We start from the raw sequence: 72,089 nt of genomic DNA, 5'->3' as shown, positions 1-72,089 counted from the left end.
TTTGTCCTTTTGTAAACATTCACTTAGATCAGCTTCTTTGCAAATGCTAGAATTTTGCACTGCTCTTTTGCTCAAATAAGAACACTATTCACCCATTCCTTTTTGTCTAGTTTTCTATAAACTAGAAGCCTTTACAAGATTTTTCTTTAAAAATTAATTTCTCTTTTAGTTTTTCTAGAGAAAATATACTGCCTTTCAGGTGGGGAATTTAAAAAAACATTACATCTCTGTTAGGTTTTAATTTTTCTAGGAATAATCCATCCAGTACAGCTCAACATCTGTAAGCCTCAAGAGCAAGTTGTCATACTTCAGACAAGCACAGAGAAGTGAAGGAATTTTCTAAGAAGCCAGATATAATTTTATGGCAGTGAATTGCTACCCTATGAACACTGAGGAATTGTGGCGTTCCACTTCTCATTATGTATGCCCACAAGAGAAATATTAAACTAGGCTTTTCTTTGACTGTTGCCTTCATTCTCCCTTTCTCTTGTACATACTTATAAAATAAAGATCAAACTTCCTTGAATTCTTTTTATCTGCTTTGAAGTCTAAGGAAAACTTTTTTGGAAATTCTATTTTCATCTTTGTGAATTTATTCTCTAATGCTTCGAACTTGTCAAATATGGACTGTGCTGTTCAAGGAACAGTTAAGAAAAAAAAAGCCCATCTTTGAATCTACATGCATGGACAATCATTCTCACAATTCATGAAAGCCCTCAAAAACGTGGAGCCACAATATACTCTTCTATTACCATTTCTTTTGGACAATTCGGAGGCATGCCTGCTAGATTCTGTGTAGGGGAAAAAAACAAGGTCTTTTTTTCTTCTTTTTGTCCAGTAAATTACTTTGAGTATGTAAAAGAAGCACATCCTACAGCTTTGGACATCTCTGTTAATAAAGAGAAAAATTACATAAATCACATAAAATTTCTTCATTCTTTTCTGTCAGAACTCGATTTTTGCCTAAAAAGTTGTTATGGGAGGACATGTATTTTTAGAAAGATAAGAAGTCTCCAAGCCAGAGCTGTTGCTCAAAGGTGGGGTGACAGACATACTCCTGCTTCCTGGGGAGGTGCAGGGGGTGTCGAGCAGGGTTAACAGGAAGAAGCCTGAATCTCTGACTGCTTGGAGAAACACAGAAGAGATACCATCTCCTGTAGTGGATATTATCCTGTTCCAGGAGAGCAGACCATGTGAGGGCAGTCCTCAGGCAATCCTCAATGACTCTAGAAAGAAACCTCTAACTAGAAGCCATGCATGCATCTCCTGCCCTGGAGGGCTCGGTCCCACAGTCCCACCTGCAACTGAGCCCTCCAACCCCAGGCAGGGTGCTGCAGCCTGACCCCTTGGGGCCACCCTCAGGCATCTTGGAATGGCCCTGTGGGATGGGTCTGTGTCCCACTGCTGAGATTCAGCCCCATCCTTGTGGCTGCTGCAGTAAATCCTCCTTCTCACTTTTGCCCACAAAACTAGCTTTACTTTCATATTTTCCCAAGCACCTGAACCCAGCTCGTCCTAGACAACATGGTGTTTCTCAGCCCATCTCCTGTGACCTACTGGTGGCCTGAAATGAACCATCGAACCATCTTCCCATCTGTTTGTTGCTCTAGGCCAGCTGGGGCCTTTGAAGCAAACTCAAGATATGGACAACCAAAACCTTGTTTCATTTGGAGAATGAAAAACAATCTGATGGTCCTGCTGGAATCATGGGAGATGTGCTGCGTTTACAGTAAAACAGTATTGGGGGAAGCTTGTTGGCTGGAAAAGCAACTGAAGGGGCAGTGCTGCTCTCTGAGGATGTCCACTCACCTCCCATTTCATGTGTCTGCAAAGGCACCTTTTTTCTTTGCAAGCGATGGTCTGAAAAAAGTAATTAATTATTCCTGAAGATGGATGACGCCCTGTTTAAAATCTTCTTGGGTCTGAAGTGAATACAGATTGATCTGGGACAGTCTTTATTCTAAAATACTGTTGTAGAAGTTGAATGGATATTATAGCTGTAAGAATTTCCAGAATAGCCATACAGATATTTCTACTTTGAGAATGTACATATCTAATGATGGATGTGTATATACACACACACCCTGTTTAGATCCCATCAAAAGGCTGAAAATGGCAGGCTTTACATTTCTTAAGCGACAGGACTTATGAGGAAAAGTAGCTAACTCAGAGATCTGAAAAAGCATTGTATGGCTATGTTTTTGACAGGATAAAACCCAAACCTGGAAGCCTGCAGGTAATGAAGAGCTTAGTGCAGGATTTCAATTCTCAGCCTTGCACCTATTACATTTCAATTTGATGCAGTAAAGGATTTTGCTCATCCTAAACTAGTCATCAGCAATAAGGAAGTGTCTTTCCCCCCCTCTCCCCCCTCTTTGAAGCAGGTGGTGATTGTTTTAAATTATTAGGACCCTAAACTTGGCCACCATCCAAGATATGTCAGGAGCTTAGGTCCTCATCTCCAGAGTGGAAAGCACACACCCAAATATTTGATCAGAACATATTCTTCCAGCCTTGCTGACAAAGACAGACCCAGAGATGACAATACAGATTACAATTTTCTTTCAAAATCAAAGAGGTTGTGATTTTTTTTATTTTTTTTTCCCCCCCCATCTTTTATCCCGTGGAAGAATTAGAACATGTTCAGTCAGATTGGTGCGATGTGTCTCTGGCAAACAGGAAAATTCCTCGGGGATCTAAATTAAAAATAAAATGAGTGAAGAAGGGGGCAACACACAGCAGTGCATAGACATTGCCTCTTGTATGGTTTCACTCTTGTGTGATTGCCTGTGTGAGTTTTGCATCTTGTATGTTATTGTTTATCAAAGAGCAATCAACGAGGAGGGAGATTAGAGGGGAGGAAGAAAGAAAAAGAAAAAAGGAGAGGAGGAGAAATCTTATGCATATGTGAGGCCAAGGGATATTGCCTTTCAGGGTTCATGCACTGTTGTCTTTAATTTTTATGGTATTTGAAAAGAATGGTAATAAGTATCAGAGTTAAAATGCAAGGATTGATGATTTCAGAGAAAATGCATTGCCCAGAATTAGCTAAGGCAATGGCCCCAAGGCTTTTCTAGACCAGTGAACCACCTTTAACCCTCAGCTGCCATGTGCCCTTTCAGGAACCTGCCAGGGCATTTTTCAAAGCAAGGCCCAGAGCAAATGTGCAAATTGCATTTTGCTGAAAACTTCCTCCTGGCAAATTAGGAAAACTCCATTGAAAATAGCAGCATGGCATGTTTGGGCACAATGTAAGTTAGTATATTTTTCTGTTTATTATCCAAGGCCTTTGGGCCACTAGAGAGCCACGGGCTACAGTTTGTGGACCACTGAGCTATGGAACCAGTCCTCATTAAAGAACACCTGCCAGGGATGGTTCATCCTGCAGGGTAACTTCCATACATTAAGAGTCCTCTTGGTAGGAAAATACAAAATAAGAAATTTTAAAAGGACTGGATTGCTGCGAGGTCATATGCTTTTGCATATTGGGCTAGTTCAGCTGATGAGGTCAAGCAAGTTTGCTGTGCTTTGTTATTACTTAGAACCTGGAAAGCTGATTCTTTCTGGAATCTGCTTTTAAAACTAATGCTCCCAAGACTTATTTGGTGTTGTAGCAAGGGTGAAGATGGTTTTGGTGATTTTGGTGATCAGCAAAAATAACCAAACCACCTCTCTACCCAGAGAGGTTGTGGAGTCTCCTCCACTGGAGATGTACAAGAACTGTCTGGATGCAATCCTGTACCATGTGCTCTAGGATGACCCTGCTTGAGCAGGGGGTTTGGACCAGATGACCCACTGTGCTCCCTTCCAACCATACCTGTTCTCTGTTTCCCTGATTTTTAAATCTTGCCACAGGAAATAGGCAAAATTGCAAAGCTGCATTGAAATTTCTTATACCTACTCATTTTGTTGGCAAGTATTTGAGGTATGTTTGTTTGCTTACTACATGAAAAATCAGATTTGTTCATGTATGTTCAGTACCCACGTATTGAATGTCTAATATGATAAGTCAGGATGTGTTAAAATGCCTGCTTACCTTGGTAGATATCTGGGACTAGCGTGTTCTTTCTATCTGATAATTATCAAATATAACATTATCCAACTCTAATGAGAGTGGGTGAAAACAAAGAGGGATGAAGGAACAGATTAGGAGTTTTGAAAATTAAGATAGGTAAACCTGTAAATTTGTGGGCATGGTATTGCAAAGCCTTAAGAAACTGGCTTACAGTCTGTAGTACGAGTTTGCTTTTACTGACCTGACTTACTGGCTGTTCACGGACCACTTAATATAATGACAATGTTGACCTGAGATCCTTCCTGTGAGGTACAAGAATGAAAGAGAAACAGCCTTCCCATCGACTTGCCTTAATTTTGTGCATTCTTCAGAAACCAAACATTTTGTGAGGTATTGATTTGTGCTCCTAGTTTTCTTGATCCTTAATGATATAATACCATGTAAAACATTTTAAAGAAAATGTTGTAATCTTATATGAGAACAAACTGTTCTGTCAATAAGTAGTGTAAGTGTACCACAAAACCAACTCACCCTTAACATGATGGCAGTTTCTTCAGTGACATTTATGAGCTCATTGAAAGAACAGTAGCAATTTTATTCATTGTTTGGGGCTTACTACCCAATGTATAATGAAAGTGTTATGAAAATTAGAAGTTGCATATAACACAACTCTTTTGTAGTGTAAATAACACAACCATATAAATTATACACACACTAGAATTATATTAAACACATACACATTCTATGCAAAGCAGAATAGACCTTTTACCAAGCTAAGCTGTATTTTAATTAGGAGAGTGGTAACAACCCTTTAAAATCAGCCAACACTGTATTTTGGTTTTAACTCAGAAATTCTGGGGCTTTATGAATTCATGACAGACCCTTAGGGATACATTTTCAAAGCATTGCACAGGATTTTAGCCATGCAAATCCCATTAAAATCAGTGGGAGACATGTGGCTAAAACCCACGCAAGGCTTTGGAAGCAACATGCCCCTTAATGTTATCTAGACAGTGTTTCAGCCTGTGAATTTCCTTGCTTCCAATTTTTACAACTGAATTCAAAAGGAAATAAAATTTGCCATGGGGATGTGGGAATTTTAACAGGATGCAGGCTCTTTTGGTTCCAGAGACATAGTTCTGATCTGACAACTATATTACCACATGGTAACGGTAGGTTTCATCTGTGCTTTGCATGCTTTATCTCTACCCAGCTATTTTGACCTGCATTTTTACTATGCAACAATGTAGGCAACTGACTTTGCAAATAAACATATTGTAGTGCTCTGCAGATTATAATTTCTCTTAACAGAGTCTTTGAATTGAGTAAACAATGAAGTTCCTTTTGGAGTGATGATTGCATTTGACTTGAGGCCTGTGGTACCCTGAGCGCTGTAACACGTGCTGCTAGGCATTTCAGAAAGACCCAAATGCACTATAAAAGATCACTATGAAATGCACAGATCAGGTACTCCCTAGTAAGAGTAGTAGCTGATCATCATGAGCTTTAACAGGTGGGTCTTCCCTGCTTTCCTGAGTTGCAGGAACTCTGGTGGGGATCTGCAGAGATGGGCAGGGATGAGCTCGGGATCACATTTTGCTGTTAGGCGAGAAGAGCTTTGGTCTCTGTAGCAGATGGAGAAATGAGGCAGTCTCTAGACTGTGCATCTATCATCAGACATTAAATATGGAAGTAAAAATTAATATATCTGAGGTATTTACTCAGAGAAGTGCCAGGTCCTTTAGTCAAACTCAGCTTGCAGTCAGTGAAGCGGAAACTTCTGATTTGGAAGGTTGGTTGATACTGAGGGGAATGGGGAAAACCTGGATCCACAAGAAGTGTGCATAGGCACACACAACAGAACAAGGGTATTCTTGAATGGTGGACCTGCTTATCTGTATGGAAGGTAAAAACAGAGACAAAATTTGAGTCCTGGGAAGAGCCATTACCTAATGCCATGATTCTTGAGACCTGTAGGTCCAGATGTCTTGAAGAAAGTTAATGTCAAAAAATTTGGAATTATCTCTCCATGCTTTCTATGCCTACAAAAGGAGTCAAAATTGCGGTAAAACCTGGCAATTTTACAGTAAGGGGCCGAGCGAGAAGATTTTTGGTACTGCAGCTCATCTGGGAGCACCTCACGGGGCAGCCCGGCTCCGGGAGGTGATGCTTGGACCCTTTTGGGGTTTAAGGCCGGCCGGGCTGGCGCTGCCGGTGCAGTGCCCGTGCCGCAGGCAGGCGCTGGCCAGGCGGGGCCGGCGCTCGGGCCCCGGGCCCCGCACTAGGTGGAGCTGCAGCCCGCGCCGCGGGAGCGCCGCCGCCGCCCTTTGTCCGCCCCGCGCCCTCCCTCCCGCAGCGCTCTCAGCCGGGGCTCGCTTCAGACAGCCAACCTTCCCCTCAGCGATGCGGTGTAAAAATCCTGTCCTCGTGGATTGGGGTTTGTGTTTTGTTTTGTTATTTTTAACTGTTGTTTTGGCAGAGCTTAAAATAAATTGTCCTAATTATCCCACCTAATACTGTAATCTCGGTATTAAGACTTAGGGAAACGAAAAGATATTTAAAAATTAAAATTGTACTCCAATGTAATTTGCCGTGCAATTGAGAGACATTAAACTGCGTTGCTTTATCTTTCTGGTGTTCTTAATTCACAATAGGATGATGTGTTTCCCTGTTTCCCTGAATTATCTGACAACACCATTATAATAAATTTAAACTTTGGGGTCTGCCATCCCATCGTGTCTGTCTCCAACACCACCACACCCCCTCCCCCCAGTTTTACGTTAGTAAATTGTCCAGGGGAAAAATATAAATAAGGCAAGTACGTCCCCCCTTCAACAACCGCACCACACCGCCCCCCCCCAACCCCCCCTCGTATGTGCCTTTACTTTTTTTCTACACTCTAATGACATTTGGCAGGCTCAACTGTGTAATGCTTGACTGGTTTTATTGTTGTCTGCTCCCAGTGGGGAATAGTTGACACTGCTCTCTGTTTTCAATTGATATCCATTTTCAACAATATTGCTTTCTATTAGATTCCTGCACAGTTTGTGCCAGCCAAACCGAATATTTACCGTGTTGCCCTCAAAGCCTCAAATCAACAAACATTAAAATAAGTAAAATATGCATTTACTATCTGACATTTTCAAGTTTCCCTTTCAAATTATTACTTTGACTATATTTCACAACAAATGAATCAAGGATTAAAGACACAGTATCGCCACTTAAGGCAACTCAGATTGATTTTGAGTTTTAAATGACAGAATAAGAGGGTGCATAAAAAGAGGAAAACCTAATGCACTTATCTGCATTTCATTAGCTTCTATGATCACTTCTCTGAAAGAGGGTGCATAGATTTATATTGATCCTAGATTCCAATCTTTGTGTTGAGTGACATTGTTGTATAATCTGATTAATTCCAAGTAGTTTGCTCATGTAGTAAAATACTAAAATCAACCTTTGGAATCTTTAAATTTTGAGTTACCCACTGAGCTTAGAGGCTCTTCTGGGGCAGATGTCTGTTTCTTGTCATTGCTTTCATGGCTTGGTGTCTGCCTGTATTTCCCAGCTCTCCAGCCCTGCACTGTCTCAGTTCCTTTCACCAACTCTTTTCACCTCTGACACCTCTTTATCAGTTTCCACACTCACCTCAGAGGATTCTCCATTAATGGTATGTGTTGCTAATTTTTGGTCACAAGTCATTTATTATGTGCAATTTTGGCTCTGTAAAGCCCAGTTTAAGCAGTCAGTCTTGTTGATTTGCATGAAAATTATGGTGGATCAGGTAATGAAACATCATTTGTGTACCTTTCCAGGTTTTTTGTGATAACCTCTTCTACCTTTCTCTCTTCCTCATGCATCTCCTTCCTTTTCTTTTTTTATCTTTGTTTTCAACTTCATCTTTAGAAGCCCTAAGCTATCTATCTTGTGCAAAAGACCTTTGAAAGCTGTCAAGGGAAAGACTAAAACTAGAGGAAATTCTGCTTCCTCTTTTCCTTGTGCTCCCTTCCACCCCTTCCAAAATGCCAGCTAGAGCTTTAGATGAGATATGAAATTTGAAAATTTTTTGTTCCTGGGTTCCTGCTGTTGGAAAGACTGAAGATGAACGCTGAGAAGCACCATGCCTAGGCCATCAGCCCAGGGGCAGCAGCAGAAGCTCAGGCTCAGCAGGAGCACGACGACAGTCTCTGTGTGAGGGAAGGAGACAGGCTCTATCAGCTCTCCCCTGTAAGCACTGATGGATCAGCTCTCACTCTTCCAGCATGAGGATGGAGAAGAGTGATGCTTGGGCCAGCCACCTCTAAGTCATTAGGAGCCTAGAGACAGCTTTTATCTGTCCTTCAGCAGAAAGATCCAAGTCCTTTTCTCCTGTGATATACTGTAATTAGCCGACAAGCCTTGCTGGAACCAGAAGATTTAGCAACAAAAGTAAACTTGCATAATGTTGAAGCTGATTTAGGTTCATGTAAACTGCAGGTTTTTACACTTTCTCATTAAAACAGTAACAAAAAGGTACCAACTTCATAAGGAAATATATAAAAGAACTACATTCAGAGAAAAATGTGAAGAGCCAGAAATTAGAGAACAGAATAACTGAAGCTACTGTGGAAATTTATTTGGCCCCTTTGGGTGCATAACATTCTGATGCTTTTTTTTTCAGGCGACAATATTGTCCTTAATCCATAGGCAAAATGCTTCCTTCCCTGCACAGGATGGATAGTGTTTGCTGAACTGGTGGTTATTCAATATTTTGTTTTCCCCATCAGTCAATGCATGACCTCAGGCTTTATTTACCAAGCACCATCCAAGCTCTGCACTTAATACAGAATTATTAATTTCCTCCTGGGCTGTTCTTTTACTCTCCTCATCAACAGTGCTTCACAATGGTTAATGGAGTTCTATATTTGGCCTGTGGCATAGGACTTTCAGTTTTTCTCAAATTGAGTGTGTGATATCCTTTCCTTTCCTGATATTTATTACCTTTCCATAATGGCACAGATGTGCAGAGGTCTGATCATAAATTGGTTTCATCTCCTGTGCGGAACCCCAAAGCCCCTGAAGTCCTGGAAGTGAAATGCTGGCTCTTCCCCAGTGCCCCAGTGCTTCAGGGTGGGCAAGGCAGAGCCTAGAGGGGAGCTCCACCAGCCTCCCCCTGGTCACAGCCCCTCTGCTCCTGCTTTGTGGTGTAAAGGGGATGAACTGCACTGTTCCCTTGTAATCTGTCTGGATGATTTGTGTTGTCATAGCTCGTACACTGTGGAAAATGCATTCAAATATAGCACATAAGCTGTCAGAAACCTACCAGTCTAAGACAAATAATGTACAAGAAAAAGGCACTTGACAGAGCAGAGATGACTTAAAGGCTTAAAAAAAAGTCAAAATCTCAAAATATTTTATGACATGGGGCTCATCTCTTTGTTGCTGTTATTGTCAGTCCTTAGAGCAAAATTAATTTGTTTATGACTGTTTAGAGAAACCCCCAGTTTTCTTTTCTGGAGGTTAAATAGGAGCCTTTGGCTGAGCCAAAGGCGGGGAGGTGATTTTCACCTAAGTTTCTTCTGAAGGAACACAGTCATCAGAGTCAACAAGTCAGGTAAACACAGGCAAAGCAGAGAAGCCCTACACTGCTGCAAATCAGCACAGCTCAAGGAGCTCTAGACTTGGTGAGAAAAGACTTGGTGTTTTCACTTGGCATCACAGCCCTTTTGTGCCCACTCCAGGCCCTTATTCAAGCACTGATTAAAGCTGGTTAATTACAATGGTAACCAACCACGGCATCCCAAGGTGCTCCCTACCACCTGTGAAATCCAGAGTATCTTGTATAAGAAAGACACAAACACAAACATTGCAGGGATAAGTTAATGTTGCCTGAGAGCTGGTTATTTTGTGAGATAATATTATGGGATAGTGATTGTCTGGTAGATAATAGGGTGTGAAAGGGTATTTTGTCATACTTGTTTTGCTTTTTTCCTTGAGTAGGCTGAAAGCTGGAATGTATTGAGTTTCCAAAATAGAAAGAACTGGATTCTAAAGTGACTCCACCGAAAAATAAACACGTAAATTACAGCATTCACATGAGAAAGGATGCAAAGGAAATTCTGCAATTACCAAGGTAGAATCCACTTTATTAAGTGAAAGAGAAGGTAAAGCTTTGTTTTGTGGTTCCAGGATGCTTTTAACATTAACTATATCTGTTCACCAATTGACAGAAAGAAGAGCGTAGTAGATTATACAGCCAAGGTATGATTGAAGACATGGAGGCAAGGGGCAACTTGGGAAGCATTGATCACAATCTCATTAGATCTGAGATTGCAGCAAAAATGAATGTTAAATGAGGAGAAGGAGAACAAAAAGATGCTGGAGTCAGACTTTTGTCTCTCCATAGGAATAGCTACATGGTTGTAAAAATCAAACTGGCTGAGGACCGGGACTAAGGGAACAGAAAACCCCAAGAACTAAAGAATAGAGAAAGAAAAGCATGAAGCCTGCTCCTCTGCCAGCAAGGAGTGTACCAAGAAAAGACAAACGTGGCTAAATAAGGAGTTTCACACCAAAATTGGGAGAAAAAAAAGGGAAACAAAGAGAACAATCTGATGGGCAAGTTAGAAAGGAGAAACCATGTGGTCCAAATAGCTACATCTGAAGTCAGAAGAGACAAAAACAAAGGAAGTGTGCTAAGTAACAATAGCCAAAGAAATCAAGCTAATTAGTATGAAGCAAACAAGCTTGACAGACTGGCTGAGGCCAGACAAAGGGTGGAGAGGGGAGGGCAGGTAAGAGGTCAAACGAGCTCTTTGCTCTAGTATTCATTTAACAAGATGAAGGTCACATCTCAGAAAGTGTGATAGATTTTTCTGGATGGGGAAAGTGAAATGTCATCAAGAATTATGGTTATGTCATAGCAGTACTCTCATAATCTTGACAAGTCTCCAGTCCTCACTTAATTAGTACGCCTCATGTTTCTAAAGGGGCAAATATAATAAGAAAAGCTAGCTGAAAATATTTAGCAGTTCTGAGGAGACGCCTGACATTCTCCTCATTGTATTTTCCCATTTTCCGTGCATCAGTCACAAAATTTTAAATTGTCTGCAAAAGAAAGGACTTGGTGGAAGATGAGAGGCTTATACATTTAATCTACATCATCCAATGCCTCAGTGCCTGCCTATTGTCAAAATTCCACAAAACACTTATAATACGTACTTTCTTCTAAGCATACCAATAGCTCTGCTGAAGTCAATAGAATTACTCTAGTGCTTAAAATTAAGCATTTTCTCCAAGATTGTATTAGAGCAAATGCTAAATGCTAGCATAATCAGTCACAGCAGAGTGATATACGTTCTTTTATTTTGCTATGAAAGACATGCCAGACCCGTAGTGGAGGGTGAGCTGGGGACACTCCAGTCACAGAAAATGCACCCACAAAGTCTCTAATGGACACTTGTCCTCCCCTGGGAAAAGAATTAACTCATTCCCAGGGTCATCATTTTTGCACTTAGCACAATTGGGCAAAGGGTCTTCTAAGGCCACCCCATGCTGGGGTGATATGATCAAGCTGATGAAGAGGAATACGGTTCTCTATAGTTACTAGAATAAGTTGAAACTTAAATAAAGCAAGGCTGATGGCTGGAAGATGCTCTCAATCTCCTCCTTCACACTCTGTGAAGAAGTTATTCCAAAGTGTTTAATATGCACAAGGAAGGACAGGTGGGTTAATGCATTCTTGTAGAAGCATATATGTGTATATTATATTTGTCATAATTCACTTTAGAAATGTAAAATAACAGTAAATCTTCCAACAAACGAGAAAATTTGTGATGGATGTTACAAACCCCAAACACAGACCAGATGAATGCTTTTTGTTGTTTTCTGGTGTTAGATCAGAAGTCTTGGTATTTTGTATGGAAAGGGAAAGAAAGAAAGAAATAGGAGTTGATAGAGGCTTGGAAAATCTTGAATGACCTGTCAAGAGCTCTTACTGATGAAAGTTAAAGGCAACACTTGTAAAAATGAATTACACGAGCTATTTTTTATACCGCACACAGTTTAATACTGGACTTCAATCTATTTTATGAGACAAATACCTTAATACAGATGATTTGCAAAAAGAATGTAATATTTACCCAAATAAGAATAACATCCTCAACTACATTTAGTGCTAATTTAAAATGACAAGGGCTATCAATCCTCAAACTCCTCAGTATAACCTAATCACCAGCTGGGGTCAGGCCAACATTTGCTTTCTAGCAAAGTATTGTAGAAATAGATGAATTGCCCTGCTCTCCAGAGCATTCAATATTGGCTGCTTCTGAAATCAGACAATCAGCCTTGAGGAAACATCACAGTATCTTGTGCATTTTTAGTTATTAGTTTTTACTATGTCCTCAGCTGCTAATATTTTTAAGTGTGCCACTTTTCAAGTTTTGTTATTTTCTTATATGCATGTTAGTTTAGAATCTGTAATTTACTCCTGTAACCTCCAAAGGACCCTGGAAAACAAAATCTACCTCTCCAAGGTCTTTTTACCTTAGGTGTATAAATTTGAAGAAAATAAAGAGGCTGAAGTTAATTGGCAGAACAAATAAGAAGTTTGGAAAGATTTTTACTTTTAGGAAATTAGAAGAAAATTACCTGAACCAAAAAGTAAATAGTGAGTGTGGAAATAGATATCCTGATGATGGAAAATCTCCGTTCATAATTATCATGGTAGAGTTTAGTTGTTTTTTTTTTTCTGAGTGGACACAAACTTCATATCTTTGGTACAGATTTTATGTGTTTCTACTTAATAACAATAATAGTGTAGTTAAGTGTAAATTGGTTTAATTTTCCGTTTCTCCAAGAAAAATATTTAGCTGAAGAGGCAGCAGAATGAAACTGTCCTCGACTGTTGGGATTTTGGGTCCTACACATTGGCGGAGGTCTGATTTGTATCCCTTACAAAAGCTTCAGAAAGAGTTTGCTTTTGAGAAGACAGACATCCGAATCTGAGGGAAAGATAAGTAACTTTTTAAAAAGTTTCTCCCTTAGACATTTAATTTGTCATTTTAAAAAATGTACATCTAGAAATGTAAATGTACTGAGTAGTTCCTTTTTTTTTTTTTTTTTTTGCCACTAGCTAGAAAGCAGCAAAATGATTTTACCTTGTCATAAATAAATGGACTTCTGAGTAGTCCATCGGGAGGTGATGGATGAGTGTTCACCATTCCACCACATTCTCACAAGCTCTTGTAACACAATACCACAGCATGGGAATTTTTGAATAGAACACAAACATACATAAATACAATAATATCTGTCAACTCCTGCGTAAAATCTTACCAAAGACATTTGCAGAACATCTTCAGCATGATAGTTTCTCTGCATTACTGCATGCAGTTTAAAAAGCCTACAATAGCACCTTTGAAACTCAAGACTTTTTCTCCTAAGTGCAGACACTTAACTTTAAAAAACGCTGATATTTTATTGTCATGACTACCTTTATCCTGTTTCTAGTTCCCTCTGTCCCATTGCTCTCTAGGCAGCAGAAGAGTATGGAAAGATCTGTATGTAGCCAGAACTGGAATGCTGCAGGATAAGACACTTCTACTATCCCTTACCTCAGTAAAAAAATTGTGCAGCATGTCATGACTACTGTTTTAGGCATTAGGCCAAAGAATAAAGAAATTTTCAAATGGATTTTTACATCTTCCTGCTCCAAACCAGCAGCTGGTAACTTTCTCTATTTGTTTCACCAATGACTACAGTTGTGAATTGAAGAAATGATGTCTTACATGTGGGCATTTCTTAATCAACTTCTTATCACCCTGAACTGTGACTGCTAAAGGTTGTGATGTGAATCATAATTTACCATGTTCTGGAATCTCTTAATTTAGGTCTTTAAATTATTCTGAGGTGATGTCTTGGAAATAAATATATTTATCTCCTGTGACGGTGTTCTTCCTTTTCCAGATATTTATTAAAGCAGGTCACAAACTTTAGTTGTCTAAAAACTTATCTGGAGAGATGATAAAGACACCCTGAGTCATATTCTTCTGGTGTTGCTGGGTCTGTCTGCACTGTAGTTAACTTCACCACATTGCAGGTTGGGATCTCTGCAAGGCGTCCAGATCGGACAACACCGTCTGAAAAGATCTTGAACAGATTGTATTCTTCTGCAGTGTGGCTTAGAAATTTCTAAGAAAGCAATTTTTATGTTATTGTTTTTTGGGATTTTCTTCTGTTTTTTCCCTTTATCATTTGCCTCATTCCTATCACCTCTCTGCAGAACTCTCTTTAATAAGGGAAATGAAAATACAGTCCGTTTGTCCTTTAGGCAGCGGCTGGAAGCTGTGAGCCATTCAAAGAAACAACCCAGGACATCACCAATGGTATGATGAGTTATTGTCAACACCTCATGAGCTATCAGGTGCTTTTTGCCCTGATGTCAGTAATGAAACTCATTCTGTAGCTGACTCATTTGAAATATCCCTGGGTCAGGCTGTTTCTGGGCTCATGCTTTGAAGATGGCATACAGTGTTCAACAACAGAAAAAATCAGTCGTCATGTCTTTTTTCATTAGGTAGGAAGAATGTGTAAGCACAAAACTAAAGCAGTGCTAAACTGATAAAAAGATTTATACAAACAATAGTGATCTGATCCTGCAGATGCTTTCTGCATCTGTATTCATCTCGACTGTATGAAAGTTGGAGTCAAAATGAAAAATCTAAGCAATTCACCAACATTCACATGGCAGAAATATATCTTCTGAAAACATTGAAAACCAGAGACTTGATGTTCTTGTAGTACCCATACCTGTGCAATGTCTATCACATTCAATTCTTTTTAGGTACCCCGATGTGAGATGTAAAGTGCTTCTAATGGCCTTTCCCTTGCTGCAGAAGGTCCTTTTCTTGAGTGAATCCTCTCCTAGTGGATGGTTTTCTTCGATCATTTTATCCAAGTCTTTTTTCTCCTGTGGTTTTATTTTCCTTCAAAGTTGTAGAAGATGAAGGTATCCTCTGTTATACTCAAAGCCCACTGCTGAAGCGTAATGTCCAGCAACAGGTAGTGCAACAGGAGACATCACAAACTGATTCAGGTTGCAAAACTAAAGCTTAAGGGACATTTAGGGCTGGAAATTCAGTATGTGGCTTCTCCCCAGGATTGTCTCCCTGGGAATGACAGCCAGTGTGGGAATTACCAGTGGCCCCTAGAGCACAGGTGAACTTTTGAAAACTAGTATTTTGCCCCCAGAAATGGGGATGATTGGCAACAAAAAAATCCAAGATCAATCTTTTGTAGATCATGAGACTCCACATTATCCTTATCACACTGACAGCTTTCTTGTCTCTTTCCTCTGTTCCCAGAGAAACTGAGGCAGACTTCGCATTATCCCTGCCACTTTCCAAGGATGAGGCCATTTTTTCCTAAGTACTGAATGCAAAAGACAGTATTGAAGGCTTCTGTATTTTCAAGACTTGAGGAAAGAATCACCCAATCCCTCCACATTTCTTTAGCAAAACTCAGATCCAGACTGCTCCACTATCTCAGGAATTCTCTTCACTGTCCTCTGGCTAGAATGGCAAGACAGCCCCAAACAATTAATGAGGCCAGAATGAATTCTATTCACAGGCAGTATTTAAACAGACTCTTGATTATCACATGAGAATAAAAGCATACATTTCTTGATTTCCTGGAAAAGCAGACCTACACTGTGATAAAGGCCTCTGTTTAAAAATATAGGTTTTTCAATCTTTTCACTCTAGGAGCTAAAAAGACAGGGAATCCCTTGCAGCCTATCTGTTTGACAAGTATATATTTTTTCAGATGTGAAAAGTGAAAGTGTATCTGTTTTAGAGAGACTATGACACTTTTTTTTGTTCTTTTATATCTCTTTTTTCCCACTCTCTGTTAAATGAATGGGGCTTGGGGGCTATTGTTTGCTTTTTTGGTGTGTTGCTTGCTTTTTTGTTTTGGTTTTTTTTCTGAGTCTCATTTTGTCCGTCCTATTTTTGCATCTAGTGAGAGAGTGGGGAAAGGTGCACTTAGTAAAACCAGCAGTGGAGAAGGATTTATCTTCTCCATGGCTCTCCACTGCTGTGTAGAAGACAGCCACTTGCCAGTCCCAGTAGTTCCTGATGTATTCAAAGCAAAGATCGGATTGAAAAAAGGATCTGGAGGATGAGCTGACTTTCCCCCATTAAATTGTGTCAGATCAAAGGTTTTAAGTTTTCTGTCACCTGTTACTCTTCCCAATAGCTGGTCTGCTCTGAAGCCAGCCAACTTGGGAAGGGGTTGAACATTGGAACAGACTGCCCAGGGAGGTGGTGGAGTCACCAACACTGGAGATGTTCAAGAAAAGACTGGACATGCCACTTGGTGCTATTGTGTAGCTGACAAGGTGGTGGTCAGTCAAAGGTTGGAGTTGATCTCAGAGGTCTTTGCCAAAGTAAATGATTCTGTAATTTTGTGATTCTGTGAATTTCCCCTGGGTCTTGGAGCTCTGAGGAAGCGCAGGGAAGATGAGAGAAAAACACATTGACTCTTGCATATGTGAAGATCCAGACGGTGAACATCCTCTGTGCCTGGGATCTGGAAATGCAGTCTGTTTAAAAAAGGGTTGGAAAATCACGGAAGCTTGTCAGTGGCCTCGTATCACTCATGCTTCTTTTTGGATAATGGCAATATGCTGTTGTATCATGGGTAACCAGTGTGACAGGGCATATCCAGGGGTCAGGCTGGCAGCCCTGCTGGGTCAACCTTGGGCAATGCACAGCATGACCTGGGCATGCAGACGGGGCACTTTTAGGTGTTCACACTGCACACGCTGTGCAGCTTAGCAGGGCTCTTGCATCGTCTGTGCTGTCAGCATTGCACTTTTCCCCAGCACTATATACTTTCAGCACAGGATTATAAAAAAGAAATTAAACTGGAGCCCATTAAGCATGTTTACTCTCTGCAGCAAATATTTTTACCACGTAGTTTTGTGCACAGGAAGTGCTGTAAACTTCAGCATTGCTGCTGGCTCCTTTGTAATCACTCTGCTGATTATGAATTGCTGCCTTTTGGCAGTTGCTGCTCACACGGTTATGATTCCTGCTGGTGGGAGGGTAATAGAGGGGAAAAAATGGAAAAAAATTTGCAGGCCAAGGAGACCTCAGGACAATTAATGTCCTTCAGCAAAGTGGAGTAGGGTGCAAGATAAACTAGCCAAATCCAAGGCTCGTGGCAACTATTTCTATCCTCTCCCTCCTGCAAAGGCTTTATCTAAAGAGATATATGTGAAGAAACTAGACCTACCAGTTGGGACTTGATCACAGTATATCAGAAAAAACTATGTAGCCTGAGAGCTGGATTACAGACACCACAGCAAAATCTGTTCAGAAAAAGAGGTGCAAAACATTAAGCTGTAAGATAAACTAAAAATCATCCCTTTCATCTGTATGCAAAACAGTAATCTGAGTTCAAAAAAAGAAGAAATCCCCATGGTTATATGATAGCTGATGTGTATTATTTATTTTTGTGAGATAATCTAAAGCTTTATACAGTAAATGTGAGTATTATAGGATTTGGTGTGCTATTATTTTCATTATGAACTCGTATTTTTCAGAAGTTTATAACCTGGATGTTAGAACTGGTGTGGAGGCTTTGGAACTTGCTGTAACTTAGCTCAGCCTGAGGCACTGACCCTCTCTGGTCTCCGTGAAACTGGGCACTTACCAGTCTGGCACTGGTGTGGTGAGGAGCAGGATGCTGTGGAACTAATGGGAATCTGTCAGTTTGAGAGGGAGAATGGACCTCATTGATTTATTTTGGATGAGCTCATTATGTGGGGGAGAGCAGGGCATGTACATATGGAAAACTTTATCCAGTGAATTTCACACCCATCACAGAGTTGAGTAAGTCAGTTCTTTGTTAGACTGCTGACAGCAGGTGGCTAACTGAAGGCATTGCTCAGTAATATGTTATATTTCTCTTTTTTTGCTGTTTGGTTCTGCCTCAGGCTGGATATCTAGGAAAACCCAAGCTTTTGGTTTGGAATTTCTAGGTACCCTTCAGGTTTTTGTTCTTGGCTTTCCCCCTTCATTTTCCTTCTTGGTCAATCAAAATTCTCTTTAGACTAATTTCATGACACACTCTCTGTTTACCTGCTCTCTGTCTTTTCTTCAAGGTAGAAAAATCTGCCATTTTCCAACTCATGTTTGTATCCTCTTAATCTATCTTATATCTTCTTTTCATTTCACCCTGTTCTTTTTCTTTTCTCCTTGTTTAGCCCAGTGACAGAAAAGGGCTATTAAAGATTCCCGTGAAAATAGCATTTCTGCTTGCATGAGAGTGCTGCCAGACTGATCATATTTGCTCACCATAATGTGTCTCACTAGATTGTAATGGGGCGTCTGATGAGATTAGATTCAAATTCCAGGACTTCACATCTGCCCTTGCACAGTCCCTTTTTTTCCCTAAGAAGGTGGAGATTTTAGTGCCTTGGCTTCCATAAACTTCTTTGTGCCTACTACTTGATCTTCTGTGCTTACTGAAACTATTGTGGGGGATGGATGCCTCAAGCTTTTAGCTGTACACATAGTCCCAGTGAAGCCAATGTGCTACAGAGTAAGCACTAGTAGCCAACATGTTGGTGTGGATGATCAGAATGGGTCTTGTTAGAAATAAGCTTGGTATGATGAGATCCAAACTTTGTTTCTTTTAGTGTAGGAAATCCAAGATTACATCTTATCCCCATCCTCGTCTCAGCATTTTTGTGAAGGGTCAGGTTAAAAAGCAAATTTTGCTCACAGAACTGCTTTTAATTGCCTCTTCACATTCCCCAGTCTCAGTTCTTCAAGAGAATATGTCTGAGCAGATGGCTTTGACTATAGCATGGGCTATGTACCACATAAAAGTACTCTGGCAAATATAGTTAGGTATCTGTCTGATATGGATGACAAGAGACGGTGAAATATGTGAGAGTGTGAAGCTGAAGTGTAGTTACTTATAAATGCTGAATTAGCTCTGGTTCCATTTTTGTTTCAACAGTTGTTACTTTCTGTAGGAGCATTATAGCAAGCTGAACTCGACTTTTCATTTTACCATGCCAGTAGGATGAGTGACCTTCAAAGCAGAAATATGTGAGACGTGAAGGGACAGTCTGACAGAGCATAGGAGTCAGAATTTGGGGAGTAGGGAGAATGTGATGATAAAACGCAGTGGTAAGTGATTTTCATGACTAGAAAACCAATTCATCTCAAGGGTACCTGGTAGAATAGTTAAGCCAGAGTGATTATCTCTGATTTCTCCTGAAGAAGAAACAGAAGTGGGATGCTTACCTGATGCTATGAATAGTTGTCATCTTGGTGTCAGCATGGGGAAATTAGGCCTTCAGGCCCCTGCTGGTTTATTCTGTCCATCAGGCTGGAGTGTCACACCATAGGTAAAGAGGTAATACACCGGGATAGAAAGTGCTTGCCCTATCATTTGGGAATAATCAACAAAAATCTTTTCCTTTGTAATCTAGTCTTAATTCCTCAGAGTCCTCTTTATGTTTTCTTGGTGTATGAGGTAGTGATGTTCTTTGGGAAAAGGCTCATATGGAGAAATAGGTTTATACTACATCTGGAGGGCACAGAGGCTTGTCAGTCCAATATCCTCTAGAAACAAGATGCATTGCAGGAACAATTGGCCAGGTCTTCTGTGAGCTATTGCAAGAAATGATGTGGCTACCCATTTCTCAGCTCTGGAGAAAACTGGGAACCTTCAAATGATATCATTTGCCTAAAAACTTGATTTAAACCCTTATGGAGCTCTACAACCGCATCCTTAAATTTGTTTTAGTATTCCTGAGAGGATACTGAAACAAGAAAATGAAGACTTGGTGAAGCTAAATACTCATGGTCAAGTGAGAAAATTAGTTTTTTGACATTCATTTGTCACTGTTTGTCATTATATAGTTTGTTCAACAGATTTAGGAGCCAAAATAGTGACACAAAGCTGATGTTACCAGGCATAGACCCTGAAAAATAGTGAATGTGTGAAGTGTCTGCAGCTGGATATGGTTTCTGTAGAGGATGAATGACCAATACATCTTTGAGGAATGGGATGGACTCATGAATTTGCATAAAGAAAGTAGATGACATTTGTCAGCTTCGACTGTCTGGGTGTTAAAACATTTAGTCTTGGAAGCAATTATCTTTTTTTTTTCTCCCATTTTCCCTTGCAATAGGGAAGGAACTCCCTTTATACATCTCAGTGTCTTCTCTTTGCTCTTCCTCATGTCCATCCTCAAAAGACCTTTTTGTGATATTTGCAGACTACCCTCAAGACTTCAGAGAGCTAAAACTCTGACTTACCAAGATGGCCAACATTGTGCCTCCCCCCACTTTTTGATTCCCTTCTCTTGGAAGTTATCTGTCATCTCCCAGTTTATGCTGAGCTTGGCAGCTCTTAAGGACAAAGACTGCAGGTCCATGAGTAGGGCTCATAAAATAGCAATTACAGTAATTGAGAACTAATTCTCCTGAGGTAGTTGAGGCATCTCTAGACACTTTTCTTTAAAAGCAAAGATATATTCTCTTTCCATCAATGTTCCTCCTGCAAACTCCATGATCTTGTTTCCAACATGAAAGCAATTCTCAGACCGTGTATGTTTGTGTGAATACTTTATAAGAGAAATATTTTCTCAGGGAACTATAATGTTTCAGTTGCCACTGCAAACATGTCAGAGGAGTATGTGAAACTGAGCTGACACAGTGCAGAAGCTTTATTGGCAATTACTCCTGAGACATATGCAGTGGACATTTAATTACTAACAAAGCAACTTACGTTGTGGACTTAGAGATTGTAGATTTCCCCATGAGTCCTTAGACAAATAATTTAACCTTTTTTCTAATTAGGGTATTGATGCTTCCCCAAAGGAAGGCTATGTGGCCACCCTCATGGAAGTCCTGCCTTGCTTTGTGGTCTCCATAGGCCCAGGTAAGAACCAGGGTGGGAAAGGGGACAGGAGGAGGGGACAGGAGCAGGCTGGGCAGTGTGAGCACACACTGCTCCCTGCACCATAGTATCCACTGCCCTGTTGTAGCCATTCTCATCCTGTAGCAGAGCCAGTAAGTGCCACAGAATCGACAGTATTACAGAGTAGGGGTAAAGACATTGTCCCTGTATAGGCTGAGCTTCCCTTCTATGGATCCCACAGCTTGCCAAGGACAGACAAGTCTCCAGTCCTTCCCCAGCACAGTAGGATCCCTGGGGAGCTGCTTCTTCCAAAGAGGTTCTTGATCTAGATTTTGCCATGCAAAGGATAATTCCCTCCCTTACCTCCAGGTAAGTATAGCACCCACTACATTTATAAAGCAGCCCCTGTGTTTGAGGAATGACTCCTGCCACTATTTCGGCAGGAGGAGATTTAAGCTGTGAAGGCATAATGAATTTCGATGTGTGCTCTGTGCAGTGTCAAACTGTATAATTTTGAGAAGCTGAAGTCACTAGCCTGTTGTTTCATGTTTCTGTCTAATTGAAATGTTAAAGAGCTGATCTTTCTGCTGTGTATTTAGTCTGGACATTCCAGCCTTTGAACTCTCACCAGCACTGTGAGTAATGTTATCCACACACATTCACTCTATTGTTACAGCAACATCTCTACATCTGATTTTTAAAAAAAAATCAAAGGACCAGCATGATGTATACATGAAATATTGAAAATATTCTTTTGGACAAAAAAAAAAAAAAAGGGATAGAAATAAAGAAATAAGGAAAGAAAGAAAGAAAGGAAGAGAAAGAAAATGAAGGAAAAAAGAAAAGAAAGAAATCTTAGTCCATTACACCAGCTCTTGGGGAATGAGGGAGGAAGCTTTCATTAGACTTACCATCATTTTCAGTTTTAATCACCTCTCTTCTTTTCAAATTAAAAAAGAAATTTTGATCAAGGGCCTAGAAGACCCAGAAGTGCCTTCTGGGGTTATCTGAACCAGTCACCTGTTTGGAAGAGACAGCCTTTCACCATCAGATGGATATGCATTTTCAATAATTAACTATTTTTAGCGTGGCATAAGTGAAAAATTAATAAGCCCCAGCAGCAAATAAGCATTGCAGTGTGGGTAGAGAAGAAAATACAGGCCACAGCTAAACCTCCTGCTTTGAAAGTTCAGCTCTCTTTCTTCCCCGCCTCCCCTGCCGCAGTCCCCAAAGGGTGACTTCCCTCTCTAATAGACCCACATTTACAGCGAGGGTTGCCATTTCCCAGCTAGTCCAACATTAACATTCATCATCTCATTTCAGCACCTCCTGTGAGTAATTGCAGCCCTGAGAAATGGTCTCTCCCTCGGCTTTTTTCTACCCAGACAAGGGCTCCCCACAAACTCTGGGCACTCCCCCAGGGAGTTTGCTGCTCCTGCGGTGCTCCCTGACATTTATTTGTTCATCCCCTTTGCTGTGGCCAGCACTGAGTGGGAGGCCAGAGCAAGGGGATGAGGTCTGTCAAACAGATTGTCCCAAGCAAAGGGACATTGCAGCTGAGGCGTCAGAGGAGGAAGGACAGAGCCTGTACAGTGTGTCTTCTCACTGGTCATGGAGACAAGAGCATTGAGAGCAGCCCTGGCACCCCTCTAGGCAATAACCAGGTCTGTTCCCAGCTTCCCACTTCTGCAGTAAGGACACAATGCTTGTTCAAGGGGTCACTTAATGCCACGTCACTGTCAAGGTGACAAGCAGATGATGTGGGGAGACAGGGTGGCACCTGGCCCATTTAGTTTCACATTATGCCCTCTTTCGACACCACCTTCTTCAAGGTCACATTTCTGCATTCTGCAGCATGTCCAGCATGGATTGTTCTCTTTGAATTTTAGCCTAATTTTCAATCAAACTTAAACTGGTGAGAGTTCTGGGCAAATGGTGGAGAGAGGTCTGCAGTACCTCTGCAATGTTTGGCATACAAAATTACTCTAATGAGCCCTCAGTGATGATTCTCTCAAACTGAAAGGGACTGAAGACTCTGGGACCTGCAGTATGGCATTGTGTGAAGTGGGGTGAAGCCAGAGCAAAATGGTCTCCACCATTTTTAAGGCAGCTACACATCCCTTTGCAACAGGATGTGCAGCCTGCCTTGAGCACGGTGTGCAGATGTGTCTTAAATCTTGGGCAGATTTCAAATTAATGACTGATCCATTTTCCATTATTTCAAATTAAATTGAAAATTTAAAAATTGAAAATTTAAATTGAGTTAAGAAAACTGCAGTCTAATTTCTGTATGGCATCATCAGTTTAAAAGGTCCAATGACCATTAAGGCACCAGTAACTAGGGAAGAACTGATGGAGTGCATCTTGGAACTGAAGCACAGAGTTAAAGTATTGTGTGAATAATGAAATGCTCACGGAAGGATCTTGTGGACTAAGAAAACTGTAATGCAAACTGTGGGCATCTATAAAAAAAAGAGAACATATACAGACATCCACAGAAGACATGATTTCTGTCATCACTTGAATTAAAGACTAAGGAAATATTATAGGCAGAGTTGATGGATTATACAATAACAAAGGCTCGAATATCTCTAATAAATTTATTTTTAAAATAAGCAATTTAATGCCCACATCTTAGTTAATAGATGGAAAATGAACTAAAGATTTTAATTTGATGGAGCAACTGTCCCATACTTGACTGGAAAGGTTTTTACATGTAAAGTTGGGACAAAACATTAAGGCAGATGGAATTACCTGCCGGACAGAGAGTGTCAGGGGTATCAGTGAAGGAATACTTGAGATGATGAGTCTAAACCACTTCCATTTTCCTTTCAGCTTTCAGAGTTGCCCAATCTTTTCTTTCCCCTGTAGATAATGCAGTACTTTTTGTTTTGCAAAGCTAAATTAATTACTTGTTTAACTGTGGTTTTACTGAGAAATTTAGCTAGATTGCTGGAATGGGTTCAGGATAACACCAGGTTTTTAAACATTTAGATGTCAGTCCTTTTTTTTTTTGTCTGAAGTACCTTAATGTAGAAGACAAAATAGCAACTGTTATTAATAGGTTTGGATACTTGGTCATGAGTGGTAAAACGCACTCTAGAAAGCATTATATGAGTGAGAAAAACAGGATTTTACATTGAAGCTGTGGATGCTTGAGATTTTTATTTTCAATTAAAAATGATAAAGCTAAGTACAGAGCACGTCAAGTGAAATCTTAAGTGAAGTATGAATTATCTGTAAAACGTTATGTAGATATGCCCAGCAGTAGGTCAGTACATCTTTGTGCAACGTTTGCTGAGTGGAAACAGTTGTATTTTTCTGGAGAAGTAGGAGATGCCATGGCTATGTCCTGTTTGATAATGTATTTATGGTCCGACCCTGGAGTATTTGAAACCACTGATGTGAGGTGCTGACAGTATAGATCAATGCTTCTTCCTGGCTGAGCTGACCTTTTTGGTACCAAGAAATTAAATCCTTATGGGACAAAATCTTTAGTACCTGGCTGCTAATAATTGTATTCAATTACCCAAGAAGTGAGCTGAAAAAAAGGTGCAGAAGTTGGAATATTTTTGAAGCTGCTCTAGACAAGTAGAAGACAGATCACATACCTATTGATAATATAACATTCTTTGTATGAATTTTGAATGTAGATACAAACCTGCAGTGTTGATTTCACTTCAGTATATGTAACCCAGAGTGCAGATTTGTAATTAATAATAAATACGGGCAAACAAACTTTGCACAGCCTCTCCCTTCACTGTTACGAAGTACAAAATCAAAACACAAGCCAAATATCACATTCCTTGAGAGGATCACACACAGGAAAAATCCCATCAAAGGCCGCCCCCTGAGTTCACCCTACACTAAAAAAAACATCCCACAGAAAGCTGCCTTCCCAACAGCAGGTCCCTTCCCTACAAGCCGTTTGGTTCTCTGTGGCACAGCTAGATGTAGAACAGCAACACGCAGAGCTCACATCAGCTCAGCAAACATTCCCCCTTGTGCTGGGAAATTGGATGCACCATTGTCATTGCCAGAAGAGAGCTACAATACTGACACATGAAAGTGCCTCTGACAGCCTGGGGAAATTGCTTTATTTTTTCTTGCAAAAGAAGATTTGCAATCCAGGCTAACAAATTATTCTTTTATCTAGTTGTTTGCATTATAGGACCCCAATCCAGGATCAGGGCTCCTTCGTGGTACACACTGTGAAGACATGCAAGGAAGAGAGCAGTTGGCACCCCAGAGAGCTCACAATCTGCATAACAGGCAGGAGCTACCGGGTGGAAGGCAGCTGGGCTGAGAGAATACAATAACGATAAAATGGGTATGCATAGCATCCTTCTCATTAAAAGATGGTGGCAATTTGAGGGCATCGTGGTGGAGGTAGCTTGAAGGAAGAATTTAAATGAGGTTAAGAAGCCAGCTATACAACAGGGATATTTTGCAGTCATGGTTTGGGCTGGGAGGCATCCAGGAGATGCTTGAGGGAGAGGGAAAAGCAGGCACTGAGGCAGTGGCAGGAAGGCTGATGCCAGGTGAGAACAGTCTGCTGAACATAGGCTTCATTAGCACATCTCAAGCCACTGTAAAATTTCATTTGTCGTCATGGTGAGGTAGTCTAGGCCACACTTTAGGTTTTGAGGGGAATTTCAAGTGTTTCAGAAGTAGTTACTGGAAGACAAGCAGCAATTTGGGCACTAATGCGCCTGGGGTAGACGAGCATATCTTTGGATGATTCTTCCTGATTTATGGAGTAAATTAGCATCATCAAGAAAATATGGCGCTGTTTTTAATCTGTTGTGTGTCCCAGAATCCTCTTCTTGAGGACAGGCAGTGGGGAAGGAGTTTGGGCATACATGGGCAAACACACACAACTTCTCTGCAGACTGAAGGTTACAGACTTTATGGCAAAACAAGGTCTAAGGACTGACCATGAGTGTAGTCTGGCATAGATGAGAGCTCTGTCTCAAATCTTCAACTTCTGACTAGATTTCTGAACATCTAGAGACTCACTTAATGGTGCTATTGATCCTGCATTTATCAAACTAAGAAGAGTTATTTTTTTTCCCACTGGCTTTACTAGGTGCTGTTCACGGACTGACATTTATAGACTAGTTTCTGATGCTGAATTGTGTGGGCAGGTATTGTGACATGGAACTAAAACAGCAGTCCTGTAATTTCATAGAAGGATTTCAGGAATGTGCAGCCACTGAAATCTCAGAAGGAATGATTTGCAGTATGAAACCATATAGTAAAATATGAGTGGAGTGGTTAATGGGCATTTATAACTTGGACCACAGTTTGTGAACAGTCAGTAGCCATTGAAATCTGCTCTGCATTTCACTCTGGCTTTGTACCTGAAATAGCTGCAATGCAGTTAACACAGAAATTGAATTTGTAGGAAAGCAAAATTTAAGTCTAGAGATGCACCTGTGCAGCCAGAATAGTGCCACATGGAGTTCTTAAAACCTCTCTGCAACTTTGAAACCTTGGCTCCTATTTCAGAGGTGGCTTAGGCGCTTAACTGAGAGATATTTTCCAAAGCATCTAAGTAGATTAAAGACTTAGCCTCCTTCAGAAGTCAGTGGCAGCCCACTATGCAGCTAGATAGCTAGATAACACTGCTTAGGCACCTTTTTTTTGATTTGCATTGAAAGTCAGCAGAATTAGTCTTTCTAGGGATCAGTACCACTTTCCAGGATGGGTTTGGGTTTTGTAGTAAATGAGTACATTTTAAAGGATAACTCAGACCTGAAGATTTGCTTATCCAAGGGGAGAGCATGACAGATGTATCTTTGTATTTGTACTGCCCTTCATGCGACCAGGGAGCTGTACTTTGGCATGTCCTTTCCTGTTGCAAGATGGCCTTTGTGGGCATCTCGTGGGCATCTTTTCCACCTTTTGTGTTTCCCTACAGCCTTAACCTGTGCCATGACATTATGGACACTCAGAGCTGGGCCTGGGACCTCCTGGGACATTACATTCCTCCCCAGTTCAGGTCTCAAGGCAGAGCAGACCATACGGTTGATGTGTCTGGGTTTTGCCTGCTGCCTGCAATAGGAACTTTCTGCTAGCTCTGGTTGTACAGCAAAGCAATGCAGCTGTATTGTGAGGGAAAGGGAAATGGGGGCAAACCACTGGTTTGTTAGGTTTTCCCTTCATCCACGCTGGTGGCTGAGTCCAGGCTGCAGAGAACCTGCTGGTGTTTTTATCAATGTGCAGCATTGCTCCTTCCATTTCTGGCATCAAAGATATACGTAGGCGCTAGTCCAGTGATGGAGAGATGCTTGGTGTAGCAACTGGGGGAAGGAGCAGAGTTATGCACAAAGGAGACACACCAGCCAACACTCATCTTCCTAAAATACTTTTTATCCTGTGCCAGAAAGCCAGTGGGTGAAGGGTCTGTGAGCTTGTGTGTTGACTCTGGGTGGGGGAATGGGACTGGAGGTTTGTTTACTACAGTTTTACTTCATTAATATTTTAGTCTCAGGTGCAGAACTTGGAGAGTCTCACTGAAATCGCAAACAGCACTGATTGTGGTGTTTGTGACAGTGCCATGGGGCATTTGCATTATTTATCCCAGGCTGCACTACCCATACAGCTTTCAGGGAATATTTTCAGACAGAATCGCTAATTAGCACATATGTGGAATCTTCTCAAAGCAGTTGGGAACTCTCCTCATTACTTTTTAATTTTTTCTATTTGCTGAACGTATGTCATAGATGAAAATTCAGAATGATGGTTTGAAGGAATTTTGCATATTAAATATTCCAAACAAAAAGAGCAGGATCTTCTGTCTGGACATTGTGAGTGTCTCTGGTCTGGCAGGTTCATGCAGCATCGCTTTTGGGCTGTCACCTGGTTACCCAAAGTCAGTGAGGACAGCTAAGGCCTTTGCTCATTGTCTTGAAGTCTTACAGGAACTTAAAAATCATCCACTTTCCCCTTGGATGTTGCTGCTGATTAGTTGTCTGTAAACAGATGATAGAACATGCTATCTCCCATCTTCAGATAAAAGATAGTTTATATATGTGTATATCCAATTCTAATAAAATTAAATTTTTGTGTATGAGGAAAATTGCATGTTATTACAGCACTAAAATGTTTAAAAAATGCTTTTCAGAATGTTAAAAAGAATGTTTTAAAATATGTTGAAATCCCTCTATCACTGCTATGTTGTCAGCTAGTTCCTGACTAATTTTGCTAAATTTTATTCTTTATTTTCTTATCACATATTTTGTGTGTTCATTAAATGATTTATCAGAATTTACCAGGAGTGGTGGTGAGAGCAAAGTGTTTCTTGTACACCTGTGAATTGCAAAACACTGATTTAAGAAACAGCTTTTCTAAGTTATGGCTCAATTTAGCAGCAACATTAATGTTTAAATGTTATTTATTATGTATTTAAATACAACACAAAAAAGCTTCAGTCTGATGGCCTGGGCACCCTTTCCTGGAAATTAAAACCACAGCACTAAAATGATGAAAACCCAAAACATTAGCACACCTATCATATAGTCAGCTGAAACACATAGTGCAAGGCAGAAAATGCTGTGCCTTTTGTTCTTGCCCACAGAAAACAAAAGACAAATCCTCCGTCCCCTGTTACAAGTGCTCCGTCCTCCCAAATGCCTGCTCAGGTTTTCCAGCTGGTGAGTGAGGACCACAGAGGAGAAAACACAGGAAAATCAGTGTTAAAAATGAAGGCTTAGGGCTAGTTAAAAAATGGAGAGGCTTTTGCTGAGAAAATTCTTCAACTGAAAGCTAAATGATTCAATTTCAACCTCAGAAAGATCCCAGTGTCCTGTGCTATGTTTATAACTCAGTCCTTCATCTATTTTGAGGTCTTGACTTTCTGAGCAGGCCACATGATACACCATAGCTTCTCTTTGTCTTGAGCCATGGCAGAGCTGCCTGGGGATGGCTCTGACTGTGGTGCATCATGGAAAGCCTGATCTTGTTAGGGAAGTCAGTCCATGCAGGTCAATATGGTCATGAAGTGTGTCTGACCGGGAATCAGGTATCACAGCATCATTTCTGTATCAAAACTGCTTTGATTCTGATTTATATTGTGCCTAAGATTAAAAAAAAGCAACAAAAACCCTTGGAAATTGAGGTATACAGTGTTTCAGTGAAAATGTCAAATAACCAGAGGCAAAAAACCTCCAGATATGCCTTTAACAAAAATATTGATTTCTGTGAAAAAAACCAATTTTCTGCCCAAAAAGCAGCTTTATTTGAGAATTTTGGCAATTCTACAAGGGATCACTAATGGTGAGAATTACTGGTGGCTCTCTGTCTCTTCAACTCTGACAGATCTGGCTTATACATCTCTTCCTGTGTCAAATAAAACAGGTTGGCATAAGGCTGTGTCAGAGCCATTCCTCTCACAGTAAGAGACTTGCAGAACAAAAGAGCTTCTGCTGTCTCTGTTGTTGTGATCTTTAATATGTCCTCAAGAGCTGGCCTCAAGTGGTGGGCAGGTAGTCAGTCACACACAGTGTTAGTCGAGAAGTCAAAACACGGGGAAGGAGAGAATAATAACATTTTAGTTAAATTTTTGAATTTCAAATTTAGATTCCTACCCCCCTTGAAATGCAGTTGAGCCAATTCAGGTGAAATCAGTCAGAAAAAGGAAGTGTCAAAGATCGTTTAGTACATCAGCAAAATACTTGTCATTGGCACCTGTGAATGAGTCAGTGATGGTTATGTTCAGCCCTGGTAAACGCAGGCTGCAATATCCCCAGTGTGTTTTTTTGGAAGGATGGAGATATTGTGACTAAAGGTGAAAGCCTGTTTTATTTTTTCACCCTTGTCATCTACTCTCTGTGCTGCCAACCTCCACTTCAGTTGCCACAGTGCATAAATTACAGTTTAGATCACACAACCATCCATCATCAAATCACCCCATGAAAGTGCTACTGAAGTATGTTGCCAGTTCTGCCGGTTGACACTCTTTTAGTGATTGACACATATCTAACTTACACCATCACTTGTGTCACTGCTGAATTTGGCCCTGAAACTTCCTCGGGAGCTGTGCACATCAAGTCAATCTGAAAGTTTCATGTAAATCAGCTCCCTTTTGTTGTTCTTTGAGCTTTCTCTTTCTTTTATTTACAGTTTCCCCTAATTATTAAGATAGTTCATGGGCCTCTTTCCAGCGCATGCAACCCTTACCTCGGCAAGGTAGAAAATGGGTTAAATACCTCAAATTTTGTCTAATTATTATTATAAATACTTATTTACTATCACTGCAGTACCTGAAAGGTAACCAGTACATAAAATGAACATACCTTGATGACATACCTCGGTAGCAAGCCAATGTCCACAATGCACAAGCGTATGAACAATTTTTACATATAGATGTATATTTGCTACATGATCCATGAAGAGTCTACATGAATATATATATATAAAATCACCAGATTGCTCTTTTGGCTTACAGTTGATGAGTCTGAATGAATAATCATGAGAGCTTTCGATGGGCACATGGTTATGTCTTTTCCACACACAAGTACACCTAAGCCATGTTAAAACCTGACTCTGAATTGTATGCACTTGGAATTTTGTTTTTTACCAGCATGCTGCTGGGATGCAATACAAAATAATAATTTTGAGAACAGGTTTTGGTATATACATATAGAAAAGTAAAACTGATCATGAATGAAAGGCTCAAACAAAACAAAACTGGATTAAAATTATTGATTTTTCCTAAATGGTGTGAGTCAGGTATGCTGTGTTTGAAATTATGTACGTTATGTCTGCCTTTCTCTTTCAGGCACAGAGATGCTGCAAACTGCTAGGTAAGGTCTGCTAAGTGTGAATCATTTGATTGCCATTGTTTGTGCAGCATCTGTTCCATAGCATGTTTAATTATTTTTGTGTGTTAAATTCATGTAGGTTACTTGAGAATTGCTTAACTAAGTCTTAAAATTGCAGCTATTGCAGAATTCATTATCTTGATTATCATTAGAGATGGGCAGAAGAGATTCCTCTTCCTACTTTATTCTGGAAGCTTAAAGTCCAGCTCAAAGTTACTCTTCCAAACTTATATGCACCTTCTGTTGCTTCACCAAGCCCCTCTTTGTAGCTGACTTCAGCTTGAAAGACTGCAGACCTCTCTCTGAGTCCAGGTAAAGATCTCTGAGTTCACCCAAGCAGGCATTAGCCTGGGAGAACTGTGATTAATTTTCTCTGCTGGTGTCAGAGTATCTCAGATGTGTCCAGTGAACCAAACAGTAGAGAAAAATCCCCAAAAAGTCTACATTTGGCTGCAGAGTGATAAGGTGGGTTGGCACCAGCCTACACCTGTGTGTATTAACTTGGTGCCAGATGTAGTCCTACATTTTAAGATGATATTTAAAAAGCAGAAAATACCAGGCAAGATTCCTTTGCCTAAAAAAAGCCCCTTAAACAGCATCAAAAAGTTTCACTTAAGAGTAGTAAACTAGTAGGGCTACTAATTTACTTAGCTTTGTACTCAGACTGCTGATCTACCCTTTGCTAAGCTGCAGCAGAGTCTAACTTTTATTAGCCTGTGGCTTTAGGCAAGCAAACTGTACTAGCCAGTGCTACCCTTTGTACATCAGGAACTTAATTTGAATGGGGCTTCCCTATTTTATTTCAGGTTTTTGATGACTTTGAAGCTGCTCTTGGGAGCTCTTTTCAGGCTTTTTACCACTGTATGAGATAGAAATACTCTTTTAGTTGGAATCAGAGCTTTTAACATTAAAAAATCACCTGATTTTTGCAAGTGGGAGCTCTTGATACAGCATAAAAGTGCAGAGCTCACAGAACTGGCAGTGCTGCTAAGGGTCCTTATCACTGGCCTTTGATGCCATGAGCATGGGATAGAGCTGGCAGTACATCTCGGCAATTTATGCAAGCAGCTCACGCCTTCATGGCACTTACTTGTCCTTAATGGGATTGTGTTATAAGATAATGGATATCTTATTTGCTAAGGAGATATTTAAAACAGTATCTGCATTTAGAAAACCCTTCAAAACTGGAACTGAAGGAAAATGCATGCAATACAAATACTCCTTATCCTGCAAATGCATTATCAAGTGCAGATTTTAGGATATGAATTTAAGTGAAAAGCTTAGCTGAGTTTTTAAGAGAAATTTCCAGCTCTGCTTGGGGTTTGAATTGCTATTCTACTGTCAAAATCAATGAACAGGATGTCTAGAACTCTGCTCAGTTCTTGCAAAATGCACTAAGTAATTGCTAAGTGATTCTCAGTCATCTTGAAACACAATTACATTAGAAACTCGGGTTCAAAAAATAGTATGAGACTTCCAATAGTCTGGTTGACTCACTTTAATTAACAGTTCTTTAATTATAGACATTCATTAATATCATAAAGTTCTTCTAGTTGGCATCAATTGGTATCAGGCATGTAACTAAAGTCTCATTTCCCTGAGGGTGTACATGGCTAGTTTAATTTGCCTGAGGGCTTTTGACTGCAAAATCTCAACCAACATTAAGCAAGTAAAGCTGAGGTACATTGGTGAAATCCCAAATCAGGACAGATGTTTCTTCACAATGATGTGCAAGCCCCGATATTCCCATGGAAACAGTTCTGAATTGAATATTTTCATGTAGTGATTTCAACGACATAACCAAAGTTATATAACGTGTGCATGTTCACACGCACATGTGGCTGTGGGTGTATGCTAGCAGGCTTAGGCTGTTATTCTCATAGTAAGGTTGCCTATGCTTTTATGTGCACATGTGTCTATTTATACACATATGTATGTACCTATTTAATACTGTAAGTATGTGATGAAGTATTGATATTTCTCTTCTGTTCTTCCATCTGTTTTATTCCTTGAGAGAGTAGAAAAGGCAAACCCTATTTCAGCGACAAATTCTCAAAATAATGTTGAGGTCTTCGAAGACAGTCCTTGGGTTTTTCCAGGTATGAAAACCAAAGAAAGAAGCAGAGAGCTGAACCAGTGCTGGTGGAAATCTGGTGCATTTGCGTTCAGCACTGTGCACACACATAATGTCTGGTAAGCTCCTCACTCCTGTGAAAGACCTCTGCTCTGTTATACTCCAGTCTCCTTCTTTTTTCACAGTCCCTCTGTTTTACAGGTGAAAGTAATTTCCATTTTCCACGTACATATTATCTTTCATTTTCCATGCCAAAAATTATTCCAGTAATTTATGTCAGCATTTCTAATTTGTACAGGATGATTTTTAATACTTCTCTCTCCTTAATGATGTTTGCTTCTCAGTCATAATCTAGTCTCCAGATTTCATTTGTAGAGAGTGAAACCTTGCAGTGAAAATGAGAGACAGTAATTGGACCTTAGAAGGCGGCAATCCAGAGTAACCAATGCTTTTTGGGAATGGAGAAGGGAGCTGCTGATGAAATGCTTTTGACAGCCAAAACTAAAGAAAGATATATCTTGTGAAAATATTTCTCTAAATGTGACTATAAGAACTATTTATTTTTATTGATTTCCTTGCAGCTAGATGTCAGTAATCTAAGAAAAACCCTTCTATGCTTGAAATCAGAACCTACCTGTTGTGCTCCTCTTAAACCAAAAGCAATACCAAATCAACGGGCCTTTGAAGAATCATATGTCCTGCATGAGGTAAAGTCAGCTGGCATCAGATTCTGGAATGTGGGAGAGACACTATCCACATTTCATCAGGTCCTAGGGTTGCAGGATACTGGGCTCTGGCAGGCCACTCAACTGATCCCTCTGTGCATGCAGGTTACAACAGGTGATGCACAGAGACAATCTTTAGTCAAAAATGTGTTGACATTGATTACACTCGAGGAGGAAGACACTGGATATTGCATTCAATAGACATCTTTACTTTTTCCACAAGGCTGGAAATAATGAAGATTCAGTATTTAATTGTTTTGAGACTGTTGAGCGTGTCACTCCAAATCCTGCCACCTCTCCAGACTTAGCTGTGACTTTGATACCCCAGCCAGAGCAATGTTACAACATGGGTGTAGGACTTCACTCAAAACCTGTCACTTGATGATTTATCGTACAAGGCACCCATTCATGATTTTCACAGACTAAAGAAGAGTGTCAAGGCTTTGCAGTGGAAGAAGTGACCTTGCTTTGATTGTATTTTACCCTTTTGTCCTCAGCACAAAAGTACCTGCTGTATCTGCCTTGCCAGTACTGGAAAAAAAAAGAAAAACGGAAGTTAATAATATGGTTCAAAACCAGCCCACAGGAGTTGTGAAAATAAAAGTTGCCAGTATGTGAAAAATAGGTGTTTTTACGTAGAAATGTGCACATAGAGTATCAGAAACTGCAAGCACCCACTCCTGTTTGCAGGTATCATTGGACGTGCTTGCACAATTTAGGAAACTACCTTTAGTGGGCAGTCAGGAAGGAAGTTCAAGTTTGTATTAGGCTCTAGGTACGAGCAAATAAATTAGACTGCCTTGGGGCCTTAAATATTCCTCTATTTTTTTTCTCCACTTGGCACTTAGCTTAGACATTTCTGTGCATACCTGGAAGATTGAGTGCAGGCATCCGAGGCATTCTCTGGACATTTTAGGCATCTCCATCTTTATTAAAGGACATGATGTTCAATTTATTTCACTTTAACTAAGAGCTCTATATTGTTTTATTCTATAGTTTGTTTATTAATTCTCCTCAGCAGTATTTATTTACCTGTCTAAAATTTTCTATTATTTCCCCCAGCTTACTTATAAAAATATTGAACCACATCATCATACCCACCATTTTGGGATGCCACTGCAGACCCTCTAGGTTGGACAGAAAAGCCCATTAAAGGCATTTTTCTGAATGCTATCATATCGTCAGTTTTGAATCCATTTCATATTTGAAATATTGATTTATGTGATGCTAATTTTTAATCAGGATATTCTTGGGGTACTAAGGTGAAGTGCTTCAGTCTAAATATATTAAGTCATTGCAGGCACTTTTATCAATGTATATAGTACCTTCATAAAAAATATGATTAAATGAATTTGACAAGATGTATTTTCCATGAAACCATATTGATTGACATAATTATTTATTATCAACATTTAAATCTGTATTGATTGAGCCCCTCATTTGCTAGTCCATTAGTTTGCCTGAGTTTTGATGTCACTCTAACCAGATTATTTCACTATTGCTCTAAGATGAGGTTTCCAGGAGTCCTCAACAATCTTTCCAGTATTGCATACAAAAAAATGACAGCAAATACCTTGATTTTCTTGGCCAGAAAATTGAAAACACATATTGCTATGTTATCTGGATGTGGAGATTTAAGACATTTTTTTTAAATGGTCTTTCATATATTTCCACCTATTTTTTTCAGTACTATAAATTTTTCAGCATTATATATTGCCTTTGATCTTCCACTTAAAATGGGGCCTTTTTAACCCAAAAGCCAGGTGAACTCAGTCAGAAGTTAGGAAAATGATCCCTACCTGGCCATCAGTGAGATGTCTGAAGTCTGAAGTGTAATAAGAAGCTCCAGGCAGCCAACAGTCTTCCATCCCACATCTCCAAACGTATGTCTTCCATTCTGTTAAACATTCACATGAAAATTTGATTTAGGTTTCCAAATTTTTCAAGGATCTTTCCTTGTTCTTTCATTTCAAAAGACAAACATTATCCTCTGAAAACAATGGGACATGACGAGGCATGTATTACTGGGCCGTTAATGCACTTTGCACTTTGGCCATGTGCCTCACAGTGCCCCAGAGACTTGCATTAATGGCCCAGTAATACGACACACCCTATCGTGTCTTATTGCTTAATTGGACTCCAGACAAATTCAGTTAAACCACATATGCTGTCTTTTATGACTACTGCTGTACAGCTTTTATTTCCTCAGTTCTTGGGTGCTTTTGGAAGTCTTTGTGTTATTTCAAATGTATCTCTTGAAATCACAGATTGTGGAGGCAGAGGTTTAGCTCTACCCCTGGCCCTTTTCCATCCATGTGACAAATGAGGATGTGCTCTGATGGGCAAAACACAAACCCTGAGATGCACACCTGGGAAACCCATAGCAGAAAAGTGGAAGGAGGCATCACAGTTCTGTCTTATCTGTTGGCCACAAAACTCATCTTTAACAGCGTGTCAGCCATGAATGTTATGTGGCTGTATTCATGTGGCATCCATGGTACCCTCATATAGGAAAAAGCCCCACCAGATCATCTGTAGCGTTTGAGAGGTTTCTCCCATATAATTCTCTTTTAGCCAGGAGGGCTGCATGTTATAGCTGGAGCAATAATGAAATACCCTTATAGGCCTTTCCACTGCATTCTTCGTGCTGCAGATCAGCCTGTGCAGACCCATGTGAGGAATGCTCACAGCCTTTGGGATTGCAAATAATAAACCTCATTCAGGTTGTGATACCCCACAGCATTTCACATCACATTCCCTAAACTTGGGAAAAGGTCAAAAGGACACCTGCTTCTGACAAGGGAGAAACAGGAGGCACAGAGCGATACCGAACAGCTTCCACCAGCTTTTGGCTAGTTGGTCCTGGTTATGAGAGAGTATGAAACAGAAGAAAGTGACATATTTTAGATGTGTATAGGACCCATAATGCACAGTAAAATTAATGTTTGTCCGATCAGACTGAATTTCTGATGTACTTAGTTACTTTTTGCATAGGACTGCAGTTGATGACTTCGACGTTTCACAGCACCTTCATGGGATCCTAGACAACATTGAATGTTGTGGGACCTCAGATAATTTCCATCACCATTGCTCCTGCCTGGTGTTAGATTAAACTGTGGATTAATTTTAGTTTTGAGATATCATGAGTGTCACATGCTCTATATACTGTGGATGACAAAGTGCTAATATATACTGTTCAAGTATTTAAAGTAGAAATCTTGAAATTAGTGAATTAATCAAAACTCTTAAAGCCTTAATTTCAATATAAAATTCTCAAGTGATTATGATTTGTATAAATTGCTTTTAGACCACGGACAGAGTTTGAGTGGTTATGCTAATAAAAGAGCATCATCGTGCTCTTTAGAAAAGAATATCACAATGAAATATGCTTTAGTAAATTATCAACGGTCTATAAGGAAACCAGTGGAAATGCAGAGGGTTTAGCATTAGCCTAAGTTAATCCTGAGAACAGCAAAACCAAGGAAAAAGCAGCAATGCACCCTATCTTTGCTCAGTATGACTCCAGCATTTAATACATCGATTAATATAAAGAATCAACTGGATCCACTTCTGACTAATAGCTTGTCATTCCCACTGTCTTTGTGAACTGGCACCACTGCAGCCATGAGTGTAGCAAGGTCTAAAAGAATCTTGCCAGATGGTGGACCATAGTGCCTGTTAATAACCACTACTATTTTTATTGGTAATATTATAAGTTCCTTATTGTATGGATGTAAAAGGGGCTGCCTGTTGTCATTTATGCTTGAAATGTGGATTTTTGTCTGTCTCAGACACAATGAGTTTCTGGGCAGTGTGGTTTATGTTGAATTAATGTTCGTATTTTCTGCTATATCAAAGACCATCCCTTTGAGTGTTTCTAAAGCACTGCAATTACTTTGGTGTTTTATTTTTGAAAGAAATTATGTGTAGTAGCAAATTGAGATGAGGGGAAACAATAATTTAAAAAAATGGAACAAAAATATAAAGCTAAAGATTTTAGAAAATCAAATATATGTTTACACAGAATTTAGAAATGATTGCCTACCTTAAATTACAATCCAGGATAGTCTTGAAAGCAAGAGATGTTGGGGCACTTTCATCAATCCAGATGGATTTGTATTTATAATTCCTCTCTCTCTCTCAAGTTAGTGCTTCAGCATGGTGGATCAGTGTGAGGGTGTTCCTCAGCTGATGCTGTTTGTGAGCAGCAAGGGCTGGCTCAGAGCAGCAAACTTTGCTCTTCCACCCAGACTTGTATGCTGGTTTGTGGAAAGAAGCAAAGCAAGCAACACAGCATTGGCAGCCCAAAAGTGAATCCCGAGGAGGTAACATCATATTCAACAGGACTGCTCTACTCATGTGTAAAGCAGTGTTTTAATTTAAAAAAAATAGATACATTTCTAAATGAGAATTATTTGCATGAAAGTATTTTAACTGTATTTCTCCTAAACCAGCAATATTGTAAAAATATATTGTAAAATTATACATCAGATTTTGTTCACTGCGCAATTTTAGGAAACCGCAGAATGACTCAGAGCCTCCTTCAGCATGTGGTTTTGGTATAGGAGCATGTTTATTGTGTCATGTATATAATGCCACTCTCCTTTTTAAGTTCAGCCACAGGGAGAGTGAGGTAAGACATTATTATCCACAGTCACAACCTGAAGCAAAGAACACCAGCTAAACCAGTGAACACCATCCAGAAGTGCAGTATTCCTTTTGAGAGAGGCTTTCCATTTCTAGTCTAGATCTTTATCTGTGAAACATTTTAGGTGATTTACCACATTAAGGTCTTCAGACCAAAGGTCCCATTAGACCTTGAGGGGGGTCTGCACAGATAGCACCTCATGGTGGCCTTGCTTGAGCCTTTAGTCTGACCACCTCTCCAAAAGGCGCGGAGAGCCTGGGACTTGGTATATGCCTACACCTTCACAGGGGCCTTGTGGAAATAAAGTGCAGTGTGTGTTACCCTCACAGGCTTATGCACCAGCTCCTTCTACTGCCTATGAAGAGAGCATTTTGTGGAAGGATTAAATTTTAACCCTTCCTCAGAGAAGGTATTTTAAAATGTGCGAGACCAGGTTGGATGGGGCTTGAGCAACCCTGTCTACTGGAGGATGTCCCTGCTCATGGCAGGCGGGTTGGAATCTACATGACCTCTAAGGTCTACCTACCAACCCAAACCATACTATGCTTCTGCAATGCTTCTGAGTGTGGCTGCCTACTTGATATGCTTTTTTCTTCATTTCTGGAGATTTGTTCTATCATATGTGGTGGCTGGTCACTGTGCCCTGAGCTAGGGTATCCCCCTTCACACACTGCCACGCCAGGCTGTCTGACAGTCTCATTTCATGCTTTATTGGCAGGCAGCATGCTGTGGCGCTCAGAGTACAGGCTGGGGAGCAGAGCACATGGGATCTCTTCCCAGTGCTTCCCACAGCCACAGGCTCATCCCTAAATTATACCAAGCTTCACAGCTACAGCAGAAGGACAGCGATATTTATTTACACAACTACTAAGCATGTGCAGTAGGCCTGGCAAGACTGTGCAAATTAATTCCTGCTAATGAAAGTTTGGGTTTTTTAGTATTTCCCTTATGCTGTGACTGTGCCCTTTCTGTCATCACTTCTTATGCACATGAATTTGCCGTTATGCCAGCAGCAACTCTGGGTCTTTGCTGCTGCTGGCTGGTTATTTGCACTGTGATAATGACCAGAGGAATTAAGGCTCCACTGTCATACTCTCAGAATGGGAATTATCTCTACAATATGTAATCACTGCCCAAATGGAAAGACGTTCTAGAGAAGAATTTACAACATAGGGACTTTATTCTGCAAAGTGCACTGGACTGGTTTGATGGATGAGAGCAGTTTCACTGACTTTAGAATATGAAGGCTAAACAAATGAGTATTTCTTTTCAGAATCTTATTGCAGAGGACAAGAACATGGTTTGAAAGATGGGGACCAAGCAGTCAAATGCATAGAGTTTTTCTGCTCCAAAGTTCATTAATTTAAGCTGTGGTCCAGTGAAACCAGGTCTTTCCATATAGAGCCATATTAACATATGTGTTACGATTTTTGAGGGCTGCACTCAAGAGCCAGAAACTTCTGCTTTGCCCACCATGAGGCCCATGCAGCTTGGGACACACAGCCCTACAGGACAGCATGGTTAAAGAAAGGCGATGTATTTTACTGAGGTGGCAAATAATATTGTTTAATAACTCTTCTTCACTTAAGAAGCACCAGATGAATTAGCAGTAACAAAGATGAGAGGTTTAACTAGCCAGGCAGGAACTGTGGAGAACCACAGCACATGGTACAGAGGTTGCCTGATCAGACTGGATGGACAACCAGTTAAATGGCTAATCCCTGAGGATGGTAGAAAAACTGTTGATGACGTGTTTTTTCATGAGAAAATGTTTCTTTTTTGCTGAATCAAGAGTGTTTTGCAGACTCAGAAGAAACACAGACTGACTTCTGGCATTTCCATGCATCCTGAGAGCACATCCTGGCAATCCTGGCTAGTCCCCAAGATCTTTATTTCCCTCCTCAAAAACCCAAAAAGTTTGACAGCTCAAATTTTCATTCTGATGTGACCAAAATCATATTTTGAAACTTGAAAGTTTTTCACAAAATGGGTTTGTTTACCAGACAGCCCTATAAATAATATTTCTCAAAGCTGTGTTTGACAAGCATGATATTGTTAATATGGCTCCCGCTGGTATGTCATCCATGGCCAGGTTTTCAGAGGAATGTCTGCAAAGCAGAGCTATCGGAAAGCTCTGCATATGAGCTGCAGATACCATTTCTTTTGGAAAACTGTCTGCTTGCAGGACACTAAAGAAGGTGCCAAGCCAATGTTAAATCATCATATGGGAAATGGTTAACAAGACAGCTTTCCTTTCTACCTCCTATCTAATCTCTGCCAAATCAATCTGCCACCCAAGACTGGAAGTCGAAAATAAACAGGTCCACAGTGAAGGATGAATTCTACCTGTGCCTGGAGCAGTTCCCTCTTCATCTCTCTTCACCAGCTGCATGCCCTCCTATTACCCAAGGGAAAAAAATTAAATATTCAGATTGTTATTATTTATTTAGAGGACACACAAAAAAATCAAACCAAGTCAATATTTATCCATCTGAAAAAAAGCCCAGTATATGACAGACGTTTTATTCGGGGTAAATTAGTAGACATATGTCTCAGAGAAATGCTGTTCTTGTTGATTTATTCTTTTGTCCTTCTTTCAGTTAAGCTTTCCTCAGGTGTTTTTCAAACCACAGAGCTTCCAAAGCTTCTGTAAAAAGTCTATTTTTTACTAAATTGCATTAGCTCTTTAAAATATACAGGAAAGATGAACTCATCTAATAACAACCTAGGAAAATAACTGCAGCTGAATATAAATAAAATTAAATTTTCACAGAGGAAAAAGCCATTTCAAACTATTTTTCCATATAATCCATACCACAGATACTCAATAATTCAGTGAGCTTTTAGGCAATATAAGCCAATGTTGACTCATTAAATGCATCAGCTATAAAATGCATCTCTAGTAGGAAGGATGAGAAATTATTTGCTTTCTTCCCTTTTCATCACTATTCCTTAGTGGCTTTAGTTTTAGGTTTTGTTCTTTTCTTTTGGTTTCTTTCACATTTCACACTTTATAAAGAATTCTTTACAGCAACTTCAGGAGCTCTAGAACAGCATTAAAAGTAAACACATTTTCTTCCTTACCAGAGACCTGACCAAGAGAAAAATTGGTTTTACTTAATAGAAATGCTGACAGACCCTAAATTAACCCTTAATTAATCCTTCAGAGATGGCCAGCCAGACAAAAAAGTGGAAAACTAAACTGGTAGGGCCAGGAGTGAGGAACTGTCCCAGCCTGGCAGGGCCCAGTTGTGCTGGACTTTTACAGGCATCTGAGACAGAACAAAAAATCTGAATAAATAAATATCAATTACATTAATTTGAAAATGCCCCTCATCTGTGAAAGGGCTGTGATTTGCAGAAATTCTGTGGCATCAGAGTGCCAAGTTTTCAGTCTGTTAACTGAATTTCTGGTATTGGCCAACTATAACTTGTTGGGATACTTGAAATTAATGGATTCCAGTTTCTGTATGTGGAAAACTGAACATCAGCCCTTAATGTGACAGTTGTGATCCCTATGTGTAGTTTCAGGTGGAACAATACAATAGAACATGGACATCAAAAGTTAGATGATGTAGGAAATTATGTAAGTTGGAACTATTCAATGAGTAAATAATTAAATAAACAAAAGCAAAAGAACCCTAAGGCAATACATTTGGCTCTTAGCATATAACTCAGCAAAACAAAACTGGATAAGACCAGCCCCAGATGAACTGATTTTTTAGCCCCAGATGAACTGATTTTTTTGGTTATCCACAGGTTTCTCTTCAGTGTTACATATGGAACAAATAAATAATATAATTTTGCCTTGTTAAGTTAGGTGAGTTGGCTAAGGTAAGAATCTGGAATACTATTGCAAGTGCATTAGGTTGGTTAGCCACTCAAAAATGATTTAAAAAATCAGCCTCCTAATGCCCCTTTGTTTGCTCTCCAGCTCCAAGAAGCCATTTATTTCTTCCTCTTGTGCCTAAAGAATTATTTTCACATTCTTGTCGATTAGTACTTCAGTGTGAAACCATTGTCTGCAATATGAGATCAGCTGTTATCTACTCCCTAAAAAAAAATTATTTCCACATTTTCTATGTAACAGCCTGACAAACAAGTAACACCTGCAGAGGATCATGCTCAATAAAAAAAGGGAAGAAAAATAGGTGGAAAGCATGAGAATTCCACTAATGCTCAATGATTGATCTTGTTAGTACGCATAGCCTGTCAGAGCACATTGCCCCAGCACAAGCACACAGCACTGAAGAACCTGCAGCACGGGAAAGAAATGCATTTCTCTATAGATCACAGTCAGACACCCTCCCCCAGCCTTCTGAGTGGAGCTTGATTGTCAGCATTATACACACGCTCAGACAATGCTTTCAATAGACGCCTTTTTGGAAGACAATTGCAGAAAGCATGATAACGGGATTTGTCACCCTGATGTGGCTGCTGTTTCAGCAGGCATTATAATAATGAAAGGAAGTTTTACTAATTGAAAATGTGAATGAAATTCAGCTGTCTTTTTATTTTAATTCTTTTGGATGAAAGCCAATTAAGATCATCTGTCTAATACATCTATTCACCCCTGCTTCAACAATGTGTCAATTATAATGGATGTCTAATAAACACAGACTTCCCAGGACAGAGAGCTGAGCATACAAAACAACTAGTGAGAAATATTAACACATACCTGTAAAATATTTTGTAAGGATTGGCCCAACCCTTCAAATGGCTGAGCTTATTTTCCACTGCATGCCTAAGAGGAGTTAACCTGCACATCCTCAGCAAGGAGTGGTTTGGACATATCTGTGTCCTTCCACAGCTATTCTGCACTAGTGGTCTTAGGCATATCATGGAACCTCAATTTTCAAGGCTATTAGATATCTATTAATTTAAACAGTACACAGTGTTTTTGGCACAAATGAGTGTGACATCACCTGTGTGTTTCCTCTAATTTCATCTCTTTACTCATATGTTTCTTCCCCCCAGAGGCATCTGACTCTCTCTTGTGCTCTTTCCACTCACTAACAAGAGTGGCTCAGAGGGGGAGGGCTTGTGGGAAGAAATTGATGACACTCAACCTGTGTCCATTGTATACATCTTTCAGGTGTTTTGCCCTAGATTAGTCTGGTTGTGTGGACTGAAAGCCTATTAGTGGCATTAAATGCTCTTCTAGAGCTCATCTTACAGCTTGGTTTAATGTATAAATAAGCCAATTCACATCATTCAAGACAGTGCTGCAATGCAAAGAAAATGCAGTAAATGAAGGCAACTTGATACAAAACGATGTGCACGATGTGGATTAAAGTGTAACAGTAGAAGCAAACATGCTCAGAAGAGAACCAGAATGCAGAGAGAGAAGCTAAAAGAATCCTAGTGAAAGAAATGTAAAAATACATTTTATCACTGATTAAATATAGTATTAGCAATAGGTACGGTACACAAATATATAAGCTCAATATTTAAACCTCTGATATTTTAGGACCTTTACAGAAAAGCAAATGTTTATGTAAAAACACTGTCTCTATAAGATGCACTTTTTCACTATGTAAAAAGCCACTTTAAAATTAAGATTTGTGTTAAACATTAGAGCTTGTCTGTTGCTGTCACCAGCGCTTCTTCTGTGTGCATCTCTGCCACTGCTTTTGATGCTTCTGCTCTAGTAGGGTAAAACTGGTCACAATACCAGGAACATGATTAAACCATCTTTTTAGAGTGGAGAGTAAAAAATGCAGTAATTTTTTCAAATGTTTTAAAAAATAACTTCATTAGAATTCTTCTGTATTTATTTTTCTGCAGATACTCTTGACTTTAATTTTAGTGGAAGAAACTCTTGCCTGAAAATGACACACACATTGAGTAAAGACTATATCTTGCACATGAACTTCTAATTCATCCATGGCAAGAGTTTGTGTAAAGTAGGCTAACAAAAGCCTACTCAAAGGTTAAACTCATCTAGTCAGGCAACAGAAACCCTTCCCACAGCTCCCTGCTCAACTAGAACAGACCAAATATGAAAGAATGAAAATCTTGCTCCTGAGTACAAGGAAATCATCTCCAAGCTGGACATTAATTTAAAAGTACTGTCCCACAAACCCCTACACATAGCAAGAACATTCAAGAGCCTCAGAGATAATTTATAGACAGTATGGAAACAGAAATGGGACACAATGAATTGAATCTACTATAGTGAAATTATATGACTAGCTGTGGGTCCATCAGGAAGCTCCTTTGTCTGCAAACACCACCTATGAGAGCAAAGGTGCTTTAGGAATGGTAAACTCAGAGAGATGGGCAAAAAGGCCAATACCAGTCACAGTACCTGTAGCTCTAGTGCCTTACTTCGTGTTATTATTAGCCTTACAACAGTAATGGGGGATTAAATATTTCTCCTTTCTATACCTGTGCATATACTCCCATTGACCTCTCTGTTCTAAACTCCCATTTAAATTACTTAATTATTAAATAAATTCTTTATTAAAACCACTATAAAGGTGAGATACATGGCTTCACAGATGAACTTCATATTTGCTGATGCGGTGAAAAACTTAGTTTGGAAGTCACCATCTATTTCCAGCCTCACCTGAATTGTTGGGCATCTGTATTTGTATGCCTTTTCCAGACTTAAAGCATCAGACACTTCCCAAATTCTTAAGCCATATGGTAACCCAGAGAGGCACTTCCTTAGCTGTTTCTATTAAAACTGTTTTACCTGCCTGACCCTGCCAAATATTTATTTGGTCCTGGATGAACAAAGTTTAAATTCTTACAGAAGAAAAGTTTGTTAACCTAGATTATCTTAGGCGAAGTGCAACTTTGACCCTGGGTCTTCTGTATCCTAGGTTCATTGACTGTGCTTTTTGGTTCAAGGAAAATAAACTACCACCAGCTTTTATTTTGGTTTATCTTTTTGGTGGTCACAGCACTTCAGACTTTGCCGGTCCAGCAGGTGGGAGCATCCCAATGGACTCTGGTATAAAGCACACCCCATGCTGCTCAGCTCTGCTGTGATAATACATGGTCTGTATACCCTGTGGGGGAGACTTTCCCAAACACCTGTGGAATAGCTTTATGGAGCACTCTCAAAATATCTGGGCAATCCTGGATGTTCTAGGGTTAAGAAAAAAAATTTAAGGATCCACATTTTGCATTTAAGTCCTTAAAATAGTAATTAAGGCCTTTAACTCGTGAATTTAGACCCAGGACCTTCTTACCATAAGGATTTTTTTGGTAGAAGCATTACAGGACAAGATTTTGAAGGAGGACAATGTGCATATGTAGTATTTACCAGAGAGATACCCCTCACCTTTCTCTGCATCCCAAAACATCACCATCTCTAACATCATAAAAGTTCTGGATCATCCTGTTTGATACTATAGTAAGTGTACAGTCCAGAATGGCATTACTTGAGATGAAAAGGGGAGGTGCAGAGAGTGAGGTGATGTTTTCAGGGTGGTGGGGTGGGAAGATAATTTTGCAGAAGCATTTTGGCTTAATATAGTATTACGTTTCTCAAGTCCAGTGAAAATACCAAAAACTTTATCATGATTTGGGCAACAGCTTTAGAAATTTGTTAGGATACTTCTGTCTGAAGGATGTTCTACAGGGAGAATCTGTAGGCCTTAAATATAGCCCAGATGTTGGTGTCTGGAAGAAAGCTGAGCCAAACACTGGATTATGCATGTAGATGACTGATGGGATAGAGACAGAAGGCTGTGAGGAGGACTTGGGACAGGGGAAATGAAAACCTATGTTTTACCTTCCTTGATCATGACTCCTCACAAGGATGCATCACAGAAACAGTCAGACCTATAATTTGCACAGATGGTAGGAGCTCTGAATAGAAAGGCAAAGAAAGAGAAGTGAGTTTGGAGGAAAAAGAGGAGGAAAGGTGGCCTGACTGTGACTCATCACTTGCCTCTGCTGCTCATAAACCTGGAAGGAAAACTACAAGACCTTCTAAAGAATATGTTTGTATGAACAGAACTGAGGAAGTTAAAAAAGAAAATATTTCATGATCTTTAATGAATGTATAAATTTTAATGTATAAATTTTCACTATCTTTGCTGGCAGGCTTTACCAGCCCAAGCCCCACTGCACTAAAGAGGGACACATGGTTTCAGGAAATTTCTGAGTGTGAACACATTATTCTGGAAAGGTTTCATTCACAAAAGTGGAACAAAGAGGGTGAGAGTTGTTTGGAAAACATTGTTTAAGATTTTCACTGGGAGCAATTCACCAAGACCAGATGGTATAAGCCAGTGAAGAGAAATGACTTTGACAATGGAGGAGAGGCTCTCTGGAGAGCAGTAGCGCATTGTGCATTAAATAAGTTTAGAGATAGATAAATGGAGTAGTGGTGAAAGAGGCAAATGTGGGTGGTTTTAGTAAAAGAGAGAAAAATATTATTATCCTATAAACATGCAAGATGGAAGAGACCAAAGAGGCACCAGATGGAAAGTTTAAGTTCTCACAAGAAGATGAAGGATATGATGGATAGCATATGTAATGGAGAGCAGGTGAGGGGATGCAGTTATTGCATCAAGTGGAAGGTTTGAAGGAGAACTGTAGGTAAAAGAAGAGCCTGCATATATTTTTTAAAGGAAAAGAAGAGGAAGGAAGTAGATGGAAGGTAATACTTGGAAGACTTCCCCCATTAAAAACTGATGCAGTACAGTGTATAGCTGCAGTGAGGTGTTGGGGTGGCTTTAGGCACAGGAGTCAAGTGAATAGGATGGAGCTGGAAAGGTAGAAGAGCTGAAGAAGTAGGGCAATGAATTTGTAAATATCAGTAAAAATAAATAGATAAGGGGCTTAAACCAACAAATTAACATTCAAGTTATTGCTGAAAACTCTCATACCTTTCCTCCCTCAAAACAAAGACTTCAAGCCGTGTAACTGAGTGTTAAGCGCAGCTTTCTCAGACTAAAAATGTGCCTGGCTATGGCAGTAATTGCTCAGAAGTCAGTTTCTCTCTTCTTGCTCAACAAATAAAGTTCCATCAAATGAAAGTCAATTTAGTCACTTTCTGGTTTTCCTAAAATAACAAGTTTGTCCACACAAATCTGTGAATATTATCTGTGATTTATTCAGTATTTACTATCGCGTATGTGAAGTGGAGCCATATGCAGTGATAATGCTCAGTGCAAACTAAGCATAACACTTTGGGAAAGGTGAGGTACTACATGCTATCATGCAAATAAGTGCAAAGTTTTAAGGTTTATATTAAGGTTGTATTTGTGAAGATTTTGCTGAATAATCCACAATATGGAATTGTACTTATTGAGAACAGAATTTATCACATTGTATTGTATTACTATTACTGTACAGAGCACAGAAGTCTTAATTTTGCCTTCAATTTTCCCATCTTATAAGAATATTGTGAAGAGAGAAAAAAAGTGAGGTACATTGTCAGGACTTACAACAGCTTGTCCAGCTGCGGGGCATTCATTTGTCTTGTCTGCAAATGCTATTCCAAATTATCCCAAGGATTTGTCTCTGCTACTCTCCTCCTCAGACTGACTCTGACTTCACCGTCTGTTGCCCACAGAAATGCCCTCTGACTGCATCTGGAAATGCTGTGCAGTAAATGTGATAACATTTTAATCTGCACTGCCATGCCAGTGAATTTCCAGGTTCTTTTTCGGCAAGATAATGTGTATGGTGCAAACATTCCTGCATCTGTCCAAAAATGAGAAAGGATTGTGCCATTTTCCTCTTGTATTTGGAAAAGGCAGTTCTGAAGTGCAAACCACCTGCAAATCCTGGCAATACAGTCTGGCCTGGGACTTTTGTGGCAAAAATCCAGACCAGACAACCCAGACCTTTAAGGTCAATTAACCTATTGTGGATCACAGAGCACAGAGTCCAACTCAGTACATGCCTGTGGCATGTTGGCTCATTTCCGCTGGGACACCAAGTGTTGCAGCAGCTTGTTCTCCTTCTACAGAGGCACCAGTGCTTTCAAACCACAGGAACCACAGATGTGACAATCTGAAATAGTGACATTTCCATGTCTTTGGAAGAAGGAGGCCAGGTTTCTAAGGAGATGTTTGTGTATTTTCTGTAGCATTCAAATCTTTACAGCACCAAAGAGAAATAAATGTTCCTGGATGCATCAGTGATCACAGCACAGGTTGACAAATGAGCCCTACAGGCTCAGATTACCCAAGAGCACCTTGGAGAACTCTCACCTTATGTCAGGGGAACTGGCCATGCACTAGACCTTTTCTGTCTCTGATTAAGAGAGCACAACCTGAGCTCTGCCCTCTACATCACACTCAGGTTGCACATCACCAAAGGCTAAAGTCTTTTGCTGTTCCCAGGCATTGCACCCTGCTGCCAAGAATCAGTCTGAAGACATTGGTTATGCATCATCTTCTGCTTCTACAGCAGATGGACAAGTGCAGGAGCTCTTTCAGAAGTTTGGAAGATGCATTTCCTCTCTATTTTCATTTGTATCTCTTTACAACAGTGACTTGCAAGATAGCCAGTTGCATTTGGACATAACACGTACAAATCATATTGGTCCTCCATAAAACAGACCACCCTCTGAGAAGCAGGTCCAAAGGAGATAGTTGCCTCGACATTTGCACCCCCTAAATCCTCTACCACTCTACCTAAACCACTCTAGTGTCCTGCATTCCCCTCTTTCATCTCATTTGTTTGCCCCTTATATGTCGGGCTGGGCAAACCCCGTGTGTCTTGCAAACCCTGAACTGAAGGCAGATCTCAGCTGCCTCCTGCCTCCTGAGTAAATTTAGGGTGAAGTTTCTTCTTCAAAATCTTATAGAAATGTAATTTTTTTAAACCTTAGCCTCTCAGCCGAATGCATCTGAATGTGGCAAATAGGTTTAGAAATTGTTAGCAAAGAAAGGGAGAAAAGCACATGCAGAGACAGGTACAGACAGACATGTGGCAGCTGCAAAAACTTCATGTCTGCAAGAAACCAGATGGAGAATTTCTTGGCCTGTGCTAAGGGGAGGTTTGTCTTCTCCACTGTATAGCTTGGTTCCTGGGATGCAAAGGAGCAAGAGAGGTAAAGATACATCTTCAAAATGGATGAGACAAGGCCACACTGTAAATATGGTAGGGGGGAGCTGTAAGCAGTGTGGCTGCTTAGTGGCCTGGCTAGGCTGGGGACAGAGGTTTGTGTTGTCTGTGCTCCAGCTGGGCTGACTCAGAAGAATAGGAGGAGTGACAGGGTAGGGTAAGTTTGTATGAGTCCTTCTCTTGCCAGGCTACATTTCTGCATCACCATGGGAGCTGAACTGGGGTGGAAGGTCTGATTTCTAGTTCTAGCTCTTCCTCTCCCCTTCATACATTCTATGACATGCTAGGTCATTTAAGATGGAGTTTCTGCAGCACCTAAAACAGACATACCTTCTTCTTATCCAGCACCTCTAGATGACACTGTAATACAGATGAAAAATAGAAATTAAATCCTAACACATGTCCCCTTCATATTTATTAATAATTAATATCAGATTTTCTTTTTATTATTTTAGTGGCTTTGTGAAAATAGAAATAATTGTTGCTGATTATTATTTATTTAAGTGATGACAACATGATTAATAATACTTCAGCATGGGAAGGACTCACACTGAACAACCTAGAATGGGGAGGTATTATCTCTGTTGGTGGCAAAGCTCATAATACACACACATTGGAAAAATGATAACCCACCTGTAGAGGAAAATTATTAAAGACAAAGATGGATATGGCAACACACAGATAAAGGAGATCAATATTTAGGATACGAAACAATTTAAGAAGCTGGGCCATTAATTCATTCTAACATGTGCAGCCCTTGCTGAAATGAGGCTGACATACCTGTTATCTAGCTGCCCATCATGGTGGATTCAGGATCTTCCTGTGGGGACACAGAGACCTAACCACACCTGGAAAAATTCTTCCCTGGTAGACCCCCCACTGCCAAACATAGCTTTACAAAAGTTAAATTCAGACAGTGATTTCTGTATTTGAAGAGTTTATGAACTACCAAATACTTTTAGCAAAGCGTAGGCCTGTTGCCCCCACACATTTTTTTCCATTATAGCAGGCATCTTCCAGTGGCCTGCTTTCTGGTCACAGCAGCCAATGCTAAAAGCCCAATATTTGTGCTTGGTCCTACAGTCTGATGCTACCCTGCTTCCTGCAACATATCTCCATCTTGTTATAGGAACAGAAAATTGTAGAGCTGCTCATAATATTTCCCCATGAAAAGTTGTTGGGTTTTTTTCCCAAAGAAATTGAATTTCCTAAGATTTTGATTGTGAAATTTCACTGTGATGCCTTGTACATCCAGCCCTTTGGCTACCTCATCCTTGCACTCTTACTGCATTTCTCATAGCACCTTATATGTCACTTTCTTTTCAGGAGAGGACATGGTGGATGCAGGTTCAGCTGTGAACCTGGCTCACTGAAGAGCAGAAGCATAAAGGGGTGGGACACGTATCTACTTTTTCCCAGAACACTTTGTTTTTCTCTTGTGAGAATCACAAATTTCAATTAATTGACTTCTTTGTTTGCCAAAAGGTAAACACTTTGCCAGTCTGGTTTTACATGTCTGCAAGGAACACTTTAAATGAGACGTCTTCTACATTTTCTATCAAACTGCTGTCATGCAGCCTGGGATCTTTGGGAGTGCCTTTGGATAACTTCCTTGGTGAAACACCTCTCCTGCAACCATTTCTACTTTTCTTCTCTTGTCCCTTTACCATTGACTGCCAAATGGTTCTGCCACCATCCTGGGGCTAAAGCCGATGTTAAACAAGCTGCTGGGTTGCTGTCTAGTGACTATTTGGTTCAGTATATTCTCAGCTGTTAGGAACAAAATGCCCATGGAGATCCCAAGAGAAAAAGAAAATTTCTACATAGACACATATTCTTTCTCTGTTTCTTTTCATTTAATTGTATGAAAAGAGCTATTAAGTTCAGATTGTGCTTGTTTTTTGTTTATGAATGCATGGATTAGAGTTATAGTTTACAACTGTGGTCATGCTAAAGAATATTTCCCTGCCTTCTCTTTGTGTTTCTTCTGCACAAGGTTTCTGTATGTGTCTTCCAGAGATTTTTCACGGTAATTAGGCCTAATTCTTTAATTGCCTCCCCCTCCATCCCTAAAAATGTTGCTGCTTCCTAGTGATTCCGGATATAACATATGTTGCCAGATATAAACAGGGGGGCCTATTAACACGGTAATAAATTTGCATGCTCTATAAATTCTTGCATCATTCATAACCTAAAATAAAAGATGAGAACAAACCACTTTGCTTTGTTGCCTTTGGACTGACCTCCAACATGTAGATTTATATGGCAGAAAACAGTGTTTTGAAGCTCTCCATTTCCTTAGGCTGGGGGGAAAAAAAAGGCTTTTTATAATTTTTTTTAATGGAGTACAGTTGGTCTATCAAGTTTCAGTTTCATTTTGAAATGTGCCCTGGGAGAATGTGCCGTAAATGCCAACATATTCAGCACCATGAACTCAAGATGATATCAGCTTGTTATAGCATTCTGTTGCCAGTGACTCCTACCAGTTCCATTTTTTAAAAAAGGAAAATAGAAGGAATGGTTTAGAATTTTGTTTATCACCCCTTCCCTTAGAGGAGCACAATACAAACTATTATCTTCCTTCCTTATCTTTGGTGCTTCCTTTATTGAAAATTCTCAGTCAGGGATCCTACTAGTGCATTTACTGTTGACCTTAGACAGCAGTAACATGATTTCCTTGCTGACTAAAGAAAATACAATGCTGCAAAGGACATGTGTTTTGATTGACAAGCAATAGGTACATCTGTCTTCTGACTTCTAGATTCTTAAAGATACTGCTGAATAAACCTTGCAGTTGCCATCTTGCAATAAACATAATTCATTCCTCCCAGAAACACATTCAGTTTTAAAAGGAGTTTTGTATAAAACGACAGGACTAATAAAATGATGAAACATATATTATGGGGCAGAGTAGTAGGCAATGTAAATCAGTACAAATCAGCTGAAAACAATGGCTGCATTTCTGTCTGGTAAAATATGTCCCTTTTATCGTAGTTATATTAGGCTATTTGTTAGAATATGCGATAAAATGTGTCTAAATATTACAGCTAGGATATGAACATGATATTTGACAAAGCAGCCCCTGAGAGAAAGTGCATTTTTCACCACATCAGAGGTTAGTTCCCTTGATGAAGATAACAGATAGGTTTGCTCTATATAATCCTGTACCTAATTATCTTCCCTACCTAATTTCTTTCTGTTGCTATGCATCATTATCTTAAATATTTTTGTAACCATTTCATTACCATTTCCATCCCATTGCTCATTCCTTTATCTCAGTTGTTTTGTCTGACATCATAAAACTGAATATTTATCTTGTCCTCTCTAAAGCCTTTAATAACTAGCCTGGTGTCAGAAACCACAACTTTAATAAATACACCCAACCTGATGTATTATTAAGCATTGAGAAGGCACCCTGGTGCCTCTGGCTTGTGCAGAGAAGTAGAGAAGCCTGCACTGCTCTGAAGAAGCACCTCCAAGAACCAGCGACGATGTTTACTTGCTGACATTTAAAAATAATGGAGTTGTTTACTCAGTGTCCTTTTTTTTTTTTTCTCCAAGCAAATAAGCATAAAAGATCCTGTTAAGGTTTTGTTTCCAAAATGGCATTCTGGGACTTTTTGCCCCCCCCTTTTTTTCTTTTCTTTTCTTTTTTTCCAAATCTAAAAGTTTCTTATTTGTATTGATTTGCCAATTAGAAATACTGGTAGCATCTAACCTGTTAGAATGGAAAGATTTGATTACAGAGCCTTGGGAGCAGGCCCTGGCTGAGTCATGAGGAGACATGAAAGGGTACAGTGGCAGTTAAGTCTCCTGGCACATGAAGGAGTGTAAACCATTGATCACAATACGAAATGCTGAAAACTGAAAAGGAATCCAATTTATTCTAAATAAAACTACTCTGTTCTCCAGTGACAGATTCCAGAGTCAGACACCAGAGAGGAACTGACAGCAGATGTTTTAGAGCCAAGACACAGAGAGGCTGAGTAATAGTATAGAAAAGAAATTGCTTTGAACTTCACCCCTGCTTTAAATACTTCAAATCAATAGGGTCACAGAGCTCTTTAATAGAGTGATGAGGTCTTGCCCCAGCAGATCTTCACAGTGACAAGTTGATGTGCTTCCTAGCAGCAGGGTCATAAAAATTTCAGGCTTCCCTCTGAAAGGGGGCTTTGTATTAGAGAGGTCCATTTGGAGTAACTCCCTTGTATGGCCGCTCTCAAAAGCTGAGCCCTAATAGTCTACATCTAAATGGGACTGACCTCATGAATTACCTCAAGAAACTTAATCTATAAACTGGCTTCTTCTTATGCAGACTGATGAATTCTTGTTTATTCCTAAATGGCTGTCACAAAACCTATTCATCAAACTCTTAACGGGGAAGAGAGTCTCACATAATCCTGCTTCAAGTGCGGCACCATTAAATAATCATTAGACTTCATTGCTGGTCTTGAGACCCACTCCAAATCCACAAAGCAAGCTTTTTACCATTCATCAGAAATGCATTTAGATGAGATTTTGACCTGATAAAAAAGGGTGTTTTTTGTCACTATCAGTTTCATGGCTGTGCTCTTTCTCCTTTCAGAGGCTGTGGTGGGGTTTATTTTTTTTCCCCTTTCCTTAACAAAAGTAAAAGAAAATAAAGGCAGATGGCCAACTCTTTCCAATATCCGTTTGCTTTATTTGAGCAGTTTAATGTAGTGAAACAGAGTGAAATGTTGCTACTTGCTAAATGGTAAACAACACCATTACCCAGAATTCAGCAGTAGACTGATACAAAACAGGGTGCTGGTGATTAATTAAACTGTTGTTGTAATTGTAACGCATGATACATAATAGATAGTGTGCTGTGTATTTTAAAAGCTTCAAATTAGCAAAGAATAACTTCCTTACATAGCACATCTCCATTCCATGCTGTTAATGCACAAATAATCAAAAATAAAAGGTCATTACTGCTAACCAATAAAAAGAATGTCTTTTGATTTTTCTTACCCTATAACCATGTGCTGGAGGAGTTGCATATTGTGGGGCAGCAGATCACACATCCCTGCAGAAGAAAATGTGAGCCTTTTTCTCCTGTCTCTCTTGGATACAAAGGTACAATATTCATTATTAATCAATAACAATTAGAATGATCAGCCTGAGCTGCAAAATATCAGGATCTGCTTCTGAGTTGTTATAATTCCAGTTATCATCATGTCCCTCAAAAGAGCAAAGTTCATGTTCTGCAAATAACGACCATGAACACTCTCATTCATGTGGCAAACGCAAGCGTGGCTCCCACAGAGAGGTAGTTGAGGTTACTTTCCCTATTCTTTGGGACCCTGAAGCATGCACCTTAATTCAAGAGCGATAGTGTGCCTTGTTGTGACAGGACAATACACGTCTTTAAGTTCAAACACATCCTGAATGCCTGGCCAAACTTGGCCTAAATCCCTCTTGTGTCTCACGTTTGAGCTGATAATAAAACAAGCTTAGCCTGCAGTTTTTTTTACTCTGTTTACTCAGTATCTGTTAACCAGGGCAGGATGCTCTGACTTTGATGGTTTTCTCACTCACCACCAAAGACTTGAGACTTGATCCATCTGCTTGTGCATCTCTGCTGGAGTATCTGAGCTGGGCTGCTGCAGACTTTTCTCCATGAATGGCATTTATGGCACCTGTCTTCGCTGTGCAATACAAACGCCAGTGCAGATGATAGAGGCATGACCCACGGCAATTGCAAAATGTAGTTTTCTTTTCCACCTCTGAGTGCTCCTCTGCCTGAGTAGCTCTAGTTCATCTGTGGGGTTGCAGAGGTTGCTCTGGACCATGCTGTACCTGCTGCTGGGAATCATCCTAGAGCAGAAATGTCCCGCATTGGTGATACATGGTTAACAGGTCGACTGTGAAGGGTGAATAATCAAACTGAACACTTCACCATTTCATTTTGATGCCACTGATAAAATAATTATTTTTAAAAATTCTTAAAAATAGAAAACACTCAACCCAAATAAGGCCTCTTATCCTGCTTTCAGTCTTCTGCATTAATTTTTAATACTGAGATACCTTTACATAACTGGCAAGTATTCAATGCACTATATTTACTCTCTGATCAAGATTTTCTCCTTTCCCTAGCACATACCTTCAGGTACCCTATCCACATACTTATGTGGGTCCTTAGTTCCTGCTCAGTTCTCAGTTAGTGACTAAGAAGAAGATAGTTGAAGGGAGATTGTGAAGGATAGAGGAGAGAAATTAAGTACAACTGCTGCCTGTGTTTACAGAATGAGGTTAACAGGATTATGTGTCTCAGAGAAATTTAATAAGATTCTGTGAGTACATGATGTACTCTACTGTCTTGTGTGCATAAGAGATGCACACAGGTCTTGACATTCATATTTATTCATAAAGGATTCTGAAATGGCATGATTTTAAATATAGCTTAAAATTGAAGGATAGTAATAAGGATGGAGGATGATAGTGGAGCCTGATGCCTTAATTAATGCAAAGGCTAACCCTGATTTTTGAGAAATGGCAAGTTCTTCTGCCTACACCCTTGCTGCTGCCATCCTCTGCTGTGCACAGAGGTGTGAATTCTTGGCCAGAATGCAAAGAAATAGTGCAGCCCTAGTCTGGCTGCACACTGCTGTTAGAAGGTAGAATAAACATCCATCTGCTACCTTTTTTTATATCCTTCCTGCCGTACCCATGATCTAAGGATATGTTGTTTATCCATGCTGCTTAGTCTCCTTCTCCTTCAGCTCTTTCTTTGATTCCCTCTGTGAGGGATGTGGGAATGCCCATAATAACTTTTATGAATATTATATGTTCCATCTGCTTTTTGGAGTGCTGTTGGAGTGCTTACAATATTGCAAGGGGTTAATTCGAGTGAGGCCTCTCAGCTCTGAGGACAGGAAATGACATGTTGGGATAGTAGACCTGGTGATCAATTTGCTGAACAGGCAAGACAGGCATTGCCTTCATATTTTACCACCCTTTGCTTTGTGTCTGGAGTATTGAGGAGGATAGCGTGGTGAGAAACAAAGCTATGGAACAGGAGAAAGAAAAAATTCCCTGAGTAGGAAAGCAGAAACAAGCCAAATTTCAGTTTGAGGTCTCAGGGACAGCTACTGTGATCGATGTCTGCCTCCTTCAGAGCCAGGAGCCACCTGAAATGCAGCCCATCTTTATTTGTAGGTCTTTAACTTTCAATTAAAATAAAAACATCCCCTCATCATCCCATAATTCTTCTCTCTGTTTTGGTTACTTGGCACCCTCCTGTTTCTCTTCCTAACACATGAAGTTTTTCATGTTTCCTGTACTTTCTATATTTTCCTCTGGCTTCATATTGCTCCTCAAAACCAACAACTTTCAGAAATAGTACTTGAATATTGGTCCAGTTTCTTCCCTTATCTCTCTCTTTTTGTATGAGTCTTTATCTGACTTTAGGTTACACAGTACTTCAAGGAGGAATTGCATTAGCCCTGAATTTACTTTTTCATGACCTTAGGTTAGTCACTGTTTCTTCAGCACTTCGTTTTCTCAGCTATGGTTTTTATTGATCATAAATTTTCAGTTTAGTTTTTACATTCTTCCCACATTACTACATGGATATATCCATACCTATATATTGCAAGTTTGCTGCTTGGTTTACAATGTAAGACAAGCTATAAGAGTCTGATTTTGCTCAACTAGTGCTAAAGAGTAAGTAGTACACAGTTACAATACTGTTATTTCTTGGTGGCTAAAACACTATTGACAGTCTCTTTCCAACATCTTTTATGCAGCCCATCTGAGAGACATGCAAAGTGTGTCTTGAGACACCTTTCAAAGTGCATCATGCTTCCTGTGATTAAGTGATTTAAGGAGTAGATAATAAGACACATCATTTTACCACTGATTTGCTCAGGCATTTGTGACAGATGCAGGAGAGCAGTTTGATTCTGAGTATGCAAATGGAAATGACGCTGACCCTACAAAGAATTATCTGTGCAGGAACGCACAGGCTCTACTTTGCAGGAGGGCATGAGAGTAAAGATGCTTTTCCTGGTCCATGGAAAGTGTTTGTGAAAACACCTGGCCAAGTTAATACTTACAGTGCAGGAAAATTATAGAAAATGAACACTGAGTTTTGGTTTTAAATCTCAGAAAAAATTACTTAGAACTGCTTATGCTTTTTTTGACCTCTGTTTATGTACTTTCATGAATGTACCTTTGTTAAGGTATTTTCAAGGCAATATAAGCCTTTCCAGCACAACAGCCTTGTCACTCCTGATGGATTCATCACTCACCCTTGCAGTGGCATCTCCAGTTTCTCTAACTCCATCTTCTCTCCCCTCTCTCTGTTTTACTCTTTTAATTAAGAGTTGTACCACTCTTGATTTTTTCCCATTTAATAGTCTATTCCCAGAGGCATTAACGTTTGCTCTCCCTGATTTCTTCGATTTTTTTTTTCCTTCATAACTGTATTGAGTATAGTCAAGTTTCAGGAAGATATTACTCCCTATCCAGGGAAAAGTCTTGAATCCCACACCTAGAGTGATAGATTTGTTGTGGGGATTCTCAGCATCACTTATCCAAGTTAAAATTCTTCTTGCATCTGGATGTCAGTTCCACACTGTGTGAAGGTCTGATGTATTTTTAATGGACATCTCAATCTCACATCACTTCAGAGGGATGGGCAGGGAAAAGTGTCTAAAGGTAAGTTTTTATATCAAATATAAGGATTTTATTGGTATTTGGTAAATTACCTATTAAATTATTTGGTATTAGGCATTTTGTTATGTAAATAAGGTTTGCATGTGTTTATGAAGACTTTCTCTAATGTCACATAATACTATCATCAAGATAGGGAACAGCTGGGCTTTTTTTCTATAACAATGAAAAAAGTTTTTCTCATCTTATTTAGCACTTGACGGTCATGTTCTGATCAGCGTCATTCATTTAGTTTATATAAGGCCACGAAGAAAGCTTATTAAAGTATGCAAGAAATAATTAGATGAAAAAAAATATTTTCAATTCCTAGCCAATCTGAAGCAACTAAATACCCAGATGATACCAGGCTTACTCAATGTGTGATGAGAAACAGCTGTTTGACCATGCTGATTTCATAGTGAGAATTCTTGAGATTCCCGTAGTATTAGAGATTTTCACATGGTACTATGATAAGCACAGTACTTTAATAACCATCTTAGTAGTTTTCTGATATCATTGTTATGCTGCAATAAAAGTAATTCCTTTGTTACCTGGTACCTTGCTGTCTGTATAAGATCCAACAAAAGCATAAGTGCCCTAAAAAGCTGGTACTCTCAGAAATCTGAAGGAGGGTGGGTGGTCATCAATTTCTCTGTGAAGAACCTGGTAGATAATTATGGAGATCTTTTCTCTCTCATGGTGGACACAAGGGCTTTTAAAGGTCTTTTGCCCTGATTTTGTTCAGCTGTCATGCTGCTTTGTAGATGAGTCACAAATGATGTCACAGGAGGAAGAAACTAAAATTCCTGGTGTGAGCATCATGCTCATGGCAAAGCGTGACCACCTAAGGAGCAACAAAGTTGTGAATTCTTAGTTTAGGGATGCGTGGGGAAAATTGAGGAGGGGTGGTGGGAAAGGACCTATTAGCATATTAGCACAGTAAAATGCAGTACAAATTTTTTCCATACAAATAGATTAGATCATAAGATCTGGCACCAGCAGAAGTGAAACTGAGTTTTTCTTGCTGTGAATATTCTACTGCACTATTCAAATGGCTTCATCATTGGCATTTGGACACCTTGTGTACCTCTTCAGGGAGAGGGCAGCAGCATCTTGAAGTGAAGTCTGGATTTTGACTCTTTCTGGACGGCTTCATGTCACAGCTTTTGTGTTGGGGCTGGGAGTTGCCACTGTCCCTGGTGGCACAGAGACAAATGGACTCACAGAAGGTAAGGTGAGGCCTCCTCTCACATTGTTGGATGTTGATAGTTGCAATCTAAATATCTGCTGTCAATAGATATTTTTCTGGGGCAGAGGGTAGAGATTGTTGGGGAGTCAAGTGTCTGGACAAGGATCAAAAACTGCATCTGTATTGTCAGTCAGGGAGCTCTGCATAACATCGAGTGAAAACATGAGTAAAACATGTCCAACATGATTTTACTGGAAATGTCAGACTTAGCTGATCTAAAAGTATTTTTGACAAGCCAGTGGTTCTTTGTTGTACTAGCTGGAACTTGCTTTGAAGTGACTTTGCTGCTTTTTTATACTGCAAAAGCTCAAAGGTCAGTAGATTTATCCATTCGAAGGTCTCTGTGGAGAGGTCAGCTCAAAGCTTCACTCTGTTTCACTCATTCAAATGAACACGGGGAGACTGCAGAGGTTAGTTAGGAGATAGGATTACAGTGTCTGCAGTGTGGAGAAGGTGTACCTCTCAATGTCCCTATTATAGCTATTTCTATGTGAACAAACCACCCAATTCATAAACCAATCTTCGGTGAGATCACCATGGTCTACACAGAATCTCTAGAAATTTATCTGTATTAATAATCACTAGTATAAAGGTATTATCTACCATCAAATTTACAGGACTTGAGAGGTCTGCAGTCATCAAGGTAAGACCTGTAGTATATGAGAAACCGGATTCCTGAGAAAGAGGTTGTGCTGAAAATTGTGGTTTTGTCTCTGTGCTTTTTCATGCGGGCATAACCTTTTGTTTCAGGCATACATCCTCTTCTGCTTATCCATGTTGCCCTTAGATCAGACAACTGCAATGCATTCTACTTGCAGCTATTTCTGGAGGGAATGTAACAGCGTGAGCTATCCCACTTATCAAAGGGAGGGAACGTTTAACAACAATGTGCCACAAACCACAGCAATTCCCAGTGGTCTCTTGGGTAGGATTCAAGGTGATGGCGTTGACCTTTATAAACCGAAATGGTCTGGCCCAGCCTATTAGAGCCTTCCCTCCACGCAACCCTCCACAGCAGTAATTGAGAAAGGTCCAAGTTGAAAGTGTTTTGGGATATTGCTTTGATTGTATAAAAGCTAGAGCTTTTCTTCTGCAAATTTTCCCAAGTATATCAGGTTTTGGGGGAGATTTTGAAAAGGACTGTAAGAAGACGTTGATGGATTGTTCATCAGAATGGAATAGCACATTGTGAAAACATATATCTCCATGACTTTGCCTGTTGCTGGCAAGAAATTTCATTTGACTTTGATTGAATTGAAATCGCTAGCCCACTGGCTCAGCAATTCATGGGGGAGAGCATCTTTTACCTGCAACACTGGAAGAGCAACTATGTGAGCACTATCCTGCTGTCCTAAAACTCAGGCTGCAAGGGCAGCCAGCCTCCAAACCTCTATTTAGTTCCTAAAACAGGAACTATTTCCCAGACTTTGTGATGGTGCTGGGGCAATGAGTAGTGAAGGTACTGCTGAGATGCATTGATCTTCCCCAGGAATCCTGGTTATTAAAGAACCTTGTCAACTCTGTGCCTTGGTGGGGAGAGGATGCATAAATGCAGGGCAACAATGAGAAAAAAAGACCACTGTATGCCTGTTGTAGAAGCAAGTAATTAGATTGCTTCAAAACAGGCCACTTAAATAAATAAAATTAGTTTTTCTACTTCATAAGTGTTATAAATTAGAAGTCTTGAGTTTTAAACAAAAATTATCTAGACTTGCCCACAGGAAACTGTATTATTTTCTGTTATTCTCACATATCACTTCCTTTTGAAGTTGGGTGCTCGTGTCATCTGGTGCTTCATTCACAGCATGGAAAAAGGTTTAGGACACAGCCCGAGTGTGCCTGTAATAGGAGAGACGAGCAGTTCCCAACCACTATAAAGTTAAGGTAGGGTGTTTTCTCACCATATGTAAATTGTTTTAAGAGAGAGTAGCATAGCACAAAGGCACAGCTATGCCTCATGTCAGTGCCAGAAAAGGACTGCAACTGGCTTTAGCATCCTTCACATGAGGACTCTGTGTGAGCTTGGGAGAGGCAAAACATGGAAGCGAAGAAGCTTAGGAGGGATTTATCTGAGACCTGGAAGCCTGGTTAAGGAGTTTTGCTGTCTATGGGCAGGATCTGTCAGACTCTGTGCCATGTCCAGGATGTTTGTGACAGTGCTTTGTAAAGCACACTACTATGAATTTGAAAAGGGAGAGAAAAGGTAAAGATATTATCTGAATACAACTGCTAATCTCACAGGATTCCTGTATTGCTGATGGATATTAAAGGTGTTTGGCCCACATAATATAAGAGCCCATATGCTCAGAGAAAAGAAAAAATGCACAGAACTTTCAAGTTATTCAAGTTTTTCTGAGTAGCAACAGCTCTTGAAGGAATGACAGAAATGTTTTTTCCTTCCTCCCTTCCCTGTTTATAGCTCTGACCTGCACTTCTTCAGCACTTCAAACAAGGCAAAAACTCTGTATTTGCTCTGCCTGGATTTTGTTATTCCAGGTTCTTTGTGTGACAGCAGAGTCTTCTCAGATTGCTCTTATCTGTGTTGGCTTGTGGGGATGTTAAACCTCAGAGCCCTAAGATCCCATGCACAATCAGAGCAACTATCACAGCACATGTTGGCCTCCCAAGATATAAACAAATCTTCCAGTATCAAAAGGCAATAAAACACAGAAAACTTTAATCTTTTGATAGTTTTATAGTGAATTGCTTCTCTGTGAAGTGTCCTAGATGGTGCTTCTCTGATAGGCACGAGACTGAGGAAGTAGGATAATATGACAATCCCTACACTTGCTTTTACCATCATTCTAACAGTGCACATAATTTCCAGAGCAACCTCTCTTGTGTATTGAAATAGACATACCTGTAAATATGTCCTAATATATTAAGCACAGAACAGTTTTATAGCATCAATGGATATACAAAGAGTGAAGGATTTAAGTCAGGGGATAGAGTTAAAAGAAAAAATGTTCCATGGACATGATATCTTTTTGTCTTTTCTGAGCATCCCGGGCCCCTGTTACCCAGATGAGCTCACAGCTCAAATCATGTAAAGCTCCATCTCCTCTACTATGATTCTCCTTCTCACCTAGTAAACTGTCATCACTGTTCAGGTAGAAGCCTGGATTCAATCTGTCATTAAGCACCTAACATGCGGATCATGCTTCTCTGCAGCTCCTCTGTAGTCAGAGAAAGGTCATTTCAGTCCACTTAAACATTGAATCACCCTTGTGAGCTGTCTGGCCCTCCTAAAAGCACAGAGGAACCTTGGGAAGCCTATTCACATATACCCAGCCTCTTGGACACAATTTTGCCTCCTATGCATCCAGGGACTGCATCTCCACCAGATGCAAGCCTCTCTTGATCCACCCCGCCATCCTCCAGCCTTTGTCTTTTGCAATTGCCACAAAACACAGTCCATGAAATGTAAAGTTAAAAAGCATGTGGACATCATGCTAGGAAAGGCTACATGCAGAATGCTGTGTAGACAGTGGAGTGGAGAACGTGGAAAGGGCATGGGCCTGGGATGTGCTTCCCCACAGGCAGTGGATGGTCCCCATCATGTGAGATACCCACTCACACAGAGATGAGCTGTCTTTGCCGTCCTGGCCCTGCTGTGCTGGCTGCTGGAAAGGGAAGGTGCAAAACCAGAATGGCCAATGGCTATTTTGCTCTTTGAGGAAGAGACACGAAGGTTGCACTGACCTTTAACAGAAGCTAGTGCTCCCTGCAGGACAAAACCTTACTCTTAAGTTGCTCTAAATATTCGTTTCAGTACTTTGGCCAGCAAAGCAGGCAAACACTAGTCGGGAGGATAGAGACTATCCTTATTCTTGTCTCTTGTGGTCCTGACTCACTGCCCCAGCTGAGGTCCCTCTAGCTGGGCAGCTGGGGGGTGAAAGGTGCTGCCTGGTTACACAGATCAGCAAGTTCTCAGGCTTTTTGGGGTGCATCATCAAGTCTATCTCTGCTGCTGTAATAGTAGCAATAGAAAGGCATCCCAATTAAGTATATGGTGTCTATAGTTTTAGATAAAATCACTCACCCAAGTACAGTCCTTGCTCCAATACTTTAAAACAAGGAGAAAAACCCACCAAACAAGTAGGTTATGTTCTTGGGAGAGGGAAACAATAGTCCTTATGACCAGTAAGTGACATACAGGTGAACTCATACTTTCCTGTATAGGCACAGACACAGAAGTGTCTTATACACAAAGGAGATTGTCTCACCTTCCCCTTCTCTGAATGATTTTTGTTCAGGGTTGTTCCTGGTCCCTGGTTACCTGAAACCCAGTCTGCTTCAGCTAGTTCATAATCCTCAGCTGGTCCAAGGTTGGAGAGAGGCTTTAATGCATTGCTCCACTGGCAAGGTGGCAGCCCTTCATGCTGTGATGAGTGGCCCACCACTCAGTCCCACTAGCCCCCAGCCCAGCTCTCAGGATTGGGGCCCATGCAGAAGCTCCCACTAGGCAGCACATCCCTGACACCAGAGATTGCTCTGCCCCTGCCATCTCCTCACAGAGTATTGGCTCCTGATACTCTCCCAGTTTCTGCTTGTGAACGACTCTGTCCTGCAGGAAAGCTTAGGGAAAAGGGTTGATGCTTTTTAAGAGTGACTCTTGGATTTAATTATGAGTGCTCCCATCTCCCTTCCTTCCTTTTCCTCTGCTCTGAGAGTTACCCACAAAATAGATTTCTGTAGAATCTAGGTAAAGCTCTGATCTCTTTTTCACTGGTGGAGCTACATGAGGAACAGAATAAGGCCCACCAGCCATTTTTTCAGAAGAAAGAAATATATATTTCTCTTGCTTCATGAAACTTCCTTGAGGAGATTTTGTTGTGTTATGATCCAATCCTGCTATTTGGCACAGCAAGTAATTATTATACAGTTACTGATTTTCTGACTCACTCCTTTGCAGATCCGTTCTGCTTCTTCGGATTCATTACAAGCCTCAAGGAGCTGAGCAGAAAAACAGCATGTCCCACCTTCACATGTCAGATAGTAAAGCTTAGTCATGCAGCTTAAAATAAAGTAAGCAAGGGGCAGATGGCAAAAAGGACAAAATGTGGCTTATTTAATCTGCCTGTGTTTGCAAGGAAGTAATTGTCTTTTAGGCTCCAGAAAACAGAGTGCTACCAGAAGACAAACAATGAAGTCTCTCTTTCCAGGGCACATATGACACTATTTGTATAGCTTCAACAGGAGCCTGCAGTTAATTCAGGGCTTTCAATAAAATTTACATTCACCATATGTAGAGGATAAAACACCTTCCTTGAATTTGGAAGCTGAATTGACCTGCTTCCCCTCCCTCATGTGATCAGTTCACCCAGAGAAACTGTAATCCTCTTTTGAGCCCATACAGTAAAAATGTCTTTAACAAAACAGACCTTCCAACATAAAACTATTACATGAGGAAACAAGGCACTAAGTGGTACAATAACTTGAAACACATAATACTGTCAGAAACAATGACTGTAGGCTTGACAGTTTCCATCAAACTGGTACCAATTTAAAGCTTTTAGTAAGAGCAATCATTAATGTATGCAGAGCTGTTAAGTAGTGAGTCAGAGTAACTTAGCTACATTTTGTTTTGTACTGACAAACCACAAAAGAGCAGCTCGAGTACTGGAAGTACAGTTGCTCATTAGGTATTTAGCTTTGTGAACACCTTTGGAGTTTTATTCAGTTATTTTCAGTGAATGTGTACAGTGCAGTTCTGCACAGGCTGAAAGGATCTCTTTCTTGCCGCAGATAAATAGGACACATTTTAAACCTACTGTGTTACTGGTGAGATAATGAGCCCTGAGGAAAAACAAGAAGAGGGATAGCCCAAATCAAACCGTGTGAATGAAAAACTCTTATTGTCTAAATGCTCTGAAGAGTTTTAGCTTTTAGATGTTTTTGAGTAGGGAGCACCTCCTGAAGATTCCAAAGGCAACCATATGTAACACCCTCTGGGGAGCCAGAGAGGCCCAAGCTAACTCTAGAGGGTGCTGCATGTGCTTGTACCTGGTTGACGAATGACAGCTGGGAGGTGTGCACAACTGGAGAAAACAGGACATGGAAATCTGATGATGCCTGCAAATTCATTCCACGTTCCTAGATTTCCAGACTTGAGGTCCAGTAATTTCTAGGGGTCTTTATAAAACAGAGAAGGAGGGGCAGGGGAACAGATGCAACCATTAGGGAGAGGAAACATCAGCCATTATGAGGAGACACTCAAGCTGAAACTCTTGTAAAGGAAAAGATTGGTGAGAGGGGCAGGTGTTTCATTGATATAAAATCATGGAGATGCCAGATAACATCATTGCAGTTCTTTCATCCTCCAGTAGTGCAGGCACACAGTAACTAGTACAAGATTGCTTTAAAACAGACAGAGGGAAACCCTGGACAAGCTTGTACGGACAGATGCTTTCAGCTAGTTCAAAGAAAAGGTGGACAAATCCACAGACCAACAGTATAATAATAAAGTGAATAAATGAATGTACCCTCCATCATCTCTAATTTTGGGACTACAGTGACTGGATTAGAGGGGAGGGCCAGGTGTTAATGCTGCTGCTGTTGGGACAGAACACTTGGCCAAATGGTCCACTGCTTGGGGCCAGCTGGGCATTCTTGTTTCCTATTCTTGTTTCCTGGACTCTAGAGGTAGATAAGGGGGTGTGCTCCTCAGTGCTAGGCATAAGTATTGGCATTTGTATATGCAGAATTTTGTTACAGTGCAGATATTGCAACATAATGTATCAGACAACGAGGCCCGTGGAAAGAAATAGATATGGACGGATTCTTGGTAGATGTTTCAGAGATGTTTATTTCTCCAGCCGCATGGCCGGGGCTCTGCCGAGGAACTGCTGCAATCACGGGACCCGAGGGTCCTTGTCCACGCAGGGGAACACAAAACAACCAGTGGGGAATGAGGCTGACCAGGGGCAGGGAAACCCCGTGTTTCCCGCCCAGGGCCCCTCTCCCAGGGCTACATGGCAGGGGGAGGGACCCAACAGAATTTTAGTAATGGTTCTCACTTAGTTGCCATCTAAAGCCTTTACTGGCTTCTGATTTTGAGGTTGCTGTTCATCTGGCATTTAAAGATCTACTCCTGGGCTTGTCTAGAGGCATAAAAATCTTGAAAGTGAAGAAGAGCTTAGCACCACTTTCATCATTACTGTCAGGAAACAGTTTTTTTCTACCTTTTTCATCAAGTAGAGGAGCTTGGTTTACTTGTCCTCTTACCTGTTTTCTTGAAGAAAGACATAGAAGAAAGGGCAGAGATGCTTATCTACAGGATAACTTTAGAGCTGATCACCGTGTGGAGGCAAAGCATCGGAACAGAGACCTAAGGCACAGTCCCTTCCTCTTCACATTTAAAAGACCCTTTTACTTTTGTGTTAACAGCAGTAGAAGTTTTGGGAGTTAGCTGGAAGCTGCGGTAGTGAGGTAGCATGAGAGATGTGTAGCTGCTATATCAGTGTCCTGTCCTAGGAATCAGGCATCTTCTCTGCAGTGCAGTTTTTCTTTGTATAAGAGTTTCTCTTACAAGGGACATGACTGCCTTTGATTACCACACCCCTTAGCTCACTCTTCCCATTGCTCCTGAGTGTTGCATTAATCCTACTGTGTTTCTATCTCCCTGTCTAATGTACTGGGTTAATTTCTAACAATACTTTCAAAGGCATTTGTAACATCAACAGAATAGTCTAGTGACATGTGAAAATCTGCCTGTTCATTTTAGGTCAAACACATTTACCTGTAGGTTACCTGCTGAATTTCCTCAGCACCTAAAGATCTTCCTGGAAATCTAGTAAGACCAGAAACTACTACTTTAGTGTAGTGTAGTGTAGGCTATAGCAAAGAAGTAAATGCAAAGGAGCATGCTAAGAGAAGAAAAATGCCAATAATGTTTCCAAACCACCATTAAAATAAGAGTAAAATAAATCTGGGGCTAGATCAGACACTCAGGTCAGTTGTGGTTTTGTCAAAACCAGATTATTTCTTCCTTCAAAGCAACACAGCAGAAGTGAAAATGTGACATGTCATGTCCTGTTGCATCTCTCTGTACCTCACGCTGAGCACAAATTTTATTTCAAAGATGATGGTGTTTGCCAAGGTGTCACAAATAGTTGTTTTCCTCCAAGCCAGCAAATTCCTAAAGCACCACCAATGCAGCAAATTCCTATTATCTAACTTTTAAGTTACCTTGACTCAATTTGTGTCCTCTACGGCTTTCCCAGGATTGAAAATAATAATGATAGAAGAATGGTTCAAAAAGCAGAAACAAAGCCAGAGAAGCATTTGGTCTTATCTTTATTTAATAGAGGCCTGGAGAAAAGACAAGTTAACTCTTCTGATAAAGAAAAGCAGTTAATCTTACCTCAAACAGATTTTCAGTATCTGCCATCCAACTCCTCCTCTCTAAATTCAGGCACCTCTGTTAGTAATGTGGTGTCTGATTAGCAAAAGTATTTAGTAAGCTAATGTTCACTGTCCACAGCAGGAGGCTCACACAGCTTGGCTGATGAGAAATGAACTGCCTGAAGCTAGCTTTTAATGGCAACTAATTTCCCATATTTGATACTCAGCTCAGCCAACTAATATCTAGCTCAACCGTGACAAGACAATCACAGTTCCTTTTGAAAATCCTTTAATCTGGGATGCAAACCAGTGTGCTCAAGGCTATAATGAACTTCTGAGATTATGTACTGGCTATTTTATAGGAGGTATATTTTCTCTTTTCTTTTTCCTTTTCTGCCTCAGAAAGGCTTAAGAGTACATATTTTCATAGTTTCCTGCTTTTATGCAATTTGCTCAGTGCACGGAGATAATCTCCTCCTGAAAGTCAGTGACAAAAAAAGTTTTAAAAGAACAAGTAAACAGCTTTCCCATCAGATAACCCATAGGATGTGGCAGTTCACAACATCACAACATCATAAGTGGCTTTTAAATCAACTGATCTTGTTATTCTGAAAGTGTTTTAAATATCTAACATGTTTTATACTACACTGGCTTGGGCTTTGACAAATCCCATTACTCTCTGTTACTCTATCTCATTACACAGTGAATTATTAAATAGAACACTTAACCTAATTAGATATTATTGCCCTGATACATACAGACATCCTGAAACGAGTCATTCCTTTTTGTTGTTCTGACTAGTCCTTCAGTTGTTTTTTATCTCTTCTGTGTCGGTGGTGGGTATTTTTCCTTCCTTAAGAAGCATCAAATCTCTGGTAGAGGAAAAGTTTTTAGCTGTTTCTTTTCAAAATGATTCCTGGATGTAACAATACACAATATATAGATATATGTTTGTAAGAGCATGTGTGTCTGTACATAGATACACACAAAAATCCACAAATAAAAATTATTCTGGGCTGCAAACACAGTTTTTCTCCTATAGCAGTGTGCACACTCTTTCACTTCTGTGGAGCTAGTAAGATACGCTTAGCATTATTTTGGTTTTAGACTAGACTGAAAATTTTCATTCCAAAGATATTCATTCCAGGAGGGAGAAAAGTCTTCAGCTCTTCTATAAACTGGCTGACTACCCCAGACTGTACCAGTCCAGTGCAGGACCATAGAGCCTTTTCTCAAGCCCTCATTGATGGCCAAAGCATGCATCCGTACAGATGTATGGGAAAATATCTGGCTATTAATATCAGAGAATTATCAGATCAACAGAGACAGGCTAGTACATTTTCTCAGTCTTTTCAAAATACAGTGCAGTCACGGCTGGCTAATTGGAAAAGATGCTCCCTATCATATAGTATACTTTTAAATTAACAGACTGTCACTTGCGGATCTGTTTCGGATCATTTTGTTATTTTTCCAACAAACTTTCAAAATAAAATATTTATTTTCCCCTCTCATACTGTGCAAATCAGGTCAAAAATATTACTTGACATAGGCATAACTTGTAAGAGTTGCTTTGGCTATTTACCAAGCTGTCATGTTTATCTTTTCAGTGGCATCTCCCATATTTGGAAACATGACAAATGCTGTAGACAGTGTTATTGTTGTGGGAGGCAGTTATCCCATGTTTAATGATGCTAACTATAGAATATTCCTTTTTCAGAAATGGCCCATGTGTATGTTCCATTCAAGTAGAACCCTACCAAATGTATTAACTCACAGCTAATTCATGTTGTCTGAATACACCTCTGTGCTGAGGATGTCCTGGGAGTGATGCAGTTTCTTGGAGAATGTCCCCATTGCCATTTGCTCTGTGTGACACCACTGGCTCCTCTGTGTGTCCCCCTTTTTCTTGCTGCCCACCATAGATGAAATAGCCCAGTGTGTCAATTCCATCTTACATTTGTTTGATGTTCTTTTGTGCTAAACATTAGAAAATGTTACCTTTCTTGTTATTTTATTCCCATTAACGTCCTCCTTCTACATATATTTCTTTATTTTTAAATCAAAACAATGCAATTACAGCTCCACAGTCAAGACTGACCTTCATTTTCCAATTCTACATCTGAGTTAAATACTTTTGCTACTCATAACATGTGCCTTACAAATCACAACTCTGTGTGTTGTGAATATTCACAACGTTTCACTGTATTTTATGAAGGGGAGAGAGACACTGAAACTTGCATTGAATGAGAAGAGAAAATACAAAATGGTGGCTCCTGTCTGAGTCAACGAGCTGCTTGTGTTCTTATCAGTCTGTATAAAAGTGAGATTACTGGATTACTTTAGCTATTTTATGAGTTAAATTAGAAACTGATGTGCCTGACATTAGGACTCTTACTAGACACTGTTACTTGATGCTGCTTGACAAGTATCATCTCTGTGTGGAGGAGCTGGTTTCAAAAAGACCAGACGTAAGTATTGCCACTTCCACAATTTGAAAAGTCTGTACATCTTAAAAATGTTTAGCTCAGTCAGTATCAGAAAACAACCTTCAGAAAAGGTGATATGGATGAGATGGATTTTTTTAATATACCATTGAAGATCTGTAATGCAGCAGATGCCCACCCAGAACTTGCTGAGACAAGTTGTTTTACAATCCTGTCAATATCCACAGAAAATCAAGCCCAGAATTTGCTAAGAATTCAAGATAAATATCAATGGTATTGCAAAAAGTGAGTCCTCTATAAGTCTCTATTTTAAATGGCGTATTTCTGAAATGAAAAAAGATTCCTAGTGCTTTTTTTCATGGTACATATGCAATTGTGTTGTATTGGGGAGAACATTCTTTTTAGACGACTTTCTGAATGCAAACCAAAGAGTTCCAAAATTAGAAGAAAGGAGATAGGGAGATGGGGGTTTAGGTGAGAGGGATTAGAAGAATGGGTGTCCATCTATGAAATCTTAACCAGAGCCCTTGTGAAAGGGCATAGTCTGTACTCAGACTGACTGTACTGGATCCCAACTGCTTTCCAAAGGACCCTTGGCTCATTCAGTTCATGGAAGGGAGGATGTGTCATACCTGTGTGGGGAAAAGTTTATTACCTGCAGGGTCTTGGCTTTCTTTGTGACTGCTGTTAGATTACACTCAGTGCTTCAGGCAGGATGTCATGAGAAGGGCAATGTCACAGAACCCCTGGAAAACTGGATTCTCTCCCTCATTCTACCACAAAATTCTGGTGTGATGGTGGACAGTCATTAGGATTGGCCAATAATTACATGTTCCTCCATTTGAAAGCACTTTAGATTAGAGTTTCTACATAAAAAGTGCCAAGCACTTCTGACTGCAGTGAAATTCTTGAGTGTATATGACTACATTACGCTAAGCACTCTAAAAGATTAATTCCTAGGCATCCTAAAGTGGGCACCTAAAATTAATGGGCTTTTTTTCTTTTGCTATTTTCATCTTAATCTCTTTAAGTTCCTCACTAGTCAAATGAGATAATTATACCTCTCTCCATCACCAGGTTGTTATGTAGATAAAGTCATAAAAGATTTTGAACCAGTGATGAGTGCTTTGAAGATTTGAAGTAAAATGCCAGTTCTGTATTCAGCACCAGGATTGGATGTGCTGTATGGGAAAGAGCCTTCCCCTGACAGGACTAGAACCCAAAGTGATCCAGCATATGGTGAGAATTATCCTGTCTGCACACCCAGTGAAACCAGTGGTGTGCCTCAGCACAAGAATCAGTGAAATCAGACTGCTTCATGTCTTCTGTGTCTCAGCCAGAGTCAGGTCTCACTGGAGATTTTTTCTCCTGTCTTAGTTCTCTGACAGGTAATAATGAACGAGTTCTGAAGATTTTCTTCTAAAGGTGTCAGTAAAAAGTGTCCAGATGCCCACTCTCATAAAAAAGCCCCCAAACCCACACAAAGTACAGACTGTGAGGTCTCACTCATCCTTGAGAAATTTTGGCTGAAACTAGTCGGTGCATTTAAAGCATTGTGGTCATCAAATCCTTGATGTCAAGGGAAAGGTAAAAATAATTTTTGGTGGTAGACAGGTACCTGAGCATTTGTATTCAGTGTGACAGCTGAACCATGTTTCTCATGTTTCATAGTTTTTTAAAGCTTCATACTGTTTAAATAGGCTGTTTCACATGCAACCCTGTTTTAGAAAGGGAACTGAAATATCAGCTATGTTAAATAGCCTTACAGACCCACTGCATGGAGAAACAGTAAGGCTGAGATCCTTATATGAGCATCGCAGATCTTCTCAGGCTTGAGCCAGCCTTCAGTGAAGACAACTGGTTGTTACCCTTTCAGTGGGTCCTCTCCTTAAAGAGGAGGGTGTTGTGTTGTGGGATAAAAGGCTCATGACATGAAGGATCCCAGAAACACAAGCGCAGAGATCCAATACCCTGGTCAGGGACATGCACCACTGCCCATTTTCAAATTAAACTCTGTTTTGAACTATTTACCTGAGTAAGGGACATTTTGCATGTGTATGGGTCCAACAACTGGAGTTGTACCAGGGAACGTAGGACCCCAGGTGCCTCAGATGCCAGCAAGTGG

The sequence above is a fragment of the Corvus kubaryi genome, unplaced genomic scaffold, assembly GCF_017639235.1.
Source record: "Corvus kubaryi isolate FWS band 111438036 unplaced genomic scaffold, C.kubaryi_AGA036_p1.0 37385, whole genome shotgun sequence".
Lineage (NCBI taxonomy): Eukaryota > Metazoa > Chordata > Aves > Passeriformes > Corvidae > Corvus > Corvus kubaryi.
Note: the sequence above shows the minus strand (reverse complement) of the source record.